At 44.5% G+C, this 54,250-nt stretch overlaps 2 protein-coding genes across 2 annotated transcripts; both read right to left on the bottom strand.

Moving 5' to 3' along the window:
- Positions 1-384: 384 nt before the first annotated feature.
- Positions 385-19,404, bottom strand: Dgat2l6 (diacylglycerol O-acyltransferase 2 like 6). Its single transcript, XM_042054321.1, has 9 exons — positions 19,272-19,404; positions 18,828-19,086; positions 11,978-12,114; positions 5,928-6,038; positions 5,608-5,678; positions 5,034-5,238; positions 3,549-3,723; positions 1,389-1,600; positions 385-959 (listed from the first exon to the last, which is right to left on the bottom strand). Exons 1-9 carry the CDS (start codon positions 19,402-19,404, stop codon positions 805-807), a joined length of 1,458 nt encoding a protein of 485 aa, XP_041910255.1. The 3' UTR covers positions 385-804.
- Positions 19,405-29,644: 10,240 nt separating this feature from the next.
- Igbp1 (immunoglobulin binding protein 1) lies at positions 29,645-51,279 on the bottom strand. The gene is made up of 6 exons (XM_038316865.1): positions 51,050-51,279; positions 50,402-50,695; positions 42,524-42,719; positions 40,049-40,125; positions 39,247-39,359; positions 29,645-30,078 (listed from the first exon to the last, which is right to left on the bottom strand). Exons 1-6 carry the CDS (start codon positions 51,238-51,240, stop codon positions 29,930-29,932), a joined length of 1,020 nt encoding a protein of 339 aa, XP_038172793.1. The 5' UTR covers positions 51,241-51,279; the 3' UTR covers positions 29,645-29,929.
- Between the last annotated feature and the right edge of the window lie 2,971 nt (positions 51,280-54,250).

The raw sequence follows: 54,250 nt of genomic DNA, 5'->3' as shown, positions 1-54,250 counted from the left end.
CACCCTCCGCCTGGTCCAGGATGGTTTCTGTGGGATCAGAAGCAGCAGCTGCTCTGTGGACATCTGGCCCAGTTGCTGGGCTTTTGCTCTGCTATGAAGCAGCTGTGCTTCCATTCCTTCACCCTTTATGTCAAAAAGCACCAAGGACGGCTGAGGAAAAGAAATGGGTTGTCTGCACATTGGCAGAACGACAGGGTGACTAGGAGGAGTTGCACAATGCTTGATTCTGGAGCTTCGTTGTTGGGGGGTGAAACAGCGGGGCTACACCGCCATCTAAAACCCCAGCATAGTTGACAGAGTCCCTATCTGAATTCGGAAGCCACAGTTCAGGCCCCCAGCTGACCCAGTCCTTAAATAATAAGGGCCTGGCCTTAGGGGATCCAACCCAGTTCTGTTCTAAGTCGAGCTTCCAAGCTTAAACCTAAATACTAATGACAGCACCAAGGTTTGTGGGGAAGGGGCACAGAGTTCGTTGACTTCTCATTGCTTTTATTATGGAGTTGATGACCGACTTCCAAGACTCCTAAACTGGGTCATTGTCATAAAGCACCAAGGTGTGACAGAGCTACCCCCTCTGCTAGTCAGCCTTCACCAGTCTTCTCCTGTCTTCCCTTTACCCAGTCTGTCTTGGCTACATGGGTGGGGGTTCAGTTGCTGGACTGCCAATTCATTCAGCACTTCTGGCTCGGTTGGCATTTCTTCATGTCTTTAAAATCCACCTCTGTCCCCAAATTCTCCCTTCCCTGTGCCTTCACTCAGATCTCTTCTGGATTTGAACTGTAGTTACAGAGATTCTGGTTCCTGTTATATAATTGTCAGCTCCTGGGTCTCAGAGAAGCCATATTCCACTTTGTGCTGGTCAAACAGCTTGCGTAGGGCACTGATGTAAAGCTCAAAGTACTTTGTCACCGTCTCCTTGTCGGGATCATTGATCTTGGGGATTGGCAGGGGTTCTCCAACTATGGAGGAGAAGAGACAGGCATCAGAGTCCCTACCCCAACGACACCACCCTCATCTCAGTAGGGAGCCCATTCCAACGGTATCCAGGGCTGTCCCCTCCCTTCATTCTTCCCTCTTGTTGTAGCTATGTTTTGGAGCTCATTCTCTGGTCACTTAAGTTTCACCAATGTTCCAGAGAATGAAAGCAAGCACAGGAAAGAGCTGAGTGAGTGTATTGAATAAGGATGTTTCTCTGACAGCCGATGAGCTCTGTCCCACCTATGGATACCCCCCACTGTTTGGCTGCCCTTCCTACCCTGCTTTCAGCTGCACCTATCACAATGCCCCTTAGTAGACCCTGGCTGTGAGCCAGATTGCCTGGGGATTGGTGGGTGACTTTGGGTGGAAGACCAAGAACTTGAGTGGCCTAGAGAAAGCAGAAAGCTTACCAACGGTGGTAATTGGGTGATTGAAAGGCAAGAAGCCCCAGGACCCCCGAGTGAGGCCCCTGCCATGGAAAGTACAGAAATTTAGGCCTAGGATTGTTTTGCCAATTTTCTGGATGTTTTTTTGGAAGAACCTTAGCCATGTGCCTTCACGGAAGGTCTCTTGGTTGAAAACCTCATTCTCACCAAAGGTGTAAGATGGGACAAGGTACGCCCTGCAAAGAGAAGGACAGCAGTATGAGTTGGGGCAACCTCCTCACCCCCAGCAACACTCTGTCTGAGGTGGGAAACATCTGAACAATAGGATAAGATTCCAAGCACCCCGACATCTCCAGCCTCATGTTTGGTTCCTGCCATACCACTTCCTCCAATGGCGCATCAGTTTGGCTGCTGCATCTTAGCCCATGATGGGAAGAAGTAGCTCAGGAGACTTAGCCCCTTCATTCAGCATCCAGCATGATCTCCCCAAACTACACAGCCATGCATGCCACTCCTCTGCTTGAAGTTCTCCCAGAAGTCCTCACTGCAGCCCTTACTGCTTAGCACAAGCTCAGTGCCCTCTCCCTTTCTGTGTGGCGGCCAGTTAGTGTGCCACGTGTTCTCTCACCTGTCTGCATGTTCTATTCCCTCTGCCTTCTCTCTACGTGACAAAGCTCATTTGAGCGTTCAGTCCTCCGATTCCCCACTGCGGATTTGTTATCCCTCAGCTAGTGCTTTTCTCTCTCCTGCTTTCCCAATCCAAGCCCTGCCTTACAGTCACCTCCTTACCCGTCTGACCAATCAGAAGTGAAAATCCCGACAGTTCTCATTGAATCCCTGGGGTCCGGTCTGGGGCAGTGCTGCATGTATCATCTGGTTCCTCATCCAATGCCTGAGCTTTCACTTCCATTTGTTTGTTTACTGTACTGGTTTTGAGGTGCTGGGGATTCAGCCCGCAACCTCGCACGTGCCAGGTAAGTACTTTATCATTAGGAGGAACCCCAGGCCTTTAATTTTTTTTAAGCTGGAGACACAGGATCTTTGCAACTTTTCCAGGCTGGATTTGAACTTGTAGTCTTCCCTCTTCAGTTTCTAGAGTAAGGGGGGATTACAGGCAACTGCCACAATGTCTGGCTCTTTTCCCATTGGAGTCTGACTGGCAACTCCTACTCATTTTAACTTTAACACGGTTCAGATGAAAGATCTAGTCTGGGACAAGGTCTTTCTATAAATTGATGCTGTCACAGCAATTTGCATATGTCTCCCGTATCACCTGTCATTTTCCCAACCCATTTCCACTGAGTTCTTTTTTCTGTGCCAGCACTGTTTTAGGTCATGGGGATACATCAGTGAACACAAAGGAAGAGGAAAACCCCCCATACTCATGGTGTTTACCAGCAGCGATGGAGTAGGCCATGGGAAGAATAGTAAGCAGTGAAGTCAGGGAAGTGGCCCAAGACCAGCTTCTTCAAGACCTTTTGCTCTGTGTGGCCTGGGAGTCATCGGGGGCATTTTGAGATGATACAACTTGACTCATGGTTACCAGGGAATAGAATCTTGGTGGGGGAAGCCAGGACAGAGGTAGAAAGAGCAGTTCCAAGTGTTGTAATGATCCAGTAGAGAGATAACGGGTGCTTAGATAGTAGTTCTAATGTATGGGGAGAGTAGCCTGGATGAAAGTAGCTGGAGTCTGCATATGTTTTGTTATGATAAGTGCATGTATTTGTCATCTACATTAGACTGTGAGTCCACGAGTGCCAGGTATTGTTTATTCCTGTATTTCAATGTCCTATACTAACCTTGACACACAGTAGGTATTTGACAGCTGCTGAAAACACTCTCTGGGGGCATCCCTGGAGCAGCCATCCCCTGAACTCTCAGCCAGTCCCTTCATTGCCCTTGGGTGGTAATCAGAGCCTCCCAGTGAATGAAAGAACAAAGCCACTCTCAGAGCACCAGACTAGTGGACCCTTTTCTGCTCTTCTTTCCCCAACTTCAAGATCTAAAAGTGCCCACCAAGTGTCTGGAGGTTCAAATAACGCCCCCAGGCATAATGTGAAGGGTAACAGGAAATAATCAGAGGAAAGGAGTATCTAGCAGGTTTCCCAGAGAGGGTGTCATTGTAGATAGAGCTACAGAGGGCTAAGGCACCATGACAAGAGACTCCCGGACCTAGAGACCCACCCTGTCTTCAGTGCTAGCTTCACAAAACCTTTATGTTTTTTGAGGTAGAGTGTGGAGACTCCCGGGCGGCACAAGAGGGCTTCAGAAGCTCCACCCACCACAACGATCACAGCATTGCCTGAGCCTTTCTGGGTCAGCTTGTGCTTCAGGGCCAACTCACTCACTGGACATATACCTGTGAAACCAAAGAGTCAAGTGGATAGAATGAACTTGGCGCCCAAATGTGGGAGAAGGCTTCTCCCGGGATCTTCCTGCTAGAGACAGTTACCATCTTCTGTCTTTGGTCTTCATGCCTTGGGTTAGCCCTAGCCTGAGAAGGTATTCTTAGTGGCAGCTGCTTGCTTACCTTGGTAGGACTTTGGGCTTCTACGGTAAGGGCTATACTGATTTTTTTTCCCACTTGCTTTCATTCATAGTCTTCTGTCTTCCAGATAAACCCTTTCCCTTTCTCCCCACAGACTGTAGAGCTATCTTACTCTCTGTCCAGGCTGACCACTCTGGAAATCCCCCAGAGGTATTTCTTCTGGAGGTGATCAGGCTAGCCACCACCAGTGTGCTTCCTCCCTAAGAGTATGCTGCCGAAAGGATCCTTTGACTAGGATTTTGGGTGAGCGGGTAGATCGAGCCAAATTGAAAGGTAGATGAACAATGGAATGTGGATGACATTCTGTTGTTCAACAAAAGCTGCAGACATTCATCACTTTGAAATTCCAGTTTTGCATTGAACTCATCTTCTGTTCTCTACTGGGATGGCAGAATTTGCATACAAGGTCTAGCCATCGAGAGAAACCCTTGCACCTGGACATACCAACCTAAGAGGGACACTGAACCGTCTTCTGGGATTCCCCTCAAGATGAATGTCACTTACCTTTAGTTTGCCTTCAGTTGTTTTCTGATGTCCAGAAAGATAAACATTCGTCCAGAGAGAAAGGAATCTGTCACAGTGTCCTGGTTTGAAGCCTGGCACTGAGAAGTTGTCCTGAATTCTGATGGATGATTGTCCTTTATCCTTTGGCATATTAAGCAAGGATGAAGGGATTCCCAGGAGATGTAGGACATGGACCAAGACTGAATGTACTAACTGACATGAGAGACTTTATATAAAGTCTGTACGGTGCCTTGAAAGGAGAGCTGAAAGGAGCCAATTGCCACCTCAGGAAAGAATCTGGCACAACTTCCCCTGTATTCACATTTAGAATGTTGCCTTTACTCTCCGCATTCCTTTTGGGCTTGATTCTGCACTTAGCCTTCTGATTACCCTTTGTAAGGAATCCTGGCAACTCGAGAATGTCTGTAACTTGCCCTGCTGCCCAATCGAACCGCCTCTCATCCTTTGTACAGAAACTGACGCTAGGATACATACTCCCAACACCAGCTGAACTCTTTAACAAAGTCAACTGGGTTTTCTATCACAAGCAACCCTGGGGCTTATTGGGGTAGGTATCTTGAGTTGGATTTCAGAATGGGATGATTTCTTGTACCTACCCATAGACATTACATACTCTCGCACAATTGGGATCCAGAAGATTCCTTCCAAAGTTGCTAAAAAGGGAGTGATCGATGGGAAAATCCTGGAAAAGCCAGTGGCCTCAGTAGCAAAGTTGACGAAGGCACCAAAAGAGAGAACGCCATGGGGGTGGCTGACGATGATGTAGTTATGCTTGGGAGAAAGGTCATGGGTCTTCACCAGCTGTTAGAGGAAGATTGAGGGAGACCCATCAAGCAGAAGGAAGAAAGGATGTGAAAACTCAGAGCCAAGCCAACAGCCTCTAGATCCTTGCTCATTAGGATGTTATTGTCATAGAGATCCCCAGGGATCATGATGCTAAGCGATGCTGGCCTGGGTTTGACACAGTCGAAAAGTATTGCTCACCCGTCTCCCCACCTGCCCATCTATTTTGGGTTTATGTTCTACATCATGCCTCTAAGTCTTCGCTTTCACTGCCGGCTGCCAGAGCCCTTGAAAACCTGGGTCTCCTTATGGGCAGGGAGTTCAAGCAATAAGGAGCAAGGGCATCCGGAAGAAAGATGGGCACCCAGAGGAAAGGCACTTAGTTACCTTTACTGGGAAGTAGCTTTGGAAATACTTCCAGAGAGTCCAGTTTCGCACCCAGGCTGAACGCCTACCGTCTGTGGACAGAGGACAAAGAGAAGAACGAGTGAGCCATTGCTAGTCCCTCTACCCCTTCCAGAGGTAAAGAAGAGTTTGCCCTTTGTTTCTCAGGCTACAGAAGCAGCCTCATTCTTAGGCTTAAAGCTTCGTGGAAAGCCAGCCAGACCTTTCTCCTCTTCTCCTGGTCCCATCCACTTCCCTCTTCCCTGTCCCTATGACTCCACCCTTAGCACAGAAGGGCCCACAACACTGCCCACATCTCTTACCTTGACTGTGCGTGTTCCAGTCACAGACAAGCCAGATTAAGGAGAGCACGGCTAAGGGCCACAAACTACTGAAGAGCAGACAATAGGGTATACCTAAGATGGGAATAGCTCCTGAGGAGACACAACCGATACATGCCCTTCAGTTTCGCTGGAGGCTTGATACCATCTCTCACAACCTCATGTCACCTCTGCCTCTCCACTGAGGGAGCAGGCAAGACTGCTGTGGGGACCTTCTTCTCTTTTCCCCTCAGCCATTGCCCATCTCTTGCTCTGCCCCAGGCTGCTGTCTGGGTCCTTGGATCTGGGTCCTCCTGAAGTCTGAGATGAAGTTCTTAGAGCAGGCCTTCAGCTTGAGTCAAAGGGCAGAACTGCTTGGCAAAAGGGAAGAGAAGCACATTGGGCTGGTGGCTGATTGTCCTCGCCCTGGCAGTTCAGGAAGTTCCTTATAAAAGCTAGCTTTTCCTTGCTTTGTTGAACTGATAGAACCACACATTCTGAGGGTAGAGGCCTACCTGCAGTGTCCAGGCAGTGTGACGCTGTGAAGAAAGTGTAGATTAGAAACTGCTTTATTGTATTTATTCTGTTCCCTTCGAAGGTTTCCAAACTGTTCAGAAGAGGGGAGTGTGACTCGGTTAGCAAAGAGACGTGACAGGCTGAAAAATGCACACGTTACGTCTTACAGCAGTAACATAACACTGTATTTATTAAATAAATTTGTTCATTTAATAAAAAAACAAATTCACTTATTTATTTTTTTCTCCTGAGATGAAAGCCAGGGCCTTGTTCATGCTAGACAAGTGCTCTACCACTGAACTACCTCCTCGGCAGTGAGGTCCACTTTAAATCAGCATAAAGTCTTAGGACACTTGCTCTGAGTACTCCAGGGTGCAGCTCACAGAGTGCAGCTCACAGAGGCCCTTATGTTGCCAAGACATCAACACAGGCCGGGCTTAGTGGTGCACACCTTTAATCCCAGCACTCAGGAAATAGAGGCAGGTAGATCTCCACCAGTTTGAAGCCAGCCTGGTCTACAGAGCTGTCTTCAAACTCACTCAGATGCTAACTTTGTGCTTTTTTAATAAGTTTATTTTTTTAATTATTTGTTTTTATTTTATATGCATTGGTGTTTAGTCTGCGTGTATGTCTTGTGAAGGTGTCAGATACTGGAGTTACAGACAGTTGTGAACTGTCATGTGGGTGCTGGGAATCGAACCCAGGTCCTCTGGAAGAGCAGTCAATGCTCTTAACTGCTGAGTTATCTCTCCAGGCCCCATGATGCTGACTTTGTGAATGAATTGGACCCCTTCTCCTCTTTAGCTTTTTGGGAAGAGTTTAAGAAATGTTGACGGTACTCTTCTTTGAATGTTTAGTAGAATTCAGTGACAATGTCATCTGATCTTGGGCTTTGATTTGTTGAGGCTTCTGATTACTGACTCTTATTAGTATATGCACATCTTCTGACTTGTACAGTTTATATTTGTTTTTCTGTGATTCATACTTGCTAGGTTGTGTATGTCTAGATATTTATCCACTTTGTTTATGTTATACAATTTGTTGTTTATATGATATTTCTCATAGCAGTCTCTTGAGATTCCCACTCTTTCTCTGGTAGTAGTTATAATGTCTCTTCAATTTTTAAATTTCACTTAATATTCACTTTTTTGTTGGTTTATCAGCTAACCATTTAATTTTATCTTTGTCTTCAAGAGACTAACTTTTGCTTTTGTTGATATTTTCATTTTATTTATTCTTGTACTGATCTCTATTATTCCTTCTTTGTGTTATCATTAGTGAACTTGGTTTGTTCTGCTTCCAGTTCCCTTGAGGTATAAATTTAAGTTTCTTGTTATTTGAGATCTTTATGTGTTCTTTAAGTAGGTGCTTATCAACATCAACTTTTTGTTGAATGTATAAGTATTTGATTTGAGGAAGTATTTAATGGTGTTGATTTTTAAATGTCTATTTTCAGTTGCTTCTTATTTTGACCTTCCCTTCCTCCCTTCTTTCCGTCTTCCTTCCCTCCCATCCTCCCTCCCTCTTTCCCTCCCTCCCTTCCTTTCTCAAATGGGATCTCATTGTGTAGTCAGCCTAGACTGGCCTTGATCTAGCAATCTTTCTACTTCAGCCTGCTGAATGCCTAAAAAAAACAAACAAAAGAAGAAAAAAAATAAAACCAAAAATACACAAGCACATGAATACATCATAAATTTCTTAGGATTCTTTTCTGGGTAATCATGCTATCTGTAAACATTTTACTATCTTGTCTCATGTGTTAGAATTTTTAGTGCATAATACAAGTAGTGAAGGTGCTTTTCCCTAGAGGTAATTTTTCTTTTTCTTGTGTGTGTGTGTTATGAATGCATGCATATGCATATTTACACACGTGCAGGTGAAAGTATGGGAGTGTACGTGTGTGGGTGCATGTGCAGGCCCAAGGTTGATGTCATTTGTCTTCCTTGATTGGTCGTGGAGTTTCTCTCTGAACTCAGCAATGCCTATCCTAGCTTGTCAGTGTACTCCAGGGATTTTCTGTCTCTGCTTCCTGAGTGCTGGGATTACAGACAGCTGACACACCTGCCTGGTCTTAGGTGGATTCTGGGGAGCCAACCTTCAACCCACATGCTTGTGCAGCGAATGCTTTATTCGTGGAACCCTCTCCCCAGCTCCTTTGATTTACTTATTTTATTAATTTCTTAGATTTTTGAGACCATAATATAACTGTCTACAACCACTGAGTTAGAACCATGGCTTCCCTTGAGTTAGTTAATGATCTCTACCAGTTCTGATATCGCTCAAACGATTCTGCTCCCCACTTCCAGGCTACCACCTCGTCAAAGCCATCATTATCTCTCTAGGTGAGTCTGAGTGTCTTTGAAGCCAATTGCCTGCTTTCCCTTGGATCTGGGTGCAGTCAGTAGAGTGAATTTAAATCTGATTCTGTCACTGTGCAGCACATAGCAGGGACATGTGTCAAAAAGGCATGCCCATGACTTGGTGAGTACTTATTGGTTCTCACTTAGCTATAAATATAGAAAGTTAAGAGAATAAATGGCCTAGGCATGGTGGTGTGTGCCTATAATTGCAGCTCTGGGGAGGCAGAGGCAGAATCTACATGTTAGGAATTTTGAAAGAAGCCCAGCCTCCTGGGTTTGGTCTAGACAGCGGGCACTTTGAGATCCAGTCCCTGACTTTTCCGCTGTACTATGTTTCAGGCCCTTCAGCTCATTCTGATATTGGGCTTCAGGGCTTCTCCGCATGCTGGCTTCTTTGCCAGCATGCCATTTCCTTAGCTGTTTGCCTGGCTAGCTCCGAATCACTTTTTAGACCTCAGGATAAATGTCATATGTTCAATAGTTTGAGGCCACCTTTGACATTTTTCCTTCTCCTAAATAAAAAAATTTCTTTCACTCATCCCCCTCTCTCCATCTCCATTGCTACTGCTGTGCTTGGGGGAGGGGGTGCAATTCCTTCCCATCTCCCGTGTAGCCTTCTGTCTGCCTTCAGCTGCTGGGAACTCCCTTCCAGTTTTCTGAAGCTGTTCCTCGACATTTTTGAAATGCACATTTCCACGTTCGCCTTTTCCAAAAGCCATCAATGCGTTGCTGAGCAAATCAAGTCGCAGCATATTTACGGAGTTCTCTCCTGATCAGACCCAAGTATTTCCTAGCCCCGTCTCGCAGTTTCTGCCCTCACACTTCCTGTGCTGGCTCTGAGTGTCGTCCCCTCACCACTCGTAGGGACACCAGGTGATATGAGAGGGTGGCTTTCTTGAACATATAATGACTAAAGGTGAATTCATTGTAGCACATAAAGACTTCAGCTCAAAAAAAATTCTGACTACAGAAATTATTCACTTAACAAAAGCATTATGTCGAGTAGCGTAGATGGTATACATAGCTGTGGAACGAACCAGAAGGCTGAAGCAGGGGAATCGGGTGCCCAGGCAGCTCAGTCAGTCCTCACATCAGTCTCCATTTCTATGTAAGCAGCCGTTCTGTTCTTTTATTCTGATTACCTTCGCGCCAACTTTCTGCCCACCAAATTTCCTTCATCCTTCCAGGCTTACCTTCAAAAATACTTCCTTGATGATATCTTTGATGATTCCCCAAGCAGAATTAAAAATTTCCTTCTTAGCTTGCAACATAATACTCGTGCCTCTGTTTGTTGTTTTATTGTGTTTGCTTGTGAGTACCACATCTGCCTGTCTCTCTCCCCAGAAGACAGCTATAGCACATTGCCCAGCATGGGGCGATGACTCATGCCGAGCTGTTGCTACATAGAATTGTATAGTAACCTGGATTTCTACATTCTCCAAGTGGCAGGTGAAAGTTAACAGGATGAAAAACACCTGTGACCTTATTCTCAACAAGGAAACGCCTTATTCTCAACAAGGAAACGCCTTCGATGGCTTTGTGTGCTTGTCAGGCTAGAGCGACCGGCTGTTCTCAGTATTAGCCCAAAACCCTTCTAGCCAGAAACATTATGCTTCAGGGCAATGGCCAAAGCCTGAGTGTTGGCGGTTGGCTCAGTGCTTTCAGAAATCCAAGAACGTAGTGAGATTCTCCAATAAATAAATAAATAAATAAAATTTCTGTGCTTCTTTTGTTTATTTTGGAACTAAATCAATGATAAATAAATACTACTTGTCAGAGTAGATGTGAATAAAATAATTGAACAGGCATCGGCCGAGCCTACCCCCTAGGAAATCTCTATGCTAAAGATCAGGAGGAGATTGTCAGGGACAGGAAGAGAAAGGCAAAAGGACTAAATGTGGAAGTGGAAATAAGCCGGGCCTGCAATGGGGAGTGCTGAGCAGGGATTATGAGACAGTACTATTCGGCATCTGGTGTGCATTAGCACACTGAGAACCTCACTCTACAGGCGAAGGGATGAAGGCTCAGAGAAGACACACATCTTCATCCCAAGTCTTGAGAAAAAGGAGATTACATGTGTTGGGTCTCTATTAAGTATCTGACACTTATTATGTGGCAAGGGCTATTTTAAGTACTTCTCTGTGTGAGCTCGCATCAATAGACACAGAAAACAAAGTTCTTGCCTTCCAGAACCTCTAGTTCTTATGTGGAAGATACCTCCCAAGATGAAGTTCAGTTGCTAGAGGACACGAGCACGGAAGATCTTGAGAGAAGTCCTGGAAACAGTAACGTCCCAGGGCTTTGAGTAACGTCCTGACCGGCTGAGGTACATAAACCAGCCATGAAATGGGTTGGGTCCGGGAAGTAAACTGCAGAGATGAGCCCCAATACTAAAGGGCATAATCCAGGAAAAGATAAGAAGCAGATAAATGGTGAGGAGCCCATTAATTGCAGGAAGAGTTTGGGGTAACTGTGGGAACAGGAGAAACTGTAGGCAGGGAGTTGGGTGAAGGGGTTCTGTAATTCATATGACTGGGAGTGGAAATCTGAACAGGGCTATGGTTTCTCCAACCAACTTGAAAACTACCATGAAAGTTGAATGTGATGATACATGTCTGTCATCCTAGTGCTTGGGAAGCTGGGCTTTATAGTGAGCCCCTGTCTGAAATAAAACAAAACAAAAACGAAAGAAAGAGAAGAGAAGAGAAGAGAAGAAAAGAAAAGAAAAGAAAAGAAAAGAAAAGAAAAGAAAAGAAAAGGGAGAAAAAAGATGCCACGGAGATTGAGAGTTTCCAGGTGAGTGCCATTAATTGGATGAAGGAATGCTAGGGCATAGCGAAGGATCTCTTGTCTGGGCCTGCAGAGATGCATCTAATGCGCTCAGTTTTCTAGGACCCCATTATTCTTTTTGAAGCTACAATGAAATCAGTCTCGGTTGCCTGAGTTTGAAACACATCCTGTCCGGTGGTTCAAATGGCAAGGCTGACAGTCTTGGAGGAGGCTCTACTGTGCTCTGAAGGTGTGCCTGAAAGTTCTTGTGTTGGAAACCAGAGTGATGCTCAGGTTTTAAGAGATGGGACCTTTAAGATAGATTAATGCTGTTATTTCTGGAGCAGGCTCCTGATAAAGATGAGTTTTACTTTCTCTTGCTCCTCTCTTTTTTGCGTCCTCTCTCACTCTTCCATATTCTGCCAGGGGTAGAAGACACGAGACAGCCCTTTCCTGACGCTGGCACCTTGATATTGCGTGCTCCACTCTCCAGCACCCTGGGCAAAATACTATTATGCATGAGTTGCTCAGACTGTGGTATGTTGCTATAGCAACAAAAACTAAAGACAGCTGGGACAGTGGAGCTTCAAATGATGTCAGTTTCTATAATAAAAAGGGAGAAGGTTACCATGGGTTGAGTGTGTTCTCACTCTGCTGGGTTGCAAAGCAGCTCTAAGAGTCAGGATGTACTGTTTCAACGGGAGAGGGGACCGCCTGACTCGCTCGAGGGCACGCAGAAAACAACTGTCTTTCCTGCATGGGATCTCGTAGCAAGTAAGAGGCAGAGCTGATCTGCCTTACACCCAAGACTATGTCCTATTTTTTTTGTAGTACCACAAACCAGAAGAAGACAAGCACCCACACAGGAGGATGACTAAAGGGGGGACAAAAACATGGAGCGAATGGTTTCTCTCGAGGAAGAGGAAATCTAGGAAGATAATGTATTTAATGTCAAGTTTGCACCTATGAAAAATAAAAGAATCAATTCTTGCTCTCGTGGAGCTTATTGGCTAGAGGGGGATAACTGGGGTCTGCACCCAGTAAAGTGCTTAAATGTTACAATTTAATGGACAAAGGGTAGTGGGCCTGGTTAAACACTACATACCTTAATAACTTTTTTCTATCACTGTCTGTTTAGAGGCAGGATCTTGCCATACAGTCCTGACAGGCCTGGATCTCAGAATGTAGCTGAGACTAGACTCAAACTGATGGCTCAGCTGCCCAAATGCTGGGATTCCAGGCTTGAGCCACCAAGCCTAGACGGGTCACAACCTCTTGAAATGCTTTTCCACTTCAGTGCTCTCCAGAATGCCATAGTGAAAAGCGGGGGTTTCCGGCTCCTCGTTTAAAAGTTAATTCAACTTCTGTAACTAAAATAGAATGTTGTGGGTTTAATGTTTTAAGATATAAGAGATGCTATCCAGTTTACTTTTGAAAAGCGCCTTCAGCCTTCAGAAGTGACGCAGTCTAGAAAGCAGGACAGAGAAGATAGGGTTCAAGTACTGTCTTTCAGGAGAGGACTGACAGTCTAGGAAGGCCGCTCATCATCCAGACAAGGAACTAGGCAGAAGTTAGGGGTATGCCCTCATCCCCATGAGTAGATTACTTGAAATACAAGCTTCACACAGGGGGATGAGCTGATTCAGGGTCAGAGTCACAGAGTGGAGATGATCAAGGATGGCCAGATTACTAAACTTGTACACCATCAAGCTAGCCAAAGGAAATGAAAGGTATATGATCAGTTTTTTTTAAAGTTCTTGGCCCTGGGAATCTAGTTCACTGTGAACAGGAGGTCTTATTTAGTCCCCATGACAGGAAGGAAGGAAGGAAGGAAGGAAGGAAGGAAGGAAGGAAGGAAGGAAGGAAGGAAGGAAAGAAGGAAGGAAGGAAGGCAGAAATACAGACAGACTTGTGGGATCGTGCAGCAGAATAGATTGGAGAGGGTGGAGACTGGAAAATAGAAGACCAGAACTGTTTTTCATAGCTCTGAGAGATGGTAACTTCAAGCCCAGAAGTGTAGTTGCTTCTTTGTACTGTTTGGCTCTTTGCTTTTTATTCTTTGGGGGCCCACCATCCTTCTCCCAAATAAATACACGCAGGCTTATTTCTTTTTTGTTTGTTTGTTTGTTTTCGTTTGTCTGTGTGAGGATGTTGGCTCCCCTGGAACTGGAATTATAGATAGTTGTGAACTTCCATGTGGTTGCTAGGAACAGAATCCTGAGTTCTCTGGAAGAGCAGCCAGGCCTCTTAACCATGGAGCCATCTCTCCAGCCCAGTTTGATTTATTTCTAGACAGTTTTCCTTAAATTATCCTGTCTATCTTTTGCCTCTGAGCTTTTACCTTTCTTTACTTCTTACTCAGTGGCCAACTGTGTGGCTGCGTGGCTGGCCCCTGATGTCCTCTTCTCCTTTCGCTTACTGACCTTCTCTCCTATCTATTCTCTCTGCCTGCCAGCCCTGCCTATCCTTTCTCCTGCCTAGCTGCTGGCCATTCAGCTCTTTATTAGACCAGTCAGGTGTTTTAGACAGGCAAAGCAACACAACTTCACAGAGTTAAATAAATGCAACAGAACAGAATGCAACACATCTTTGCATCATTAAACAAATGTTCTACAGCATAAACAAATGTAACATATCTTCAAATAATATTCCACAATACAGAGGGACACATAGAAAGCGAAGCTCGGAAAGAAAGCTGGACCTCAGAGGGCTGTCCGAGCTTCCGTTTTCTCTAACTCATCTTCCCGTCCTCTCTTCTCACTCTCTCCATCCTACTTGTCCCTTTGCCTTTTTGTCCTCAATTTCCTGTCTTCTCTATTTCCTCACCTAACATCCCGCGGGAGTTGATATTGGCTATGAGTCATCCCCAATTCTCTTAGCTTCTGAGCTTATTACCATCTTATTGGATGTGGAATGAAACCTCACGACAGTTTTGATTTTCATTTTCCTAATGACTAATGCCACTGAATATATCTGCATGTGTGTCTTGACTTGTTTTAGACAGATTATTGTTCTATTTGCATAACATGTTCTTTCGAGAATATCATTCAGAGAGAAGCATCAAGGAGGCTCAGAGCAGGACAGAAGGGATGAAGGGATAGACGAGATAGATAGAGACAGAGATAGAGGAGGGAGGGAGCCTTTTCCGTGCAGAGCATTGCCTATGGCCCTAGCTAAGATGATGATGATGTGAAGTCTTATAGGAGCCCCAAACTTGGCCAAAGTCATGGTGATCTGTAATCCCACGCTGATGTACTCCAGACCCACGACCTTTTCATCATGCCAGCCTGCTTCCCCTTCCGGCCTCCTCAACCTGTTGCCAAGATTTTCTTCACCTGGCACCCTCACATTCCTCTCTTGTGGCCCCTTCACTTATTACAGTCCACATTACAGTGTAGTGATTTGTGTCTCTGCACAGCCCTAGCGCATGAAATGTGTACAGTGGTAGGAACATCTGTTTCTGTCAGTTGATCACAAAGATTCTATAATTGGCTCATTGTTACGGTTCAGCAAAGGCAACTCAAGGTCTTATAGTGAATCTTTGCCCTATAACTATTGATGAAGAGATCTGAATATATTTGGCACCTCAGTAGACATTATACTCGACTGGATGATTGCTTTGGTAACCTGCAGGACCCAGGATTCTTGAAAGAACAGAGAGAAAAATGTTATATGAATGGAACGATAATCTGCCTAAAACAAGTCAAGACAGAGGGCCAAGACACACATGCAGACACGGTCAGTGCCATTAGTCATTGGAAAATGCAAGGCAAAGCCATGGTGAGGCTTCACTCCAGACCCAGTAAGATGCTCCTAAGCCCAGAAGCGGAAAGAAGTGGTGATGATGCTGAGAAAGTTAAGGAATCTAAACCCTTGTGCACCGTCGTGAGGAAAAGGAAATGGTGCAGCCGCTGTGCCGATCAGATTGGCAGTTTTCCAAAATCAGCACCAAATAGAATGTCATACAGCCCATAAATTCCCCTTTTTGTATATCCTAAAGGTTAGAAAGCAGGGTTTCAAAGAGGTTGTTATACACTTGTACTTAAGACAGCATCATTCCTAATAGCTGGCAAGGAAAAGTGTGCATTAGTGGGTGAGTGAATACACAGCCTTTAGGGTAGCCAGAAAAGTGATACTTGATTTGTAAAAAGGAAGGAAGTTCTGAACATGCTACCTACCACATGAGTGAACTTATAGACTTTATGTTATGTGACATAAGCCAGTGACTAAAGTAACTAGGACATGATCGTCTAGAACAGGGAAGCTCATATGAACAGAAATTAGAATGGTGGCTTCCAGAGCTGGGGGGCGGGGGGCTTAGGGATCCAAGGTTTGATGGGTACAGAGCTTTAGTTTAGGAAGATGAAAGTTTTGGACACAACTGTAGAACACTACAGAACACCGTGTAACACAGTAGTTAATGCAACTGAACGCTTAAAACAAGGAATTCTCTTCTCTCTATATTTGCTATAAGAAAAAAGCTTTAACAATGCAGACCAGAAACAGATCCACTTGATGCTTCTGTGTTTTCACTGGTGACACAATGGTGCCATCATGTGTCCCTAGCATTCCCATTCCGCTCCTCCAACTCTTCCAGGAGGGCTGGGAGTCAGTGAGCTGTAGTGAGGAGGAAGCCCCTGGCTGGCCTTCTTGATCCCTTACACATGGTATCGCCGGATAGACCCTCTACTCTAGGCCTGCAGGAAGACAGTGTCCTTTGAAAGGGAAAACTGAGTAAAGAAAAGGATAGTCTGAAAATCATTTTCTGGGAGCAAAGTAAAACCACTGTACTGAAAATAACTGTTCAGAGTAGCTAGGGTGATGTGAGCATGTTTGTTCAAGAGCCATACCAAGGTGAGCTCAAACCTGAAAGTCCCCCCCACCTCTCCCCTCCTCTTTTTCATGCTGCTGGGGTTGAAGCCAGTGCTCGACACTGAGCCCCACCTGGTGCCCTCAGCACTTCTGCTCTCTCCCGACTTCTGCTACTCTTTTAGCCTCCTTTTCTCTCACCCTTTGAGCTCCAGACTTGAAACAGTGGCGGCCAACCCAACACCACATCTCTTTTGACCTTCCTCTGCCCTGGATTTTTCTACTCAAGGGGAATAACTTATCCAAGGGGGTCATTTTGGGAAAGTTGAAATAAAATGCAAAGGAAAACAGAAAGAAACTGTGAAGGGATAAAAAAAAAAAGTTCTGCCAAAAATATCTTTTTCTTTCCCTTCCTCTCCTCCCTCCCTGTATCTCATTTCCTTCCTTCCTTCCTTCCTTCCTTCCTTCCTTCCTTCCTTCCTTCCCTCCCTCCCTCCCTCCCTCCCTCCCTCCCTCCCTCCCTCCCTCCCTCCCTCTCTTCCTCCCTCCCTTCCTCCTTCCTTCCTCCCTCACCTATTACCTTCTTTCCTTCTTTTCTTGCTGAGAAAGGGTCTCACTTTCTAGATCATGTTGACTCGGAACTCACTGGTCACTGTGTAGCCCAGGCTAGCCTTGAACTCACAGCAATCCTTCTGTCTAGGCCTCCTGAGTGACATAATTACAGGTGTGAGGCCTGTGAGGCCTGCCTGCTTTCAATGTGTGTATCTATTATTTTCTTTTTTTTTCCTTTTTCCTTTTTTTTTTTTTTTTTTTTTTTGGTTTTTCAAGACAGGGTTTCTCTGCAGCTTTTTTAGAGCCTGTCCTGGACCTAGCTCTTGTAGAGCAGGCTGGCCTCGAACTCACAGAGATCCGCCTGCCTCTGCCTCCTGAGTGCTGGGATTAAAGGCGTGCGCCACCACCGCCCGGCTTATCTATTATTTTCTATCAGCATCATTATTTGCGTATGAGGTGTGACGTGGGAGAGCGTAGAGGCACGTGTACCATGTTGTCTGTGTAGAGGTCAGAAGACAACTTGAAGGAGTCAGTTATTGCCTTCAGCTGTGGGCCCTGGGGACTGAAGTCATGTTAGAACAGCAAGACCTTTTACCTGCTGAGAAAAAACTCACCAGGTTTAATTTCCTTTTCTTGACACAGCTAAAGTTAAGCAGATGATGAGCTCAGTGTGATTTGATTTTAATGAAGTTTAGGAAGCCTTCATCTTCTAGAGGGTATGGGTCCTCTCTGACAGTCTGATGACGTATATAAAACCCTTCTTTGAATAATATTCTTAAGCGCATCAATAAAGTACTCATCACACAAAGGCAGGGCACATATTAAAACACGGCTATCACATTAATCACAATGTGATACAGTAGCGTGTATATGCCTTGCTCTATGAACTAAGAAACCAGCCTTAATGGCAGTTCTAATAACTACTGGAATTTGGAAGCCGTCATCTGCACAAGTAAAACTTTGAGATGGCTTTAACAACTACTTGAACGAAATGCAAATCTCTGCCGTGTCTGCTACTGACAGGATCAGAGGAGCTGCTTTCGCGCCCGAGGCTTATTGCCTCCATTCATCACTGAAGGAATGGCTACGTCCCATCTAGAGTGAATAACTCTAAAGCCACGTTTCTTTCCACCAAAAATAAAAGTCCCCAAGCTGCCCCTGAATTCTTAGTCTACAACGCTCTGGTTAAGAATTTCTGCTCTCATTCAGGAAGCAGAGGCAATGAGTTCAAGGCTAGCCTAGTCTATAGAGTGAGTTCCAGGATGGCTGGGGTACATAGAAGAGACCCTGGCTTGAAAAATAAACAAACAAGAAACAAAACAAAAAACCCCTCTGCTCTACCAGGTCATATAGTTTACTGTGATTTGGTACCACCTATTCCCTGCCCATCTCATCACTCAGGATGCCATTATTTCTCCCCACCAAGTTTCTAAGCTTACCTAGTTGACCTCCCAGAAAGCCTTGGCTGCTGGTTTGATTCTTTGAATTCATTAGCTCAACAGTGATCATTGAGTCTACTGAACATCAGCTAGCTTTTCCTGAAGAGCTAATGTCACTCACGCAGACCTCGGACTTTACAGAATTTTTACAACATTCTTATACTAGGGAAATCACCCAAGATCTTTCTAGTAACACTAATCTATCAAGCAACCACCACTCTGTCCTACTCTTACATATGATCCCTTTCATGTAATGCATACAGTACAACTCCTGAGAAGACTGGGATAATATTTAAACCAGAATGGCTACAGGCTCCCTCCTGACCTCTGGACCTCCACTCCAGTCTCCCCTGGCAGGGGTGGAGGGACCCAAGCAGGTGCTGGCACCAGAGACTTCCTCATGTGGGGACACCCAGCCTCTTTCTGGATCTGTTCTTTGGCCCTTGAGGTTTACTCACCTAAAATGACATAGACTGGGATCCACTGTAGGACAGAGAGTGTTCGGAGGCCTTCCTGCACATCTAGTTGGGAGAAAAAGGCCATGTCGGTCCACTGTGGCAAGAAGCTCAAGCAGAAGCGCCAAGCCACTGAGATAGAGCTGATGTCGGACGCTTTTTTCTAATCTCTTATATCTTATATGCTTAGCTGCTGAGCTGCTGTTAGGCTTGACCAAACCTTTCCTCCAGTTTGCTTGACTCCCTGCTCCGCCCCAACTTCCTACACACACAAGATTGCACATTAGTCTAGTATGTTTCCTTTCTGAACATGGACCGCTGATTTTGATGAGGCCACAGTGGCCTCAGGTAGCTTTAGCTGTTGGATGGCCTCTAAGTAGTTCAGAAGAAAGGAATGGCTTTGTTCTCCGTACCTAGCAACTCTGCAAAGCAGCCTGCTGCTAGTACCTGCTACAGAAAAGGCATCTAGGGACCGCATTTGCTTCTGCTCCAGTGGGCAATCTGGCTCCACTATGCCTATCTGCACTCTTCCAATTCCTCTTTGTGCCTCTGTTCCCAGGGGTTCTGGATCAGCAGACATTATATAGCAAATATGGAAAACCACTGCTTGAAACTGCAGCTGTACCACACTCCATGTCCCCAACTCTACCCTTTGGAAAATTCATGTTGGAAGGCGGTATAGTGGGGGAGAATCATAGACTTCAGAGCAAGATAGTAGGAGTTCAGATCTGATTCCTGACACTTGTAAGTTAGTGACTCCCCATGCCTTGGTCTACCCATCTTTAAATTGGGGACAGGGAGAATGCCTGCTTCACAGTGTTATCTTGAGGATTAAATGAGTGGATAATCACGATGTGTTCAGCACAAGACTTGGAGCCCAGTGTGTAATGTGAAAGCCTTCCCTGCAATTATGGTTTTCAGCATATGGCAGCTTACCATCTGCCTGTTTCTGGTTAAGGGTTGTGCTTCTGTCTATCAGTCTTTGCAAAATTAAAGACCATTCCAATGTCCATATCTCAGAATTGATTTTTTTTCTAGTCATTATCTATTGGATGATATTGTTTGTAACTTACCATTGCAATGTACTGAGAATTCAGTGTGGAAGAAGACAGACACAGTTTTGACTTCAATAAGCTTAGGGTCTAACAGAAGAGATAGACATTTAAAAACATCTCAAAAATGTCTATACAATTGAATTTGGAAACTATCAATATTCCCTGCATAAGACCTAGAATATAGAAGATAGCAAAAAATTCCTGCTTTGTGTAACTAAAAGTGTGCTTGTAAAAATCAAACAAAAATGATATCAAGTGTGCTACAAGGATGAGAGAATACTGATCCAACTGTCTCACCTAGGCGATGGTGCAAGCCCTCACTGCTGATCTGAATAACTAATGCAACCCTTCAGAGGTGATCTTAGGAAAGAAAGCTTTCTGCTAGGCTGGGGAGCGCTTTCATTGTCAAATATGCCTAGAAGTCCCACCCCACCCCCACATATATCAGCCCTTTCTTTCTTTTCTTTCTCCTGAGTTTTCTGTGACTCAAGCTGCTTCTTGAAGCTTCCTGGCCACATAGAAGGAAGACTGCTGGGTGGTGGTGGTGTACACCTTTAATCCCAGCACTCAGGAGGCAGAGGCAGGCAGATCTCTGTGAGTTCGAGGCCAGCCTGGTCTACAAGAGCTAGTTCCAGGACAGGCACCAAAGCTACACAGAGAAACCCTATCTTGAAAAATCAATTTTTTTTAAAGGAAGACCACATCTACTGAGAATTTTCAGGGGAGGAGAGAGAGGTAAGGGAGGGAAACCTGGCTCTCTTGGGAAAGCAGATACGAAGGGGCCTGGAGAGCCCATGGCAGATGAGACCCACCACATCAAGAGCTCTGAGGATCTTACTGATCAGGTCTCTGCTCCTCTCCACTTTCAGATGGGGATACGGAGGAAATGTATGAAAGTCTCAAGGTGACACATGGAATCAGAACAAGGGCGGGGCCAAACTCTCTCCCATCTCTGTACCCCTAATATATTGCTCAGGACTACCTAGCACAGGAAAACTTGACTCAAATAAATGCTGCTGGAACCAATGGGGAGCTTTGAGCTTCTGGTTCCTAAGGAGGTAAAAGTATCTCGTCCATGGTCACACAGTCAAGAGTGTTCTCTTCCATCATCTTTGACTTCCCTGGCGGCCCTAATCTATTTACTGGGGACACTGCTACCATTCACTGGCCAACTCTTGACCCAGAATACATGCTGTTGAAACCCAGGGAAATACCAAGCATATGGGACATAGGACCTTAGTTAAAATGTGCAGGATAAATATAATACGGTAACTCTAAGGGTACAGTAGTGGCATGCCTACCTTGGTGGTGACCAACAGCCCTCTAATTGGACTTAAGAGCCACTCAACAAGAGTGAAGTGATGTCTGGTACTGGAAACCTAGCCTCCTACTCAGTGCTAGTGAAGTCATGGATACTGGAGGAGAATCTACACCCCACTGTACTAAACCAGCATAGTCCCGAAGCACATCCTAAATACGTATCCTTAGACTCACAGATAAATGTGGTCCTCATTACTCATCAAGAAAACATCTCTTTGCAACAGAAAGAGACCATTACAGAAAACCACAACCAATCAAAATGCAGTTGTGAAGCTCATTCCTAATGGATACATGTACAAACTACTCCCACGCATAAGACTTCGGGAACATTGTGGAAGAGGGTGTGGAAAGACTGTAAGAGCCAGAGGATCATGGAGTTTGCTGTGAGATTGTGTCTCTTAATAATTTCAGAAGGCTCTGGGCATGGTGGTGCACACCTTTAATCCCAGTACTTGGAAGGCAGAGGCAGGTGTATCTCTGTGAGTTTGAGGCCAGCCTGGTCTACAGAGTGAGTTACAGGACAGCCAGGACTGATTCACAGAGAACTCCTGTCTTAAAAAAAACCAATAATAATAATAATAATAATAATAATAATAATTTCAGAAGCTATACCCATAAAGACTCTCCAACAGGGCTGCCTACGCATCAATAGGATGACATCAATACACATGCCAAAGTGGACACGGGAAAGCCCAGGAGGCCTCAACCCTTCACAAAGAACTACAGGTAACCGAGGAAAGCTGGAAGAGTTGTCTAGTGCCAATTGCTCAGTCTTGAAAACATACATACAAGTAATGTTACATGGACTGAACAGGTTATATTTAGGAATACATACGTATATACATATACACATACGCATGTAACAACAAATAATGAAAAAGAGGTCATGGATTTGAAAGAGAGCCAGAGAGGTGTATGGGAAGGTAAGGAGGGAGGGAAAGGAGAAATGATGTTATCATACTATAGTCTCAAAAATAAAAGAACAGAAAGAATTAAAAGGCGTTGAATAAAGGGATTTTGTATACTCCCTGAGTTTTCTCATTTGGTAGAAGATATTAACCACACGTATCTGGGTATGTTGGCACATGCCTGTAATTCCAGAACTTGGGAGGTAAAGGCAGGAGAATTAGGAGCTCAAGTAATCTTTGACTACATAGTAAGTTTGAGGCCATCCTGGGATAGGTAAGACCTTGTCTCAAAAAACAAAACCAAAGAACCCCAACAACTAAACAGGAAAGATTACTCACATTTATTCGCTGTGAGGATTTGTTGTGATGTGTGGAAAGCCCCTTAGCTGGTACCCAAAGCTGGTCCACCGTACTGGAATTTGGCAGTAGGGAGTGGCATGTGCCGTGGGATGTACAGACTTCGAAGAGCCTGGCCTCTTAGGGTGTGGAGAGCCCACCCACAAATCTGCAGAGCTTCGCTGCTGCAGTACAGGGATAGTTGCCTCTGAGAGAAGTTTCAGGCTTAGGGAGCAGAAACAAAAGTAAAGCCTGGAAGGTGGTTGAGCAGAGTCGCTCCTAACGAGTCCCTTTGTGTCTGAGGCCCCTGGTCTAGCATGTACTGAAGGAGGCTAACAAGTGGCGGTTGGACTAGGGATCTGAGAGGGTAAAAGGCAACCCAGAAGGAGCTCTCAGGATCCCTGGAAGCATGAGTCACTGAGTCGCTTATTAGACCGGGCCAGCACAGTGGCTTCCACTGCCTGGTTTAGGTGAGACTTAGTATTGTCCAGGATCAAGAGCTTTCTGGATGCACCTGCTTTGACCCGGGTCAAAGGCGAACAACGAGTCCATCCAGCTTCTGCTCTTACCACTGTTTCCTGGACTTGAGGAGCATGCTGTCCACCAGCCTCCATGCTACTTCCAGAGGAAATGCTGTCAAAGATGGTTCTTACAAAAGGACAACCAAAGCAAGCCAACAGCAGCTTATAGCCAGGTATAGTGGAACACACCTGTAATCCCAGCGTCCAGAAAGCTGGAGCAGGAGACTTGGGAGTTTGAGGCCACCCTGGAGTATAGAATGAGTTCCAGGCTAACCTGGATTGCACAGTGAATTCCAGGCCAGCCTGGCCTATCTAATGAGACCCTGTGACAAAAGGAATTAAGAGAATAAAAACAAAACAAACAATGACAAAAACACTCATGGGATCTCTGACCTATATCAAACTTTCAAAGATGCTGTTACCTTGGAGATAAACTCCAAGCCCTAGAGCCTAGGTCTGGACCCCTTTTTACACTCATTCCTGTTCTCCTTAAAAAATATCATTTAAAGCCAAGTTTGGTGACACATGCCTGTAATATCAGCATTCAGAAGGCTGAGGCAGGAGGATCACTCCAAGGTATAGGCCATCCTGGACTACATAAGGATACCACATCTTTTATTATTTTGAAGTGTCTATTTTCCACACCACATATAGCCTTGCTCCTCAGTCTGCCACAAGCTAGGCCTCTTTTCGTCCACGGAAGTCTCAGACCAGCCTGAGCCTTATCCATCTTTCAGCGTTCAGTGGAAATGTTATTCCCGGAGACACGGAGCTCTCTGAGTCCCCACGGCACATTATATGTACTTTCGGGAGCCCATATACCAAAAAGTTAGGCTGTGTGCCTAGGCAGCCAGGTTCTAGTACCACTGTTGGTAGACAATAAGCCTTCAGCACGTGTGCTCTGAGTAGCCAGCATGCTCACAGGGCTCAGAATTCAAGAGGGCGTTCGATGGAAAGCTTCCTTTTCACACCTGCCCTGTAGCATCTCTACATTCTTCCCCCCTTTATCCCTATATAAGCAAATTGGGCCACTTGCTTGGCTAACTGATTAAAATAAAATGCACTAAAACCCTGTAAGCAATCCAAATGTTCAAAATCTGAGGATGGCTACACAAGCGACGGCATCCTAACTTTAGAGACTATCTTGTGGTCAGTAAGGCAAGACAATTACTTCAAGGTGCACTGGTGTATTCTTTACTAAACTTTCAAGGAGAAGGTGGAGTGAGCTCCATTTAGTGGAAAAACAGTCTCCCCAGACCAGGCTGAAATGCTCCATTAGTCTCCTAGCTATGGAGCTGACTGCAGCTTTAAGGTAAAGCTATTCTAAGCTTTCTTTTATGCAGAGTTGTTTGAATATGAAAAGAACGAGGCTGGATTATTGTGAATCTTCCTGACGAAGCAGCATGATTCATGTTAGGACTCATTCATCCCCCGATCCATTCAGCAAGTGTTTGAATACTTGCTTTCTCAGTCGGGAGAAGCCAGAAACAATGGTGAGCTTTGGAGGATGAGCACAAGTCGGTTATGGGGACACAAGAAACCCTGGTGGAGAGAGGACTGGCAATGGCTGAGTTCATTTCGAGGCTGTCAAGCTCTCGTTCTGTTTGTACATCAGGAGGAGCCGTGTCGCATACGACAGGAGACATGCCTGGGATTTAGGTTAAAAAGTCAGGGCACGTAACTGTCATAGGCAGAAATGATCTGGGACACAGAAGGTAGGGTGAAAGAGGGAGAGATACATAAGGAAACGAGAAGGGACATTAATTAAAGCTGGCAAAGAAGTCTCAAAAAATATTTCTCAATTCTTTGGGGCCAGAGCCAGGAGCGAGGGCCAAGGGCAGCAGATGCCGAATGTCCCCTTTCCTCGTCTGTAGGATGCACACTCATGGCCAGTGTTTGTTGTTTGTTGTTCTGGAAGGCCTGGTAGATGAAGAGAGCTTTGACTGGCTAACAAAATATGCAGAAGTCCTGGAGTGAGAGCCGGTCATAGAAAGCTTACAAGCTTTCCGTTAAGCAGAGATCAGCCAGGGCTAGACACAGAGAGGGTTTGGCAGACCCGGCAGGCAAGGGGCAGGGATATTTCCTTGGAGGCGAGTTTCCTTGTAGGTTGAGGAAGGAGGAGGCGGTAGAAAGGATGGTGTGTGTGTAGGAATTTCCCAGTGAGTAGATCTTAGATGTCCCTGGGAGGTTCAACAAACAAAACTGATGGAATTGTTGCTTAAAACATGAACAGAGAGCAGTTTTCAACCGAGATACAGTCTCTGCCTTCGCATGCCTTATGTGCACTGGAGACAGCTGATCTGGAATCCAGGCTCCTTAGAGCTAATGATCTTTGGACACTCATTTATCTGAACCTCAATTTTTTTCATACATACTCAGACTTTGGTAATAAACTTGGGCAGTTTTAGGGATTAGAAATGTTCTGTACAAAGCTACTAGGATATATACATACATACACACACACACATACACATATATCAGGTGCTTACTATATAGTAGCTATTAGCATTATTGCTATTACTACACTGGAGTAGGGTAGCCTAAGACATTGCTCAGTTTTACTGTCATTGAGGGATTTCTTACCAGTTGGAACTAAGAATTTGAAAGCTAAGACTTGGTTCATTATTCTCTCCATATATTTGTCAAAGGCAGCCTCGGAGCTAGACAAGTGAAACCCAGTTCTCTACTGAGAATCACCTTTGGCAGTTATTTTGGCATACAAAGAAAAGCATGCCACAGACCTTTTGCTGCTGCTGATCTGCAGAAGACAGCTTGAGAAAACATTGACACTGTGATTCTGGGCATCATCCCATTCCGTCTATCCATATTTCAGAAGGTATCTCTGAGAGATCCAAACACCCCTTCAAAATCTGCACAATCTGGGCCTGGTAGCGCATGCCCATAGTTCTAGCCTCCTGCTGAGCAAGGAGAATCACTTGAGCCTGGGGATTTGAGGCCATATTGGGTTAGAGTAAAAAAGTATCATAGCACAAAATGAACAATCTGTGTCGCACCTGGTGCTCTCCATCTCTTACTCCGCTCAGGAGAACGGAGGTATGGAGGAAGGTCAGCGATGAGCTGGTATGGAGAAAGGTGAGTGGGTACGGAGGAAGGTCAATAGTGAGCTGGTGTGGAGGAAGGTCAATAATGGGTTGGCATCGAGGAAGGTCAATAGTGAGTGGGTACGGAGGAAGGTCAATAGTGAGCTGGTGTGGAGGAAGGTCAATAATGGGTTGGCATCGAGGAAGGTCAATAGTGAGTTGTGGGTAACTCTTGAAGCTGTCTGATAGGCAAAGGAAGCTTCATCATATCCTCTCATTAACTATTTTGTACACACATTATTTCAAATAGGAAGTTTCTTTTAGGTACACGATGCTGCAAGCATTAAAAAGCAAGGATCACCTGCTTTCGCATGTTGGTTTCCTGTGCTCCTCCCTCCAGGGGTAAGAAGGGTTGTGTCTCTGAGGGGCTAAGAGGGTGACAAGTTGGGGCTAGAGCTCAAACATCCCTGGCACGGAAACTGGAGTAAACTGCCTTGCTTGATGTACAGCCTGGGTGGCTGTGCAGTGGGCAGAAAGGAATCTGGGGAAATGCCGTGCAGGTGGAGAAGACGGCTGTTTTGCAAGGAGACCGTGGTAACAATGTACAATTGCTGTAGGCTGACCCACTGGGATGGGTGCTAACGTGCCAACTGTGCCTATGTGCCAACCTGAGGCCAAAAGGAAGTGGAAGAGGCGGCTCTTTCGGAGTTCAGATACCAGAGAACTAATTTTAGTTTCATAAGTTCCTCCTTTTCAAGTGGCTTTAAATGACAAAAGGAAACATTTTGTTCCAGGTGACAGATTCCCAAGAATTGAAACTAACCCAGAACACCATTGTTTTCGGATGTGAATCATCCCTTTGGCCCCCTGCTGTGTTTTTCCTCAAGAGGGTCTTGAGAGGTGCCAAAGTACCCAGGACATTTCAGTATGGGAAGCATTACTTCACATTGGTAACGATGGTGCACATCTGGAATCCCAGTGCTCAGCTGAGGCAAGAATTTAAGGCCACTCAAGAAGACAAAAAATGGAAAAGATAAAAGATGAATGTGAATCCCCCACCCCCACCTTGTGCGTTCTTGTCCTTGCCTTATCTTTCTCCCTCAGGACCCACTTTTCTTTCTTTCGACAGTTTGAAGCCTAGGCTGGCTTCAACACTAAGTAGCTAATGGTAACCTTGAATTCCTGATCCACTTGCCTCCACTTCCAAGTCTTGCGTCCCACCACACTGAACTTTTGCTTCCTTTTCCAGTCAGGATCTCATTATGTAGTTCAGGCTTGCTTTGAACTTGAAACCCTCTTACCTCAGCCTCCTCAGTGTGCACAGGGCACTGGGCTGCCATTTGCAGATCGAGCTGCCCTCTACGTGAAAGCCAGAGAAGGCGAATGCTTTCTCTCAACTTAAGCATCTACATGCTTTGCTTAGCTGTGTAACAGTGAGAAGTCACTAATTCATCTCTGAGACGGTTTCCTTCACTGGAGAATGAAGATATGTATCTTGCCTGACAGGATATAAGAATGAAAATAAAAACAAAACATATATATATATATATATACATATATATGTATATACATATACATATATATGTATATATATGTATACACACACACACACACACACACACACACACACATACATGATAAGCAGAACTGAGAAGCGGTATTGTTAACTTGTCAAGAACATCGAGAAGTCTGGTTCCTGTAACTCACCCAGACCAGCTGCCTCTGGGACCCTGGAAGGCCTGGCTCTGGTGGGAGTAGAGAAGGTGGTGCTTTTTTGGTTTCTGAGCAGTGAGGCGTCAGGCACAGAGTGCTGAGGAGAACGGAGGAAGATGGGTTGCTCACCACCTCCCTCTGGCTTTAGCACAACCTTTTCTTTGCTGAGTCAACTGAGAGGGAGCCTGGAGAGTTCCAGTGGTGTTTAAGTTTTAGTTTTAAGGATGCTCCCACCAGGAAGCTGCCCGAAGACTTGTGACTAAAAGCATAAGAAACCCAGGGTGGGCTTGAGGAAACCACTCTGCTTGGTGCATCTTGTTCTGTAGCATGGGGCAGTATTCCTGCCTTTGCAAGGCCTTTGTGTTGATAGTGGGGCAAGTGGCTCATAGCAAATGCCTGTTACCTGCCCACTTCCCTTTCCTGCCTACTGGACAGACCAGTCATGGCCCCTGGTACCAGCATGAAAGCCTTACTCTCTAGCTGCCTATTACAGTGGTGACCACGATTCACTTCATCATCCCAGACCTAGGAGACAACCTCTACATCAACTGAAGGAAGACACTTTGGGGTTTTAATGCATGAAGTCACACAGGTTCCAATTGTCAAAGCCAGGATTAGGACCTACTTTGTGTGGCCTGCCTCTTGAGCTCCATGTGTGTGGAGGCTCAATGAAGCTGGAGGCGACACAAAGGACAATCTTATAAGGACCCGGACAAAGGTGTCCAGGTGTCCGTCAAACTGGCTAGTCTGTAAATAACTCAACTTCTGGGTGGGGGTTCAAAGGGCAGAAGACAAAGCTGTGGCTAGAGGCAGCCTGGCAACAACGGGAGGAGGGCTGAGAACACTGCTGTGGCTCTGGAGGAAATCTCAGCCACGCTCTACCAGTTTCAGGAGCCTCCCTGTGAGGGGGAGATGGATCCTTTATTAGGAAGTAGACAAATATATTATTGGTAGCCTTCTTGCTGTCGCCACCCACGAAACAGCCTCCTCCTCAGCACCTGACAGCCCTCCACTTCCCACCCTATAAACAAGAGGGAGTTGAGTCTCTGCAAAGCCTTCTCCTCAGCTAGACTGCAGGAGCTAGAATAGGAGGGCTGAGTCATCTTCCTCTTCAGAGGAAACCAAAGTGGACTGGAGCCATAGAACAAAAGGATGTTCTCTAAGCAGATCATAGACTGCTCTTAGAAGGTACCAACCCCTCCATCCCAGAAAGTTCCTACTTTGAGCATCTCGGGCGCCATCCCCTCTTCTCCGCATCTACGTATCTGATCAGCTGGAGTGTACTAAATAGCCAGCTAACAGAGGCATACATTCCTGCCGGGCCAGGGATGGAGCCACACAGACAAGGAGGTCCAATGAGGTTGGAGGTGGCTGCTTTTCACCTTAAGACTTAGGCTAATGTTTTCGGGAGGGTAAAGGATGAGTCTTCAGAGCATCCTCTCTGGAGCTCCCATTTCTCGTGGTCAGTGCCAGGACTAGGTAGGTAGGAATTTGGTAACAAAGGCTTTTTCTTTATTTAGAGACAGTTTCATGCAGCTGAGGCTGGCCTCACTCATTACGGAGTTAAGGATGGCCTTGAACTTCTGAGCCTCCTCCTTCTACTTCCCAAGTGCTGAGATTACTGGCGTGAACCAACATACTCATGAGACTAATTCTTTAAGGGTCCCTTCACCCACAGCTCTAATTTCTGAAACCAGTGCCTTGTAGCAGAGGCACTCTTCTGCCATCTCTTCTTGCACAGCATTATTCCAGAGCATGGGTGATGCCCACAGGGCTCATACCACACCTAGTGGGAAGGAGAAAGCATGGGCAGTTCAGGACTCTTGCTCAGAATGAAGGCATATGACAAGGATTTCCAGATGCTCAGAGATCCACTGCCAAGCCCTGCTGCTCCCCCACAAACAACAAAACCAACTGATACCCACGTCTGTGCATAGGCCCACATAATAGAGGGGGGTTTATTACTTTTCGAAGAGAATGAATTCATACTGTCATAGATTATATAGAGCTGTTAATGCTCTGACCACTTGAGAAATCACATTACACCATGATGAGAACAAAGCCAAACAAAATCTCTGGTCATTACCTAGGGTACAAGCAATTATTTGACACTACAGAATGCAAAGCAAGATTCCGCACGGCTGCCTTCACTGCATCCTGCTGAGGTTGTCCTTGGTGTGCACCATGTTGTCCTTTCGCCCTTCGGGAAGATTAGCCCATGTTCTGTCGGTTGCCATAGCCCCTGGGATGGGTGTCCTTCCAGTCATCCCACTCTCGCAGTCTGTGCAGAGTTTTCTCGTCACCCTCGTCATCCTTTTGTTCTTGATCTTCCTGCTGCTGAGCTGCTCTTTTCAAATCGGCTAGCACAGGAAAATGAGAGAGACGAGAAAGAAAACCAAAAACACAACATTAGGGGAGCTCAGCTTGGTTCTGAGCACAACCCCAGACAATGGGAACAGAGCTAGCTGCCCAGGAATGGCATGAGTGGGAAGAACATGCCTATTACTGAATATATTACATGCTATGCAATGGTAGCAAGTAAAGATGCCTCTAGAAGTTTCAAGAGAAGCCAAGATCATAGAGGTGTCCTTCACTAACGGAATCTATTTCGGGAAAGAATTCTTGCTAAATGACCAACAACCCCTTCATCAAAACAAAAACAAACAAATAACCCCCACAATCCTACCCACCAGCAACAATAAAAGCCCTAGAAACCTGAGATCATAGAAGTTAAAAAATACATATGATTTGTGAATTTACAGAGATGTATGTAGCATTATAATTTCTCTACCAATTTGCTTCATTCATTTCTTAAGGTTAAAGAAATTAGGTATATGTATCTCCATAAGGGTAATGATTTCTCTACCAATTTGCTTCATTCATTTCTTAAGGTTAAAGAAATTAGGTATATGTATCTCCATAAGGGTTATGAGCACCGGGAGCCCTCAGAGGGCAGAAGATGCCCTGGAAATGGAGATACAAGTTGTTGCGAGGCACCACGTAGGTACCAGGAACTGAGCCTGCTCTTGCTGACAAGAGCAGTGAGTGCTCTTAATTGTTGAGTCATCTTGCTAGCCCCAACTTCCTTTATTATTGTCACGCAATCTTTCCATGTATTTACTTTCCTTGAATTTGTTAATGTTACAGAATTCTTACACTGTCAACCATGCTTAAGAATCAAATGAAAGAAATGGTTCCACTCTGATATTTGACTTGAGTGTTTTTTGAGTGTTTTTTGTAATTTCATATTCTTTGATAAATTTTTTAACAAGAGTTTGAATTTAATTGCTGTAGGTCTGCAGGTTTCCAGTAATTTTGCAATAAATTTCCTCATATTTATCTCCGTTCACATCTCAATAATACAACACCCACAGGATTTTCTGAGAAAAATATGTATACTTTGGGGCTGGTGAGATAGTTCAGTCAGTAAATGCTAGTTGCACAAGCATAAGGACCCGAGTTCAGATTCCCAGCAAGGACACAACAATACATGACCACATTTCCAACACTGGGGAGGAGGAGACGCAGATCTCTGGTGCTCATTGACAAGTCAACCTAGTTCAGTTAGAGAGTCTGTCTCAAAAAAACAGACAGCAATTGAAGAAGACACTGGACACCTGATGTCAATCTCTGGTCTCCACTTAGATGCATATCCATGTACAAATCATACATACAAAGACACACACACACACACACACACACACACACACAAGAGAGAGAGAGAAACAGAAACAGACAGACATACACACACCAAAGTAATAATAACAAAATTAGCATAGTAATGACCTAAAAACTGATACATGAACCAAAGGAACACATAAGAGGAGATCCTAGAAGTAAATTCAAGAAGCTATGGCCAACAGATCTTCACAGAAGGCGCTAGGAACACACCCAGGGAACAGTTTTTGCATGAAATGGTGTGGAAAATTAGCTGTCTATATGCAGAAGAATGAAACTAGACCTATATTGTTCAGTTACAAAAGACCTACTGAAAATAGTCAAATATCAGACTGAAAATATAAAATTACTAGAAGAAAACAGGAGAAATCACTTCAGACATTGGAAGAAGTAGGGGTTTTAAAACTGATTTCTTTGTTTTTCTATTTCATTTATTTATTTAGTGGGTTTCTGAGGGGGAGGTTTGCCACAAAATGACAACTTGTGGGGGGTGTTTCTCTCCTTCCACCATGTAGGCTCTGGTGACAGAACTCAGGTCATCAGTCTTGTGTGGCAAATGCTTTCACCAGCCGAACCATCTTGCTGGCCTGTAAGGACTTTTTAGGTAAGACCTCCCCATGCCCCCGCCTCGAGCATTGGAAACAAAACCAAAAATAGACAAATTGGATCACCTCAAACTGCAACGAAAGGTTCTGCACAGCAAAAAAAAAAAAAAAAAAAAAAAAAAATGATCAACAGTAAAGATCAACCTGCAAATTTGGAGAAAAGCCTGCATCTAGTAAGGGGCATATATCCAGAATATACAATAGCAAACAAAACAAAACCAAAACAAAAATAAAAACAAAGAAACCAAACCCTCCAAATAATCTAATTTAAAAATGCGCACTAGACTTACTAGACTTGAGTAGACGTTTCTCACAAGAAGACATACAATGAACCAATAAATATATGAAGATTTATTAGTTACTAGAAAAACGCAAACCAGACCTACAATAAGACTCAGTTTTACTTCAGTTAAAAAGCTTATGATCAGCAGGGTGGTGGTGGCTTTAATCACAGCACTCAGGAGACAAAGGCAGGTGGATCTCTGTGAGTTCAAGGCCAGCCTGATCTACAAGAGCTAGTTCCAGGACAGGCACCAAAGCTACAGAGAAACTCTGTCTTGAGAAAAAAGAAAAAAAAAAAGAAAGCTTATGATCAAAAATGGAAAACATAAATTCTGGAAAGGATGTGGGGGGAAAAGAACACTTGAACATTGTTGGCGGGTTATAAATTAGTATTCTCACTGTGGAAAACAGTAGGGAAGCTACCTAAAAATGAAAAGCAGAACTACCACATCATCTAGCAATCTTGCTACTGGGCAAATACCCAAAAGAAATGACATCAGTCTGTCAAGGAGACATTAACCACTGTCATGTTCACTCACAGCGTAAAAAAAAAAATGCAATCAACCTAATGTCCATCACCTGAAGAATGGATAAGGAAAATGTGTTACAAGTACATAAGGGAACACTATTCAGAGACTTCAAAAGGATGAGCATCTTGTCATTTGAAGTGACATGGATGGAACTGGAGAGCATGAAATGAAATAAGCCAGCCATAGAAAGGAAAGTACTGCATGATCTTACTCATACACGGAATCAAAAAGATTGATAGCAAAAAAGTTGAGAGGAGAACACCGGTTACCAGAGGCTGGAAAGAGTACAGGAGCGGGAGGGATGGATAAATGGGTACTGAGTTACAGTTACACTGGAGGACCAGTTTTGGTATTCTATTGCATAGAATGGTAACCTTAAATAGTGCTAACTAACTAGAGCTATGGGAGGCCTGGAGGTTAAGCTCAGAGGAGAGTGCTTGTCTAGCACATGTGAAGCCCAAGGTTCCACCCCTACAGCCACAAAAAGAAGAGAAAAGCTAGGACTTTGAATGTTTTCTTTTGGATATTTGCCCAGTAGTGGGACTGCTAGATCATATGGTATTTCTATTTTTATGTTTTTAATTAAATGAAATGATGGTTGTGGAGACAGCTATGTTTATCTTGATTTGAAAACATTATACAATATACACATATACTGAAATATTGAATGACACCTGTAAGCTTATACATTTTTTTCCTATGTCAATTAAGAATTCAGGAACAATTTGCTAAGAAAGGCTTGGTTGTTACATGTACTAGAGCTACTGATAACTGCTGTTTTTGTATAGGGTGCTGGGGAGTGACCACAAAGCTTCATAAACACTGAGGTGGGTGCTCTAACTACGCATTTTCTTCCTGTGGTCCTGGGGGTGGGGGCAAACAGAGGGCACTGCACTTACTAAGCAGGAGGCTCTATCACGGAGCTACATCCCTGAGCCCCAATTATTCTTTCTGAAGCCAAACTGGCTAGCGCAAATGGAAGTTTCCCGATCCTTCTCAACACATTATCTAACTTTATCTTGACTATTTCTCTTCAGAATTAGAAACAGCTATTTCTCTGAGACATTCAGCTTTCTTTTGATAGGAATTTTTTTCTTTTCTTTTGTTTTTGACAGAACCCCACTGTGGAGACCAGGCTAGCCTTGACCTCATGTTGTCTTTACTTGCTGCTCCTGAGAGCTGAAATTCCAGGCCAATGCCACTGTGCCAGGCTGGGAATGGTACTTCAGTGCCATAATTTAGGCTAGTAGGTATGGTGACTACTAGGCCACTTTTTTTCTAGTCTTTTTTTTTCTAGCAAAGGTCTGTGCATTTATTATAAAGTATACATTTTTATGTGTTTATATCAGGATTACATACACCACTGCTTGCTGTTACTTCCTTTTTAAATCGAAAAATCCCTAGTTGTCAAAGACAGGACAGAGTAAGACTATCATGCAATTACTCATTTACACTCCCTTATGTCGTACAGCCTTGAATAGTTAATTACACTAATACCACCACCAACGTAATCACTGAGGGCTGCTGGAGCTCTTTGCATACACCTTTCTCGTTTCCTCATTTTAAGACATGGCTGTATTATATGTTCATTCCTCCTTAGCTCCCACTTAGCACATTGGCTTAGAGTTTACCGGACAGCAAAACCTCCCCTCTTTCCAAGTGATGTTCCGAAACTGGCCTCACTGCTGCGGTTACTGACTACGCTACTTTGAAACTCATTATTCTTGGCTTTTCCAGGTAGTTAGCTCCTGGTGCCTCCAGCACAGACACCAGTAATCTGCTCATATGGAGCACAGATGATCTACCTTTTCCTATCTTTACTTTGTGGGTCACAGGGATTCATTGTCATCTGTGTTGTACTGTTCAAGTTTATTTCGCATTTTAAGTATAAACATATGTAAAAAAGTAAAAGACAATGTGAATGCAGCTCAGTGAATTGTCACATACTTAAGCTCATGTAACTGGTCCCCAGACAGAAATATGAAATACTAACTTTGTAGAAGCCCCCTCAGGTCCAATTGCATCTCTGATCCCCAACTAAAGGCAAATACTATACTGGCTTTTAATCAGCACATACAACATGTTTCTCCTGTTTTGAACATTATGTGAATGAACTGTATACATGCTTTTGTATTTTGGCCTTTTCATAAATAATTAGGTGTGCGTCAGCTACACTAATCACTTACAAGTGAAGAACTCCAGCTAGTTAACGCAGCAGCTCATCATGTGAATCCTCCAAAACTTGCTTATCCATTCTGGTATGTATGGGCAGCCAGGCATACTGTATCCACACTGGGCTATTAAAAACAATGACGCTATGGCTTCATAGTTACTTTATGGACACATTGTCTCTTCCCCTTGGGTGTATACCAGTGGTTCTCAACCTGTGGGTCGCGACCTCCTTGGAGTCACGTTATCAGATATCCTGCATCTCCAACAGTCATAGCAGCAAAATGCAGCTATGAAGCAGTAACAAAGTAACTCTATGGATGGGGGTCACCACAACATGAGAAACTGTATCAAAGGGGAACTGTACTAAAGGGTCGCAGCGTTAGGAAGGTTGAGAACAACTAGTCTATACTAAGAAGTAAAACCATGGGGTCAGAGTGGTATGCCTGCATTCAACTTCTGTGGAACCACCATCAACTATCTCTCTTAGACCTCCCATCTTTCCTGTTTCCTTCATTTGAGCTTACTTCTTGTTTCCTTTGCTCCCATCTAACTGAAGTAGGATCTCAGGTGGCTGGTTTCACTGTCTTTCCTCCCCAGCATTGCATTTTCAACATCATACATACTCCCCTCTGAGCACACCTTCAATCGTATCCCTCAAATTCTGGCGCTCTTCCAGCGCAATTTTCCTTTGACTCATGGGTTACTTAAAGGCATGTTAATTCCTAGATATTTGTGGAACTCCCCAGGTATGTTATGGTCTAAAAACACATTCACTGTGATTTCGATTCTGAGAATCAGTTGAAAATTCTGATGACCTATATGTTGATTGTGTCATGTGTATTTGAAAATGTTTCTTTTGCTGTTGTTGGAAATAGTTCTATAAATGCCAAATAGTGTATGGTGACTGACAGTGTTGATCAGAGTTTTCTAGAGCCATACTAGTAAACATAATTCTATAAATTATTAAAAAGGCATTAATATTTTCAATTGTGTAGGTCAGCTTCCCACTACTGACAATATAGCTGAAAATAAAACAATTGGAGCCGTTTTGACTCATTGCTCCAATTCTTCATAAGTTGTCCCCGTAACTTTGGGTCCAAGGTGAGGTTGAACATCATGGTGAGGAGCATGTGTTGGAGCAAAGCTATTTGCTCCATGGTAGCCAGGGACCGGAGTGGGAGCATGAGAGAAGGGGCCCTCAAGGAGCTATTCCCTTCAACAAGGCCCCCACCCCCAAATTATGAACCTACCAATAGATTAGTCCAGTGATGAAGTCAAAGACCCCGGTATCCATTCACTACCCAAAGCCCTACCTGCTGCACCGGGGATCGTGCTTTCAACATGTGGAACTCAAAGCAGAACCCCAATTGTGACTGTAGGTTTGTCTCTTTCTCCATTTAATTACTTCTGTCCTCCTACAACCTGAAGCTTGTCAACAGGCACTCACAGTTACAGTTCCGGTGTCTTCCTGGGCAACTGCCCCTTTCTTTTATCAGTCTGAAATGATCTTTTAAATTATCCCGTTCTCTTGAAACCGGCTTCATCTAATAGCACTGTAGTTACTGTTAATATGGTACATGGTTGTAGTGCTTTTTCATTTTTGGTAATATTTAAATTTTTGTATTCTAAAATACACAATTTCCTATTAATAGTAGGCAGTTGTGCTAAGATCATTGATCCTTGATTTCTCATTTGAAGGTTTGTTTTATTTACACTTAGGGTGTTCTGGGTTTGGCCACTTCAATAGATGAGATACAGAGCATCTGCAGATCTTCTTTAGTGAAGTATCTAAGATCTTTTCGGGTCAATTTTTTTTCATCTGGCTGTTCATTTTCTTAATATTGAATCTTAAGAGAATACTTTGGGTAACAGTCCCTTAGCAGATCTATCTTTTAAAATACTTTGTATTAGTCTATGGCTTGTCTTACTCTGTGTGTGTGTGTGTGTGTGTGTGTGTGTGTGTTGTGGTATGTACTGTGAAGGTCTTTTTCTCCTCTCCTTGTCCGGTCCAGTCTGCTGGCCATGTTCAGTCCACCACTTCTCTCCCTGCTCTGGACTCCTCCGGACAGCTGCGCTCTCTCCCCCACACAGCGACAAGAAACAACTTCGTCTTGACCACACTTTGGAGCATGTCTTCACTTCGTTTACTAGGGTTACAATTTCCCATCTTCCCCGGGCACTTTAAGATGCCGTCTCTGACTCCTGTTGTTTCTAATGGGAGATTAACAAGAATTCCTGTCTTTGCTCTCTGTGTGCTTTCTTTCTGCATGCTTTCAAAATTTCCCGTGTGGGGAATATGTGTGCCTGTGCACAGAGACCAGAGGTTGACACCGAGTATCTTCCTGAATTACTCCACCTTAGATGTTTCAAAGAAAAGTCTCTCAATGACCATGGAATTCACCAATTTGGCTAGCCTGGCTCACCGGTGAGATCCTCCTGTCTTTGCCTCCCCAGCTCCAGAAGGACAGTGCATTCACTACCACACTGGGCAGACACACATAACATCCTGGGGATGTTGTCAGCATGCGCCTTTACCTGCAGGACCGTCTCAATGGCACAAGTCTACCTATTTTTATATACATATAGACCCATAAAAACCTCCTGGGTAAAAAGGTGTTGTTAGTGGAAATAGTTTAAAGCCTGCTCCATAGTGCTATACTGCTAAGCTGCAAGGTTCAGTGGGCTACATGTAGTCAAGGCAGTTTTTACATGTGTGTGGAGTGTATGCACACATGTGCATGTACAGGCCAAAGGTTGATGGTGCTGCCCCACCTCATATACTGGAGTAAGGTCCTTCATTTGAGCCCAGAGCTTGCTGTTTCAGCTGGTCTAGTTGACTAGCTTGCTCTGGGGATTTCGCCTGTGCCTCATGGAATGCTGAGATTACAGACCAGCATATCCATCTAGCATTCTCATGGGTGCGAGGCATCTGACCTCCAGTTCTCACGGTTCTGTGGCAGCAGCATTACCTGCTGGGCCATCTCTCTAGCTCCTAAAGCTATTTTTGACAGGATAATTTCAAGATACCACAGGTTAATCAAGGCGTAGCCCTGTTACGTAAGTTGAAGAGCATCTGGATTACAGAGATTTGGAAGGTCCTCTAGAGAATAGTAACTTTTAATTTTAGAAGACCATGAAACTGTTTGGAACCAACATACCTGTTTATCTCTGTTGCATTGCTAACAGTTAAATTCTCCGGTTAATTAGGGCTCCCCCTGTGTGGTCTCTTCTTTTTAGAACATCTTTCATCACTTTGCAGTTGCTATGGTCACCTTAACTCAGTGTTCTCATTCCCCAGTCAGTAAGTCTACAAATTTCTATCTGAGTTTTAGCTCTGCTATGTAATGAAAGTACAGCATACCCAGAGGTGAAAAGCTTACAAAAAGCCAGACAGGACACCTTTCAAATGGCCACTGCTTGTGTGTGCGGGTGCACGTGTGCTCGTGCGTGTGTATGCTTGCACTACTGGAAAGAGCACTAACACTGGAAAGTTGAAGGCCTGAATTTAAATCCTAGCCTGGCCACTGTATTACTTAAGGCAGGTTAAGTCACTTCTTACAGACGACTATCTCTATGGAGATATGAATGCTTCCTTCACAAAATTAAGAGAGTCAAGGACACAAGGAAACTAAGGCTCAGAGGGTGGACAATGTCTCACTGTTAAGTGGCAGAAAGTGTACTGGTCACCCCATGCCTGTTTGTGACGTTTTTCCTGCTACATAACACACACACACACACACACACACACACACACACACACTCTGCTCTTCCCTTTGCCCATCTTTCCCTTTCAAAGAATCCTCTGAGTATCTCCTATGATCTAACAACCAAACTGGGCAGCAAGAACACAGAACATCAGAACTGCTTTCCAGGCATTTTAAGTTCCCTTCACTCTTTCCAAGTGTGGCCTGCCCTCCAGTTTATGCATGCTTCTGGTCACTTTCCAAATACATGTAAGGAGTTGTCCTTTTAAAAATATTTTGTTCAGCTTGTAAGTTTTGATTGCCCAGGGACCAGCATGATACCATCTGCTCTGCCATTACCACAAGTGGGCTTTTGATTTTGCTATCTGGCTGCTGTTCTCGCGTCAGAACTGGAGATCGGAAGACGGCACTGTTGAGAATTATCTGCAATTTGTTTCAATGGTGAAATGACACGCCCTAGGTGACTCTTACCAGACTCTCCACTTAAGACTAGCTCTGCTCAGGTTCTAATTGTGAAGAACCAGCAGTACAAACATTTTCCTCCCCCCACTCCATACCTGATGTCGGCTTGGCTATTCCCCGGTCTGGTAATGCTCCGTATTTCTGATGCTGGTCATACCAGTCACTCACCGTCATGGTTGCCAGGCTTGGATAACCAGCTCCAAATACTCTGCAAAAACCACATTCCATTTAGAGAACGAAACAGAAATATCAAATAGCCTCTTCCCTCTTTAATGGCGAGACGGGTGCTTATATCCTTCTTATTCCCCTACATGGCAATCTTTTGAGGACCTGTACAATCTCCTCCAGCCATGCCGAAAAGGGGGCATCCATAAGGAAGCACTAAAGTCCAGAGCATTCATGAGAGCGAGAGGGTAGACAGCCCAGGGTCATCTCCTAGTAGGCAATCCCAAGGGCCAGCATTCCACAATAACACTGCCAATTAGCAATTGACAGGGGCGGTTCTGAAACGTGGAGAGAGAATACTTTCCTGCAGCCCCGTGGAACAGTGTCAGTTATGCAAAATTAAATCACAGGCAGGCGGGTATGTCCTTCTGAGAGCTGCTCACGAAGGCAGGAAAAAAAAAAACCATGGAGAGCATGCAATTCTGCATTCGACTGACTGCTTTCTTTCTGTGTCACAGCGGCTTTTTAAAAACCTGATGTGAAGGGAATTTCTGAGGCCAGCCATGGAGAAAGTATCAGGAAAACTTTAGGCTCTTGGCCAAAAGAGCATCATTCACAGCCGAAGCCATGACTTTGAAAAAAAAACCCATGTCTGTTTTGTAATTTACCCGGGCATTGCATGGAACCCTCAAAACTGGGCTGCGAAGCAGGGCAGTCTGCAGCACTACCTACTTGGCTTGGGCCTTGTTCCGCGTGAGTATGAAGGGTTTCATTGGCGGCTTCTCTGGAAGAGATGAGGGAGTTGATTCCTAAGGAGAAAATTCATTTTAGAGGTGCATTTGCCATTTTACCCATTTTATCACATAGGCTTTCAAGTCTTCTGGTGCTGAAAAAGCTCTGCACTCAAAATTCCCTCCCTTTCTGCTGCGGGCTCCTTCTGCTTCTTCAGCCAATAGCCTTTAAGATACCAGTCCACTTGGGCGTGGTCTCTTTTGCTTTAAAATGCAGCGGTAGCCCCCCCTCTCTCTGTCTGTCTCTGTCTCTGTCTCTCTCTCTCTGTCTCTCTCTTGCTTCTGGCTCTGCTTCCAGCTGCTAGACTCTGTTCCTGGTCGCCAGAGGCCTGTTGTCTAGGACAGTGATCTGTAAGTTTTCCCCTTAAATAAATAACCCTTTTATTAAACATAATTCCAAACTGGTGTGGGATTGTTTTGTGACTTACATCTACACCTTTCTATTATGTGCCTTTGGTTTCCACGCATTTTTTTCTTATGGGGGAGAGTTCCGCGAGAATGTCAGAGGATGGTTTGCAGGAGCCAGTTCTTCCTTTCCGTCATGTGGCTTTTGGGTACAGACTCAGGTTATCAACTATCTTGATGGCTCCTTTTATTTATTAGTCTTAAGGAGTATTAAGTACTTTGCCAAAATGAGAGCGAGCAAGTCCTCTCAGCAAACTTCTTACCACAAGGAAAAAAACCATTTGGTTTCAAAATAGGCCCATCCAAAGAAGGAAATTCTAAAGCCTACTGCTATGTCCCACATATACCCCTGAGCTGTGCTCCTTCAGCCTGACCTTCTGTGGAAAAGAATTAAGACCTTTCTTCCAAAAGCCTTTGCAAATGTAATTATGCTGTTAATTTTTGAGACCCTCTAGGGTATTTTAGAGATTGATTCCTGTCTGTGAAGGGAGGAAGGACAGACCAGCGGTTCGTATATAAAGGTATACAGACATGCTGGAACAAAGTATAGATAAGTAGCCAGGTGGTGGAAGTGCACGCCTTTAATCCCGGCACTCGGGAGGCAGAGGCAGGCACATCTTTGAGTTTGAGGCCAGACTGGTCTACAGAGCTAGTTCCAGGATAGCTAGGGCTGTTACACAGAGAAACCCTGCCTCACAAGACTTAAAACAAACAAATAAATTAATTAATTAAAAAAATTTAAAAAAAAACTTAAAAAAAGGAAAAGTCTGGTTAAGTAGAAGGTGCTCATTTGGTTTTCATGTATTGCTTCCAGAACCCAGCTCAATACCACGAGAGGTAGTTAAAAAAAAACAAAAACAAACAGATAACCAAAATACATACACCCAGCAAGGCAGGGACAGGGAAGGACTCAGAAGAGCCTTAACCTTGAAATGCTAGAAAATCTGATGTGAAGGACCAGGCTGGTGTTCTCCTCAGGTGAGAGCGCCCAGGCTCACTAGGACAAGGCGAACTAAAAAGCTGCTGTGCCGAGGACCCGGATCAACTACTGTGGTGGCTGAACAAGTCAGCTCATGTTGCATCCTGCCCAAAGAGCAAGCGGCCACAGAACATATACTCTTAAAGCAGCTCCGGGATGGGTGAGCACGGTCAAAGTTACTCTAACGCTCTTGCACGAGATTGTTTAAAGTAGTCTTCTGGGCATTCTGCACATGAAGACGGCCCTGCTGCAGTGGCTCCTACCTGGACGATCACCTAGTCTACAAGTGTGCAACTGGTCTACGAGTGTGCAACTGGTCTACGAGTGTGCAACTGGTCTGAGTGTGCAGCTGTGTAAGGCTAAGTTCTAAGTCTTTCCTCGACCTAAACACATTCCCCACTCCTTTGCTTCATCTTCCTGGTTTCTCTCTCCTCCTCTACTCCCCCACTTACTCTAATGCTGGTCTTTCCCTTCTCTACAATAATTAAGTAGATTATAACGGCCCCCTCCCTCCTTAGGCCTTCTTTCCACAGTCAAAATCAGATCCAATGTTAAGGAAAAGTACTTCCTTGCTACCACCAAGTTACAATTAAGTGCCTTAGATTAGAGAGTACCAGGGACAGCTGCCATAAGGAATCAGAAAGCTACCCTGGCCAACCACCAGCCTTTCTCCACTTACCCTAAAGTCAACAATGTTTTTACGAAGACCTAGAAAGATTTAGTGTTTGTGGTGCTGAGGAATAAAATGAGGGCTCTGTCCATGCTGGACAAGTTCTCCATCACTGAGCTACTTTTCCAGTGTTTTCTAATTTTTGTTTTGTATCTCAAGTCACTCCTTTGGATTTGAACTCACTGTATAGCTCAGACAGACCTCAGACTTGGGATCCTTCTGCCTCCGTTTCCCGAGTAGCTGGGATTCTAAGTGTGCACCACTACATCCAGCTAAGGACTTTGATTTGAGTTCACTCCTGCAGAATGTTTGAACTTCTGGCGGCAGCTTTCCATGGCTCTGGGGGCAAAGACAAGGCTTACCTCTCTTGGAGAGTCTTTTTCTTTCAGGATCTTTATTTCCTGGTCAATGCTTTCAATTTCTTCTAAGCTGATACCAATCCACCTCCGAAGGTGAAGGAGGTAATATTCACGAACACGCTCATCATCTGCTTGACCACTTTCCACAGCAGATTTCAGTGCAGACAACCTATGCTCCACCTCCTTCTTCTGCTTGTATCTGTTCCACAGAAAAGCATTACCCATGAACTTAAACATACGGATTTCCTCAAAAGAAGGCTACAGTAAGGTCTGTGTTTGCAGCTGTCCAGGCAGTATGTGTGCCAATTTCTACCTTGGAAATAGTCTACGATCTAGGGATAGATTCTATAATCCAGAGCCAATCCCCAGATTACAAAGCAAGAGCGAGCCTAGGCACATCTTGATTTCAGTGAGCCCTATCATTATCTTTCAGAATGAGATGCTCTAGTCATCGGCCACGTCAGTCCTCACTCTGCTGGATGCTCAGCACCAGAGTGCTCCCTGTAAGTCCTCCACTTCGAAGATGAACCTTCAAGGAAAGCCAAAACCTTAGAGGCCACTGCTTACCTGCCCCTGATGCAGGCCTTCTTATGAAACTGTGGAAAAGCTGATCGGTCATCTTTTGTCTTTCATGCAAAACATTCCTGAGGTAGATCTTCTGACTCATCTCTACCTAATTTTAAGAATCAATGATCTTGACCGCCATTTTCCAGGATGCATTCTAGTACCTCCTCTAGCATTCATCTGTCAATTATCTTCAGAGTGCGGCGAGCACTTCTAGTGCCGGGGACCGTTTGTAATAGAAGGCCCCTGCTTTCAAGCAGCTTTCATTCTAGTGGAGGAAGGCAGAGCCAAGGGAACAGATGACAAGCTGGACGAGAATACACGCTATGGAGCAGTAAGAAGCAAGGTGAATGGAGAGGAAAACGGCATGGAAGCAGGCATGCTAGTATACCCAAAGTGAGCAGAAGCCACCCTTCCAAAGAGAAGGCCTGAGCAAAGCCAGCAAGAAAAGAAGGTAGCGTCGAAGTGATCCTGATACCAAGAAGAGTAAGGGGAAAGCAAATGTGCATGGAGAAGGAGCGTCTAGAATAGACAGAAAGCAGGGAAAGGAAGTCAGGTACCAGCACTTTAGGGAGACAGCAGCGCAGGTGGCAAGAGACAGATGCATTAGAATAGGAAACAGGCAATAGTTACTGATGCGTTGGATGTGAAGGCTTGCAACAGACAAGAACCAAGTAAAAATGCCATGGTTTCCAGGAGAAGTCTATCAAAATCGCTCTGCCTGGAACCCCCACTCCTCACTTCCAGAATAGGAAGCTCTTCTTTGGGGGTACCTAGATAAGGTCTTAGCTTCAAGTCGACAGAGAGTTTAAGGTGAGGAGGGTGGTCTTTGAACTCCTCAAAGTTTATACAAACTCTACTCGGATGCATTATCTTCTTCCCTTCCTCCGCATGCATGTCTTCCTCTTCTCTCATCTCCTCACCCCCTTGCTCCCCTTTTTCCATCTTATTTTGTCAAGAGGAGGTTTGATCCCAAAGTCAAGAACCACTGCACTGTAGACACTGTTATAAAAACTTTTAGGCTCTTTTTGTTGCACATCCAACAAGAAAGCATCTTGTATGCTACAGTATCACCATATGTAGCCGTCTGGGTAAAACAATACAAAGGCCAATTCCTAGCTCAGGAATGCTACTACTAAAATTACTTGAGATTGTTTACTTGGCTCCACAAACAGCTAGTCATGCTCTTCCATGGAGGTGCCTATGTCATAGGAAAACAACAGGTAAGGTCCTAGGAGGTCTACACTCCAGGGTGAATTCTGGGTGAGTCTAGTAGTCCTTTAAATAAAGTTGTTTGGCTTTTCTCCTTCTCCATAATCATTCAACACATGCACTTTGGTCCGTTCCTTGCTTCTGTGACTTAGCTCTTTCCCATCCTTTAGACTCCTGGCTCTTCAGCACCTGTTCTTTTAGGCTAGTGGCTTAAAAACAACACACAGACACACAATAACGCACAAAATCTTTTCCCTTAGATAAGGCACTTTCTTCAAATGAGAATTTGAATAGGAACCTAGTAAGTAATATACAAATAAAAATGTGCTTTGAAAAACATTAGAGGAAGGCTCCCAACATAACTCACTGGTGGAACTCCAAGGCTCTGAAGGACAGATTGAAAACCACTGTCCTAGACTACATCAGTGTAGTAGGCTCCCCAGGGTGGACCAACTGTTAACTTAGAATCCCTTAGCCCTATAACCACCCTGCCTTGGGCGATTCCTTGTGCTCTTTCCAAGCAGTTACAGTGCTAAGGAATTACAAATCTGTGGCAAACGGGGTACCACAAATGTCTGCTATCAGACATGATTACCTTCTGTAGTTTCCATACCAGCATCACGCTTGCCTGGTGGCCAGGCAGTTATAACACCCATTTCCCCTCTATCTTCAAATTTCTGCTTCACCCTTCCTCCCAGTCCTCATCTTTCCTTTCACCCTGGTTTCCTATCCATCTTGTCCCGAACTACTTCTTTCAGGACTCAGTCAGTTACCCGCCTTCCTTCTTCATGGCTACGCATTTTCGCTCTGTTTTCTTCCCATCTTTCTGCAACCTCCTCCTTCCTTCCTTCCTTCCTTCCTTCCTTCCTTCCTTCCTTCCTTCCTTCCTTCCTTCCTTCCTCCCTCCCTCCCTTTCCAGTGACCACTCTTTTATGCTTGAGAAGGAACAGCACTAGAACTGGAAATATGAAAACCCGAGTTTCACTTCTAGCCTGACCCTTACTACTTACGTAATTTTGGTTAAGGCAATTTGTAAAGCACATCCCCATATCTGTATAATGTGGATCGACTTCATGGGGTTGTGAGAGGAGCAAATGGAAAAAATGTTCAAGAAAATTTTTTTGTAAATAGCAATACAAACATCACTAGTAGATAAGAACACAGCGTGGGGAGGGAATGGGAGCAGATAATGCCCCATCTCTTAAGCAGTAGAATTTAGTTACACCAAGATGGTCTGATTCCAAAGAATCAGTTTTCGCAATGCTATATTGCTTCCATTTGGAATAGTTCTATCTTTCCAAGAACCCCAAGCTTTAACTATGATCAAATTACTGGGCTGGGCATCATGAGATACAATACAGTTCAATACAGTTAGAATACTACTACACTACTAGTCAAGGCCTCCGACCTTAAGAAGTTCCAGGTCTAGAGACTGACATAATTATACTATGCTAAAGAGCATGACTAGGAATTAAAGTATGTGTTAAGGTAGGTAGGGGTGTGTGTGGTTGTGTAGGCGGGTATGTAGGGAGAGGCCTTAGAATTGTTATAACATTTTGCCTCTGTAAATTCTTCTATTGGTACTTTGTTGCATCTCTTCTGATAGTTATTCCTTTCTTTTTCTCCCCTGTCCTGCCCCCAACACTTAATTCTTAGCTTTTTCTTCCCTATGTCTTTCCTTGGAAAACATCTATACTCACCAAGGTAGAGAGCACCTAAATTTTTTTTTTTTGCATCAGTCACAGCCAGATTCCCAAGTTTTGGTCGCATATTTCCATTTGTCTAGAAAAGAGGCCGTCTAGCTAGCTGTCACTTTCAAACCTAAATCCACTAAGCCTTATGGTCTGATTACTTACCCAGCTTCTTTCATTTCTGTTAAAATAAGGGAGGTGCTGTTACTCAACCACACTCAGACTTAGTCCTGAAAGATGATGGAGAGAATATGCACAGGGAAGCAGATATGAGAGAAGACATGCCATTTAGGTGTTTTATTTAGGACAGTCTCAGCATCTAGAATCATGGGCAGAAGGAGTTACAGAAAGGAAGAGTCTGAATAATTTGGGGTTTTATTTGTTTGCCATATGGGAGATTGAGCTACCAAAATTTGCCCTGGGTAAGTTCTCTAGCCATACAAATGCTTCTTATAAAAGCCAAAAGCAGTGTTTGTGATAGCTCTAAGTTCCCTTTTATCGCGTCACTCCAGCCGCCCTACTGGTAACGCGTGGCCCAACTGTTTCCTTTCAGTATTCACTGCACAGTCCTTCAAGCAGACCTGCTCACGCTAGTCTTCAGCCTGGACCAGAGCACCAGCTCTTTCCTGTGCACACTGCAGTCTACGTCTGTTTGCGACAGGCCCATGTTCTTTCTCCTATTGGTCAACAGGAAACACTGGTGAAGGACGCGGTACACGCCAGGCCCTGTGCTAGGCATGCCACAGTGAACAAGAGAGAAATGGCTCCTACCCCGAGGGAGCACACATTCTAGTAGGGGAGAGACAAACCTGAGAAGATGGGAAATGCCATAGCTGCACGTGAGCTACACGCCACGAAGCAAACAAACGTGGAGGGAAGAGAAAATGATAGGTGCTAACTACTTAAAGAGACTGGTGTGGAAAGGGATCGCAGAAGAACAACATTCAAGCTGAGACCTAAACAACAAAGAATCGGCCATATGAAGAGTAGTTAATATAAAAAGAACAGCCCGTACAAAGACAGAAGGAGCTGGTCTTTCAGAGACCTGGATGGCAGTCAATGTAGCTGGGGTCCAGTGAACAAGTGAAGAATCACACGTGAGGAGACTGGAGAAACAGATACCTGATTACACAGGCCCTTGGTTACCTAAGCTCGGGAGGTACTGAGGGCGTAGACCAAAGTGTGCTAGCGGAGATGGAAGACAACAGGAAAAGACACCTTCCGTTGCTAGAATTGACAGGCCTTGCTGATGGACTACATGACAAAATGCAGAAAAGGTAGGTCTTGAAGCTACCTTCGAGGTTTCCTGCTTACACATCCAGGTGAACGGCAGTGTACTTAAACAGTGGCGACCGGGTATGTGGGCACACTTGGAGTGAGAAGCCAGGCCTCGAGCTGGAGATGCAGAGTGCTTCCCTAGTATGCATGAAGCCCTGGAATCAACCCCTAGCACCACAGCAGAAAAGGAGAAGAAAGAAACAGGAAAAGCCAGCACATGTGGAATTACCCATAAATGGTGTTAGAACCATGGTCAGAAGAGATAGAGGACAGTTACATGAGTCCAGGAGCATTAGTATAAATGCAGCGTTGACAACTCACCTGTCACACAGGTTTTTTTTTAAATGTTCAAAGATCAAGATTACAGGCCAGAGAAATGTCAATCAAACTTGGATACCTTTTTCTATTTAATTAATTGAACTTTCTAGTGTTAACATCCAGGACTTGTGAAATGGGAAATACTTTAAGACTTCGTTCTTGTGGAGGGCAATATTGTTGCCACACATCAAGAGTCTTAAAATATTCAAAGAGGAATCTATTCCAAGGAAACAGTAAGCAAAGGAGTACAAATGTTTGTTCACTTAGCATCACACACATACACACATCAAAAACAAAACAAGCAACAAACAAAACCATACCCCCAAATGCAAGCTAATGAAACAAAACAGGATCTAAATACTTGACAATAATAGTTTAAGTGATTATGGTACAACTATAGAATAGAATATTACAAACCCATCAAATATGGTTTCAAATGACAGGGGAATGCTCACAATGTTAATGTTTTAAAACCAGGATAAAAGGCTGCATTTACAGTATTGTTCATAATTTAACTAAAATAACTATATACCTCAATATTTCAATGAAAATACAGCAGAAAGTTAACAATGACATCTACGAATGCTAAGATTAAGGCTTATTTTTGATTTAAAAATGTTTTGCAAATTTTTCAACAATGAGTATTATTGCTTTCACATTCAGGAAGTCTACAGCTTCTATTTTTAGAGATCTTTCCTCTCCCAGGCCATTGTGTCTGAACCTTTGCCTCATCCCTCCAGCCAGCTCTTGTCACTCCCCTACCTCCCTCCATCTCTTCTGGTTCTCCTGGGGGTAATTATCGGGACACAAACGTCACTAACTAACTAACTGCCTTAGCTTCTGAAATCCATTTTGTCTCAGTCTAGCCCACGGTTTTGAAAACTCATTCACTGTGACTGAACTGTTCCCTACCTACATTTTATTACTCTTCATACCCTTAGCACCTGAACTTGAGAAATTCCAATTTTCCTCTCCTCTGTTTCCTGCGTGTTTCCGTGTGCACATGTGCCATGCATGAGTCGACACTGGTGCCTTTTGGGTGCTAGGCTGAGTGTATTTTCCAGCTCACTGTCTGTGTCTACCACAATCAAAGCTTCGTGACTGCGCTGACTTTGGCTGGTTTGCTAACATCTAGAACAGTTCCCGGCATTCACGAAGGGCTTCATATCACCTATATGAAGGTCAAATAACCTAATTCTCAACCTTCTAAAGTCCAAGCCTGACCTCTCTGAGTTTCATTCTGTCGGACATCTCTACAGAGACGTTTTGTAGGTACCGCAAACTCAATATGCCACAGTACCGATTTTACGCTCTCCCCATCCTAATTTACTTTATAACTTAAATATATTTTTATGAAATATTTCAGAATTTCATACACATACTGTGTGTTCTGATCATATTCATCCCCAACTCCTCCCAGATTTACTCTAATTCCCCCCAACTCCTTGTCCTTATATTTTTTTATTTATAACCCAACTTTGCTGTCTGTTTACTCATGGGTGCTGGGCCAATTTCTGCTTCTTCACCATATTAAATTGGGACCATTGTTATTTAATTTCACATAGGACTGAAGCTGAGGCTTAGATAGGCTAAATAACTTACCCCAAAGTCCAGTGACCCGTAAGGAAAGCTGAAACTCAACCCCAGAGCTCCGATTCTGTGACCTGACTTTTAACTACAAATACATAACTACACCTGACCTCGAATGCCCACTGTGCCAGCTACTGAGCTGCACTAAGAGCTTTATATGTATGTCTGCTAGTCCTCCATATAATAGTCTATGAAAAGGTACTTATTATCTCAATTTTAGACCTGGGGGAAATGAAGTGATTTGCCCCAAATCCCAGAGTAATGATGGAGCCGGGACTCAAACGCCCTCTCAAGCTTGCTCCTTCCCCATCACATCCCAAGCTCTCTCTGATGTGAGCCCTACAACACTCTTCATCATTAGCTTTGCCCGCTCTCCACTGCCATTTTGCTCTAGCCTTATTTTGCTGCTTGGGAGGGGACGCTTTTTCTCTTCCCACACAGCCCCACTAGTACTGTTTATTTAACGTCTTTGTGGCTTTACTGACGCCGTAACTTCGTTGGGCTAACCCCTCCTCTCTCCTTCCTTGGGCTAACATTTCCACCTTAGAACAGAAATCCCCTTTCCTGGGAGCCTGTTCTTCTCCCTTGTTCCCTGAACTGCTTTCTTCAGAGTGCCCATGCATCTCTCCTCGTACCGTCTTATACTCGCATTATTTCTATGCCACCTGCCCACACCAGAACCCAATGATCACCCACATTCATACAAACACCCAAACAGGTTGCATCCCCAGCGCTTAACTTTGTTCTTAGACACTGAGCATTCACTGATTTTTTTTAAAACTAAGTAAACAATATCAAGGTTACATGATGCTGTGCCAGGGCTATAATTAATTAAGGACATTACACATCTCAGCTTGTACTCCTGATGAGAACTGCTCAATAAATAGAACAGAATACTTTCTACATCTGCGATATTTACCCCATACAGACAGCATTATGTCAGGATATACTTTACTTTGCTAATTCAGAAGGTCAGGATAGTAAACACCGCTACTATCGGCAACCATAAGGTGTGTGTTGGGGGGTGAGGAAATCCTGTAGTTTTGGTACAATCCCCTCAACAATGGCAGAGGCTTCTCAAGACTCTGGAAAGTTTGCTTTTACCATGGCCGATGTTCAATAAAGAACCACGAGAATGGCATACACTATTCTGTAGTTCACACGCACACACACAAACACATGCACCCCCATCAGCACTGCAGCCCTCAAATTACAGCCATTGACCCACCTCTCTATTTTAGCCTGTCTTTGAGATGCCATAGCAACGAGATTTGGATAGGCCATGGAGGTGCTAGCAGTGTTATTTTCAGCTGAGTTATTCTTGGTTTGGGGTAGTTGAAACTCTGCCACATGGTAGCAATGACACTGAGTTAAGAAATTTATGAAGTGTTCTCGAGCCCGCTGCAAATGATCTAGACGCTTGCTGGGGTTGACTTGTTTCATGGTGAGAGCTCCTTGCAACGCTGGCACCATCAGGTACTTCAGGTCGGTGGAAGCAATCTCTTCCAAATCTTCATTGCGGCTGGAAAGAGCAAAGAGGAGGCCGTGAAGCCTGGCTGAGCATTAAACTGTGGCTCTTGCTTCTGGGGAAGAACAGAGTTTGCAGAGAGTGTTGCGAAGACAGCAGCATTGGCCAGATTAAAAGAAAGTGGCTGAGTTTGCATACCCAAGGCCGAGGCAGTCAGCCGTACACGAGGGAGCATTGTCCTGGGATATTAACCATCTCAGAAGAGATGTGGACAATGAAAAGAATGCACACAGAGTGAGCAAGCAAGAAGCACGCGAGTTTAGCCTAAAAGGTCCTTTCCACCCAGGCGCAATGGCTCCACCCTTGCTAACCAATCATGCTCTGCGGTTACTACCCTCTCCCCCATACCTGAACAAATCAAGTTCCGATAACATTCCAGAAGCCTTTGCAAGGAGGTCCAGTCCTTTGGACACCTTATCCTGGATTGTGCGGGAGCCGGAAGGTTCAGTCGCTACTTCCACTTCCTCCAGAAGTTTTTTGCTGGTTTCGAAGAGCTCCGGAAGCCGCGGTAGCAGTAACTCGTCTTCAGACGCTGCCATCTTGTGGGAGAAAGAAACCCGGAACAATTCTGACCGAAGTCAAAGGTAAACTCAGTAAGAGCCCAAAAGGTCTCACGACACAGGAAACAGTACATCATTGGCCAATTGCTTGTTACCAAAGTGTCCTAAATGACTTCTGGGAGTAGTAGTTTACGGACCCTGGCAACCGTTTCCATGGACTCATTTTCAGCAGTCAGCCTGTTTTAAAGTTGTAGAAGCTGTTTTACTGAAGATGGGCTCGAGGAGGCCATAAGTGGATTAGCAAGTTCCCAGGACTCTGAGACCCGGGAGTGGCAGGGCTGAATTCCGAGCGCTAGCCAGCTTGAGAGGGCGACCGTGGGTGCGGCGCGGGTTGGGTCAGCCGCCGGCCTTCCCTCGCAAGTCAAGTCGGTCCCCAAGTAGAGTCCCGGCACCCAAGGGCCACTCTCTCTTGGTTCGCGGGTTTGCTTGCCCTAGCCGGCGCCCTCTCCTGTCCGTCTTCCGTCCCCACCATTCTTGCTTGCTCCCAACCAATACTCACCCACCGGTTCCCCTTCCCGCCTCTGTCCCCACACACTCAGATGCTCTTTGGGGCGGCACCCTATGAGGCCTCTCTCTTTGATCCCAAACGTTTGGAAACTTGCAACTCCTATCTGCCAACAGCCGGCTGCCTTTCTTTCTTGTCACTTTCTTCTGAAGTCACACTTTACTTCTGGCAATCGTTGACTCTTGTTCCCCGTGCTCCGCGCCTTTCAGCCAGCCGACAGTTTCTTCTGTGCATGCATACAGCACGGATCACCGGCATTAGTAGCTAGTGATATACAAATCTACCTTACCAGAATGAATCTGATATGTTCTAGTTGTCTTGAGTACTTATTAAGTTACCCAGAGTCATCATGATACGAATAGAAAATAAAGTGATCTCTTTGCAAAGCAGAATTGCAGGATGGCGCTGTTTATTAGGTGGCCACCTAGTGCTTAGATGTGGCTATTTTAAATTGAGATGTGTTGTAAAAAGTAAACTATACCTCAATGTCATAATCAAGACATGTAAAATATCTTAACATTTTGGCTACATGTTGAATGACAATATTTTTTGAGACAGGGTCTCATGTAATCCAGGCTGGCCTCGAAGGAGGATGACCTTTAACCTCTGATCCCATGTGCTGAGGTTATAAGAATGTGCCACCATATTCTGTTTGTGTGGTGCTGGGGGTCAAACCTACACAACCTACACCTGCATCCTTACCAAGCATTCCACCAACTGAACTGCACTCCCAGCGCCCCACCCCAATAATATATATTCGTATATTCAGTTATGCATTCTTAAAAATAAATCTTGTTTCTTATTTTTCAAAATGTGTGCCAACTAGTTTCTTTCTTTCTTCCTTCTTTCTTTCCTTCCTTTCTTTTGAAACATGTTCTCAAACTTGCTATATAGACAAGGATGATATGGAACTTCTGATCTTCGGTTTCCACCTCTTGAGTGACGCTTATACCTTCCTAGTGGTGCGGGGTACAATCATACCTGGTTTATTTGGTGCTGGGGATTGAACAGAGAACCTTGTGTCTACTACATGAGCGCGCTACCAACATTCCTGGTCCAATATATTTAAAGTAAATATATTATACATCTATTATTGTTAACTATTTAATGTGTGCCTGTAATATACATGTGTTTAGACACACATGGCATGTCGTCACATGTGCTGAGGTCAGAGGGCAGCTTTGGAGAGTCCGTTCTCTCTTTTCACTTTCACATGGGTTCCAGGAATCAAACTCAGGTTGCCAGGTTTGTGCAGCAAGTGCCATTATCTGCCATCTGGCTGGCTAGAAGTTTAAAGTTACATTTGCGGCTCTCATGTTCCTGTCATACCGCATCGATGTAAAATAGAGCTCCAGAGCTTCGAAGGAAAGCATGTCTTTGCTTTGAGCAAATAGTTCTAAGTACATATTGATTAAGTTCAGGCACTCTCTGAGTTGTCCTAGGAGATTTAAGTTAAATAGAAGACACACTGTCTGCCCCCGAAAATAAGCCTTTTAAACTAAATATGGATGAGAAGGGATTTTTTTTTATATAAAAATAACTAGAGGAGAATGTAGGGCAGCGTTGTACTGCAACCAAGACATGACAAATCACTCCACGCTTAGAGATAGTTCATTCTGAAGGCTTCTTTTAATTTTTTCAACTTTATTTATTTTGGGGGGCACATATGCTATGCTGCAAGTGCGCACGCGCGTGCGTGTGTGTGTGTGTGTGTGTGTGTGTGTGTGTGTGTAGGCCAGGACAATTTGGGGGAGTGATTTCTTTCCACCATGTGGGCCTTGGGGGTTGAACTCAGGTTAGCAGACTTGAGAGCAAGCACCTTTACCCATTGACCCATCTCACTGTTCCTTCAGATGGCTTCTTAGATAAGACTTAACAGTCAGGATTTGGAAGTAGGGAGCCTCAAAAATCAGGAAAAATCTACATAGAAAATAGGTGACTCAACCAACCCATTTGTGACAATGCTAATGTCTTCTGAGTTCAAATGTCAGCCTTCAGTTGGGTACAATTTAGAAGGATGGAGAAAGGTGGGGAGATGACTCGGCAGTTAAGAACAATTCCTGCTCTTCCAGAAGACTCGAACTCAGCTCCTAGTACCCATGTCAGGTGGCTCACAATTTCCTGTAACTCCAGCTCCAGATTACCAAATGCTCCCTCTTCCCGATTTCACGTGCACTGCACACACCTGGCACACATGCGCGCATGCGCGCACACGCGCGCAGACACACACAAATAAAAGAATAAAGATAGAGAAAGCTTTTCACGTGAGATGAAGGAATTGACAACAGTGCTTTGCGAGAGTGAGAGGGAACCAGGGCCTAAGTGAAAGCTGAAAAGGTTACCCAGTCCAGTGAGCCTAGAAACCCCCACCCTTGCCAAGGCAGAGGGAAGCACTTGCGAATTCTCCAGGTGAGTTTCTGATACTTTGTGTCACCTTAGTAAACTGATGTTTCAGGGTTAACCTTTGCCAGAAATACAGAAATG

Source organism: Arvicola amphibius, chromosome X, assembly GCF_903992535.2.
Source record: "Arvicola amphibius chromosome X, mArvAmp1.2, whole genome shotgun sequence".
NCBI classification, from domain to species: Eukaryota; Metazoa; Chordata; class Mammalia; order Rodentia; family Cricetidae; genus Arvicola; species Arvicola amphibius.
Note: the sequence above shows the minus strand (reverse complement) of the source record. Positions and strands in the feature narration are given on the sequence as shown.

Coding starts and splice junctions, on each gene's coding strand:
- Dgat2l6 (XM_042054321.1), bottom strand. CDS start 19,404: ATGTCTGCTGATCCAGAACCCCTGGGAACAGAGGCACAAAGAGGAATT. Junction 12,115..18,827: donor CCCAGTCTATGTCATTTTAG/GTGAGTAAACCT, acceptor TTGTTGCTATAG/CAACATACCACAGTCTGAGC. Junction 6,039..11,977: donor CCCTGGCAGAATATGGAAGA/GTGAGAGAGGAC, acceptor GTGTCTCCTCAG/GAGCTATTCCCATCTTAGGT.
- Igbp1 (XM_038316865.1), bottom strand. CDS start 51,240: ATGGCAGCGTCTGAAGACGAGTTACTGCTACCGCGGCTTCCGGAGCTC. Junction 40,126..42,523: donor AAAAAGACTCTCCAAGAGAG/GTAAGCCTTGTC, acceptor TTTTCTCCTTAG/GAATCAACTCCCTCATCTCT. Junction 39,360..40,048: donor CGGAACAAGGCCCAAGCCAA/GTAGGTAGTGCT, acceptor TGGTTTTTGCAG/AGTATTTGGAGCTGGTTATC.